Here is a 72,089-nt window from a genome sequence, read left to right as displayed (position 1 = left end):
TAAACAATACCATACACAAGTGTTGTAATTATATCACTTCAGATCTAACTCAAATTTTCCAGCTTTGAAGGCATCATTTTCTTGATAAGACTGGGTCAATAATAACAGAAAATAATGGCTTTCAAGATGTTCAACACAGGTTTTGAAAATATACTAATAGAGATGATATGTAGATTCTAAATTCAAACACATTTGCTTTCTGTCAGATACATTATATGCCTATCATGAGATCTCAAGTCCACAAGAGTGGTCAGGTTATCAATTTTTTCCCAATTCTCCAAACTTTAGTCCTATTCTGATTCATTTTTTCCCCAAGATTGCTGAGTAAAGAGGAAAAGTGAGTCTTATCTTCATAGGAACAAGCATTACTGTCAAGGTCCTCTCCATTCCCAGTCCTTTCAAATATGGTCAGGAATTTAGGAAAATATTGGCAAGTCAAAAGAAGGTTAAGAGGCTACTATAAGTAAACTTACCAGAATAATGAATGTGGTCCTGTACCTAACCCTAATAAGTATGTAGAACACAATATTCTAAATGTGATGTTAACCCTAGTCAATACTGGATTTAAAATTTTGTTTTCTACAATGGTTGCTAAATTTGAGGAAAAGAATTAGAAATTTAGAATACATGCAAACTTTAGGAATCTGGTTGATGAAACAACTGGAGATCATTCCATTTTAAAGGACCTTGGATGTTTATTAGGATGAGAAGACTGATTCATATGATAGATGTATTCAAATATTTGAGAACCTTTTAGATGAAAGCTGTATTTCACTGCTTCTATTTGTGCCCAAAAGCAAAACCAGATTCAGTGAGGGGACCTTTTAGAGAAATAGATTCAGACTCAGTTTGAGAGAAATCTCCTTGATGGTGCTGATTGAAGGTGGGGTAAGCTATCTCTGGAGTTGTTGAGCCTCATTCCCTCTCACTGGAAATCTTCAAGACAGAACTGGATGGTCACTTGTCAAGGACATCTTGTTGAATTATACATTGGAGGCCTCTGAGGTTCCTTCATCTTATACTCTGATTCTATGGAGAGGTGGCACCATCCTTCTCTTGCTAAAATGATTATTACCCAAGGTAGCAGAAATATGGCATGCTTTTGTATTTTAGATTTGGATCATTCAACTCATCCTCACTGCACAGAAATAACAAGTATCAGATATTGTCATTGTTTTACATTAAAACCGTACATTTTTTAGATCAATTTTCCAGTTCTTTGCCACTAAAAAAGTCTATTTTGAAAATATTTTCTACATATAGGTGTTATTCTTCTTGTTTTGATCTCTTTATTTTCACGAGATGTAAGCCTAGTCATGGTATTTCTGGGTCAAAGGGCATGTACTTTGGTGATTTTTTGGGGGAGGGTATTACTTCAAATTACTTTCCCAAATTGCTAGACCAGTTCAAAGTGCCACTACTGTGACTGCTCATTTATTACTGAGGTTTCATTTTTTTTTAATAATGGGATGGAAAGAAAATAAATTTAGAAAATGTAAAAATAAACCAACAAAAATAATTTGTTTTGTAAAAATGTCATCCTAAGCATTTTATTCATCATCCTAAATGAAAATAATATTCTAATTTTTATGATCAATCATTCAAACTTCCTATACCCATGAAACCATAGGTCCAATAAAAATCCAATCACAATTATTTTAAAGGGGAAAAAATTTCAAGGGAAACAAATATACTTTTCCCTCAAAATATTTTAGGTTCCTTTTTTGTTTTTCTTTAAAATAATCATATTTCCAGAAAGAATGTTAGTGAAAAGAGTAGATCACAGCAAATAATTAGTGAGGTAAGAATGGAAAATTGCATTATGTATTCCACTTGTCGTGTTTGTAAATTATATTAGAATCATGGTCTCTTTTAAAAATAAATAACTACAAAAATTTATCTCTTTGCTGTATTTTAAGAAAATTCAGCATATGAAAATTAGGGATACTATCCCAGGAAGAAATATGTACTATTTCATTTGATGTTTACAAGTACCTCATATATTAGAATAAGGATAAGGCTTGCATTTTCCATGTCAAAGATAAAAAAGTGAGACTCACAGTGAATAATATTCACTTAAGTCACTGAATCTAATTGGCTGTTGAGACAGAATTATAACAAAGTACTTTTGAGTCCCCTTCTATGTTTTTACTATTATATAACCCTAAATGTTACAACTTACTCCACAAGGGTTTCTACTCCCTCTATAATGCAAGGTCCTGGACAGCAGTCAACCCAGTGAAGAAATATGGACAGTTTTCCAAAACAGTCATTCACTTTCTTTTCCAGAAACTCCTTATTACTTATTACTTCAGTCAAAGACAGGTACTTGAATAGATGCCAAATATTTCTCTGCCTATGCAGACAACTAGCCCACAATACCCAGAGAAGAAGGAACACTAACTTATTCTGAGTACCTATGAAATGTGTAGGACTCTACCTAGTATAAGTGCCATATGGGTACAGGGATGTGTTCAAATTAAGTTGTTGGGATTACAATGGAAAGGAATCAGGGTAATATTTGGAAAGCATTCTGAAATACCCAAATAGCTCATGCAATTATATGTACATAGGATGTGCACAAAACTCATTTCCATAAGTATGCCTACAGAGAACAAAGTCCAAAACAGAACTTGTTAGTTCCATATGTTATAACCTTGACTTTGCTCAGTTTTGAACTTGACTCAATTGTTCTTGAGTTTCATCTTGCAAAGATGATATCAATGGTGAATAACAATGTATCTTCCTTCTTACATGCCTGTGAGAGACAAGCATTAGGATTCCTAATCCCACATAATGGTACAATGGTACAAATCTAAATGATGAAGGATTTGTTGGATGCTAAGTTTACAAACCTTCCCATGCTGAGGTTCTGGAGAGAGAATTGTTGTTTTCACAATGATTCTTGCCATAGCTATTGAAAGACAAGAATAAACAGATAAACAAAAAGCAAGTTTGGTAAAAGTAGATTTGCTTGAGGCTGAATGTGTTCTGTTTTCAGAAAATTTTTTTTGTGTGTAATTGAAAATAATCATGCTTAATTTTTTTTATCTCTTTCTCAGCTACGCACATTTGAACTAGAGTATTTTTCCCCAATTTGATTTCATTTTAATTACATTTCATTTGCCAAAACAAGTCAAACATTTCATCTATTGTTATTGTTTGTCTTTGTCCTTCATTCTCAAAGAAGAGTATGATATCAGGGAAGTGATGCCATGATATGCAAATTAGTTGGATTTAGTTGAGGGAATGCTAGGCAAAGTCACCTGTCTCACTCTCTCCTCTAAAGCCATCTGTGTATAGTTACCTGATAGGATCAGGACAACTGGAGATGGCCCTACATGCAGTGGGAGACATAGGAAGGAAGGAAAAAAGTGAGGAAGATAGGAAGTAAAGAAGGAAGAAAGGAAGGAAGGAAAGAAGGAAGGAGGGAGGGAAGGTGGGAGGGAAGGAAGGAAGGAAGGAAGGAAGGAAAGAGTGAGACTGCTCCTATTACTGAAGTTGTTTATCTTTTATTCTCAAAGAAGATCATTGAGAAAGGCTATTAGATCTGTTACAAATTGTAGGAAGGTGAGAGACTATTACAAAAGGAGGACAACGCAATAAGAGTTCTTGTGCCTGTCAGGGAGAGAAACTGTGATTTCAGAAAAAGGCAAAAAGACTGCCTAAGATATCTTGCCAGACCTCATAGGACTTACTGAATTCACTTTTTCATTCTCTTTTCTCTGCATATTTATGATTTCCAAATTGTCTTAGATGGCAAGACTTCAAGTATCTGGAACCTTCTGGGAATTCTGTATTATTGAATTTACCCAAACAATAGAGGACTAACTCATTAGGTAATGTGGTTACTTCTTGAATTATTTTAATAGAAATATTTCTTATATTTAGTAAGCTTTTTCATGTTATATTGAATAGCATATGTGCGACACAACTCAATATTTTGTTGCTAACTCAGAGAGAGTCTCCAGTATAAGTGTGCTTAAGATGGTAAACATAATATAGGAGACTAGACTGGATGGATAATTATCTTGAAATTTGCTTCAATGAAAATAAAACATCATTTATAGCAATTTGCTTCTTTTAGAGTAATGCAACATGAACAAACAGCTACATGATCTGTTAAAAAAATGTACTATGATTAGCTTCTTGTCTGACTGGACAATCAATCAATCAATCAATTAATTCTCTGCTCCAAAATTGTATTCTCAACTTCTTAGGAATTATCATTATTGGTGTCCTTTGACTTCTTCAATAGTTTTATAAGCATCATCGGGCAGCTAGCTGGTGCAGTGAAAGAACATTGGACTTGGAGTCAGGAAGTCCTGAGTTTGAATGCAACCTTAGACACTTAATTGTGTGATTCTGGATCAGGTTTTTAGCTTCTCCACGCTTCAAAATTTAAAATTTATATAATTGTTGGTTTCTATTATTACATATGATTCGTACATCTAAAGCAAAATAGAATACTTCGCTTTTTGTCTGTTTATGCTCACTCTTTTCACAGTGATTTTGTCTGTGGGTATAAAGGAAAGTTATAACAATAGTAGCTAATATTTACTTGAACTTTGTGGTTTGCAATGAATGAATGAATAAAGCATCTATTAAGTGTTTACTATATTGAAAACACTGTGCTAAAATGAATGGCAAAAGTAAGACACCCTTGTTCTTAAGAAACTTCCTTTTTAATGGAGGAGCCAAGAAATGGAAGGGTCCCTACCCAGAATCACACAATTAAATACTTGTCTGAGGCTGCATTCAAACTCAGGACTTCCTGACTCCAAGTCCATTGTTCTATCACTGCACCAGCTAGCTGCCCGATGATACTTATAAAGCTATTGAAGAAGTCAAAGGACACCAATAATGATAATGCCAAAGAAGTTGAGAATGCAATTTTGGAGCAGAGAATTAATTGATTGATTGATTGATTGCCCAGTCAGACAAGAAGCTAATCATAGTACATTTTTGTAACATCATGTAGCTGTTTGTTCATGTTGCATTCCTCTGAAAGAAGGTTTTTCTCAGTCTGGATCCAGAGAAGATGATGTTCAGATAAACAATTTTACTTTCCTGACACATGGAAAGCACCTTACATATTTTAAAATTATTATTTATTTTTAATATTCATTTAAAAAATTTGGGTTTTAAAATCTCTCCAATATCTCCCCATCCGAGAGGGCAAGCAAAATTATACATGTGAAATTATGGAAATATATATTATATTTATATATGCATATGAGCAATGTTTCAAAAAACCTTGAAAAATAAGGAAAATGAAAAAACATTCTTCCATTTACACTTAGATTTTATTATTTCTCCCTCTGGAAGTGTAAAACATTTTCATCATAGTGCTTTGAAATTGTCTGGGATTACTCTATTGATCAGAGTAGCGAAGTCTTTCAGAGTTGATCATCATTACAGTATTGCTGTTACTTTGTCCAATATTCACTTCACTTTTCATGAGATTGATGCTAGGTGCCTAGGTGAAACCTCACTAGCCCTCTATGGGTGCTGATTATGTAGCCAGGAGAATTACTCTGGGAAGAGACTTATCAGGATCAGTGGGAGTTCATTTATCAGTGAAGAAATCACAAGACTCTCTGACTTGGGAGGATAAGAAAAGGTCATAAATTTTAATTCACAGCTTACTGCAAAGAGTTACACATTAATTGACAGAGCTCTTTAGGGAGGAAGCAAGGAAAAGAAAGTGAATTTTAAGAAAACAAAAATGTTTTAACAAAGAAGAAATAGCTGCAAGCTTGGCTGGTAATAGCATCAAAGATAGTTAAGAAGGGAAAGGAAGAGAGAATAGTCACAAAATGGGCGGGTGAATTGGGATCAACATGGATTCAGTAGTTTGAAGATGGAAAGAATTTTTTTTCAAGAAACCTTTGGGAAAGGGATCAGGTAGAGTTATGGGCAGAATGGGGAGGAGTTAGGATCAGGGTGAATGTGGCACCAGGAAAGGACTGAGAAGTGACTAAATTAGTGATATAACTTTGTGTTCCTGCCCAAGTGTGGAAAGAGGTTAATTTAAGCTTAAGAATTTATAGCACCTTAGCTATAGCATCAGTTTGACTGGGAGTTAGGGTCTTTATTAACACAAGATACACTTGAGGAATGTATGCTGTAAAATTAGGAGGGCCTTGTGAGATAACTTAGAAACACTAGTTTAGATGGCATTACATAGCAGACTAGAGTTGCAAAAGATTAACTATTTTAACAGTGTCATTTGCTAGATACATTCCTTGTTTAAAGGGGTTTACTTGTTAGGAAAATATTCTAATAATACAGAATAAGGAAAAAGATTACACTATTTTTCTCTGTCCAGAGTTCCTCTGCTTCAAGATCATTTGAGTCTTAATAGTTTTTTTTCTGAAATCATCCTACTTGTCATTATTATAGCATGATAATATTCCATCACAATCATACACCACAATTTGTTCAGCTATTCCCAATTGATGGACATCTCCTCAATTTCCAGTTCTTTGTCATCACAAAAAGAGCTGCTATCAATATTTTTGCATATATATATGCCCTTTGCTTTTTCTTTGATTTCTTTGGAATACAAGCCTATTTGGTGTATTGAAGGATAAAAGGGAATGCAAAGTTTTATAGTTCTTGTGCATAGTTCCAAATTGCTCTCCAAAATGCTTGGATCAGGTTACACCTCCACCAACAATACATTAGAAGAACTTTATATATAATATTTCATCTGATCCTCAGAAAAATCATATGAAATGAATGCTATTATCCTCATTTTATAAATAAGGAAACTGAGACTGAGAAAGGCTAAACTGGCTAAAAATCACAGATATAGCAAACATCTGAATCAAGATTCAAAATCAGGTTTTTTCTTACTCTAAATCTAGCCCTCTACCAAACATCTAACTATCTCATTGTTATTTCTTAATATTTAAAGAATTTGTGCTGATAAATTTTTTGACATCTTTGTCTATAATCTTTAATTTCTTTAACCTTAGTAGAAGATCCAATCCAACCCCCAAGAAATTAGTAAATACCTTACTAGGTTATAGGTTTAGTTCTTACTTACATTAAATTTTTAGATTTAACTATTAAAGTTTATTAAGACTTTGAGGGTTCAAAACCAAAATAAAACAATAGCTTTTGTGTTCTAGGAACTCAGATAAGTAGAATATCATGGTGTGAAGAAACATGTTTTAGATTTGAATTCAGAGGACTGAGATTCAAATTGCATTGTCATTTTTTTTACCTTGCATACTTTGGTCAAGTCCCTTAAACTTTTTGAGACTCAGTTTTCCATATGAGGGGAACTCAGGGGGTTTTATATGATAGTTGCTAAAGTATAAATCTATTATTCAATGAACAGTTCACCTGAGAAAAAAAGTTATCTGCACTTAATGTTTCACTATTAACAGAAGTCTACTCACAAATAATATTTAAGTTTGCTACTTAAAATATCAACAGAAAATTGAAAATAATAATATCTAAATTATGAATTTGTTTTCTCATGAAGTTTCTTATTTAGTAATAGTTCATATTCTAAATAACATCCTTGTTCATACAATTTAAGAATAAGGAAATATTGGTAGTTGTTCAAAGAACAATTCAAAGAAAAGACACAATTTTATCCCCCAAATTAGTTACTTCTTAGAAGTATCCTTTCTAAAAAGCATAGTTCAATAGTCATTGGTTGAGAATACTGGATCAGAACAATTGTAGATTCTTCCTACAAAAAAAGCTTTACTAACCATAACATTCCTAGAAGATACTGGAAATGATAAAGGCCCAATGATAAAGGTGACTTTCTTTTGTGATTTTCACTGTATCTGCCGCCAGTCCATATTTTAGCATCTAGCATAGTGCATAGGTAATTGTAGACACCTAAGACCTTCTTGTTAACTGATTTGTGATTTCTTATTTCATGCAGCTCCCAAAATGATATTCCTAATGCTCAGGCCTGATTTTGCTTTTTTCACTTCCCCTGAACCTTCAATGGCTCTCTATTGTCTACCAAAACAATATAAATCCTTCTGCTGAATAATCAAGACTTTTTATAATCTAATTGCAACTTTCCCATTTAGTCTCCTTTCACAACCAAACAAAATTACTTATTGTCTCTTTTATCATCTTATATTTTCCTAGTCTATAGATCTATACTTATAACATTGCCTCATAACTAGAAACATTTCCATTTCCATCATATTTACTTCTTTATATTCTCTCTCTTCTTCAAGTCCCAGTTCTGGTATAATCGCCACCATAAAAATTCCTTGATCCTTTTGTATATAACTAATTTTCTTCCCCCTGAAAACTCTCAGATAATCTTGAATGACTTGTGTATTTTATTTTTTTAAAAATAGAATTAGCATTATTTTTGCATATATAGAATCTTGCTACATGATGTTAAGTTCCTCCTTTTAATGACAATGTGATATAATTGACAGAGAGCTGTTGATTTGGCCTTAGAAAGATCTGGGCTCAGGTTCCATCTCTCATGCATACTATGATTCATACAAATTGTCTACATGCCCCTGGGCAAGTCACTGATTTGAGGCATATATATGAGGTCTATGAAGCAACTCTTTAAGAGTTTAAGAAGCTGCAAATTAGAGTCTAATCTGCAATGGTAGGAGGAGTTTCCTCACCAGGAGTTCTTTGTAAAATATATATATATATATATATATATATATATATATATATATATATATATCTTAGGCATGATTTTGTGAATATTCTTTGAAAGTCATCAGTGAAACTAAGATCCTGGGGCATTTACCATAATTTCTCATTATTGCATGAGGAAAATTTTCCCTCATGGACATGTAAACAATATTCTTAGTTCTCTGCTGGATTCACTGTTGATTGAACTAAAAGTAGTAAATTTAAATCATAAGGAACAATTTTGATTAGATGCAAAAGGTAATTTTTTCTGACACTCAGGCTATGCCTCAAAAACTACAAATAACTAGATATTATCTGAAAATAGGCCATTATCCAGGTGTTTCCAAATTCAGATAGATATGTTGTATAATAAAGAAAACACATTGCATTTGAGGCAGAAATAATCAGGTTCTTTTGTGTTTGATATTCTTAGCTATAGCCTAAGAATTCCAAGGGAGAAATATAATCACTTTTTCTACATCTGCACTAAAGAAAAATTGTCATCTCTTTGTTGTGATGGTTTAGGTACAGTTGTGTTTAGATAGGAGTATGAAGTGAATAACCTTTCAAGGGCACTTTCAGCAACATTACCCTATAAACCTTACAATAAGAGGCTCATCAAGGATTAGGAAGATTTTTGAAATCCACAGTAAAATCTTTTCTTCTTTTGAAAAGGAATACTTGGTACCAGTTAACTTACTTAAAATTTATGCCTTTACAAATTTTGATTTCTGGTCTCACATTTTATATTGCTAGTTTTTATTTGCTTGACTATGGCCCTTATGTTAAACAACATAATTTATAGTGAAGTCAAAACTTGTCATTTTTTTTCATTCAGATACCAATGGTTTGAGAGAAAAAATATGAGTGGACAGGGGCTATAGACTGTAGTAATTTAATCTTAGAGGCAGATCGGTGACTATTACAGGCACCCAAAAAGTACTAATAAAACAGTCAGTGTGATTAACAGAAGGGAATACCTTCATAAATTTCTAGAAATATTCATTTCTTCTGCTTGTAAAGTTGTTAGAGGACATTTCTTCTGCTAAGAAGGAGAGATTTGGAACAAAATTCCTCTCTCAGCAATTTTTACTTCCTGTTCTAATTCCTTATTTGTACCATAGTACATAGTAGAATGTACAGAGTGAATGTCATTTAAGAAAAGAAAATGATTAGAGAGTCTGCTTGAGTTTGTTCATTTGTGAGATTTTCCCCTCCATCCCCTTTCCTCCTCTTCTTCCCCTGTCCTCCCCTATTCCCCTCTGTCCTGTCCCCTAATCCTCTTATCTCCCCTTTTCTCCTCTCCTCTGCTCTTCTCCCCTCCCTTCCTTTTCTCCCTTGCCCTCCCTTCTCTTCCTCTCCTCTCCTTCTTTATCCTCCCTATTCCTCCCCATTCTCCCATTTCCTCTCCTCCCTTTCTCTCTCCCTACTTCTCATTCTCTCCTCTTTTCTCCATGACAGACAGACTGTTCAAAGAGACATGGATGGGGCAGCTAGGTGGCATAGTGGATAAAGCACCGGCCCTGGAGTCAGGAGTACCTGGGTTCAAATCTGGTCTCAGACACTTAATAATTACCTAGGTTTGTGGCCTCAGGCAAGCCACTTAACCCTGTTTGCCTTGCAATTAAAAAAACCTACCCCCCCACCCCAGAAAACCCAAAGAGACATGGAGATTAGAGGTCCTGATTGAGGGTGAAGAAGTTTGCTTGGAATGAAAGTTGCATAATAAGCCTAGAAAGGCAAGTTGAACACAAACTGTGAAGAACTTTCATGATATTTGTCCTCTGTTCTTGAAGAAGACTACAATATCAGAGAGGTGATGCCACAACAAGCAAGTGAATTAGATCTGAGTGGGGGAAGTCCATACAGAGTCACCAGTCTCATTTTCTCCTCTGGAGTCATCTGGATCCAGTGGCCAGATATGAATCATGAAGACTGGAGATGGCCCTGAATGTGAGACTATCAGGGTTAAGTGACTTGCTCAAGGTCACACAGCAAATAAGTGTTACGTGTCTGAGGCTGAATTTGAACTTAGTTCCTCCTGACTCCAGGGTCAGTGCTCTATACATTGCACCATCTAGCTGTGAAGTACATAGCATTAATGGTGTGATCACTTTTGTAGCAAAAGAACAATGAATTAGGCATATAGAGACCAAGGTTTAAATCCTTCTTTTCATTCCATTTACTTATATGAACTTGACACTAGCTTTGAAGCAGTTGGGAGATCCTAGACCTTTTTGAATAGGAAATAATACCTGGCAAAGCCTCTACCTTTAGAATACCATTGGAGCCACTCTGTGAAGAATGGATTGGTGAAGGAAGAGATCTGCAGGAGATGGGAAGCTGTCTAAATTTCTAATTATTGCAGTGCTGTCAAGGATTTAGAAGAATAAGGTTATCTATCCATCCTCCCTAGTGTTAAAGACAAAACTAGAACCCAGATCTTTCTGACATCATGGCTGATCCTTTACCCACTAACTCACACTGTCTCTCTCTCTCTTTTTTAAAGATTTTTCAAGGCAATGGGACCAAATTTGAACTCAGGTACTCCTGACTCCATGGCCAGTGCTCTATCCACTGCGCCACCTAGCTGCCCCCACATTGTCTCTCTCTTATAGGATACATCCCTTTTACATAATTTTTCCATGTACTCTCTTCAATAACTAAAACCTTTTCCTCAGGGTTAGCTTATTAGTATTACTTAAGTTTTAATCAAATGCCATTACTTCTAGGGAGGCCTTTCTGCACAATAGAATATTCTAGGAAGGCAAGTTAGCAATTGTTCCTTTTTTAACAAGAACCCATGTGCTTTTCTAAGACACTACTAGGCTCTCTAATATTTAATTGAATGGCCCAAATATGATTGATTCTCTTTGTTCTCTCCCCCAATAATCTCAATAGTATATTTTTAAGCAATTGAATTGAATTTCCTGATTCATGTTTTAAGACAAATGAAATAATTAGACTTTAAGAAGAGAACCCATTCACCATGGGAACCCATCAATTATTTCATCTTGTCTGTAAATGATCTAGACAGATAAATCACTCCAAGAGGAAAAAAAATGAATCTAGATTTAGGGATTATTGTACTTACTAAAGATGCTCAAGTCAATGAAACTCAAGCTGTGTCTACATCTATGAACTTACATGACTGAATTATTTTTTATATGTGGAATTAAATCAATTCATAGATTGTTAATTTGTTTTACACCATCCCAGATTAAAGTTTAAATGTAAAGAATGTTAACAAAATGCAATGTGAAGGTAATAACCAAGTCTGAAACCCTAGAAAAGAGGAAAGAAAATAGATCTCTCTCTCTTCTTCCTTGTAAAAGTGGGAGACTATGCATATCAAACTGTATATCAAACTCAGTTGACATGCTTTTATTTTTCAACCATATTTCTCCTTTATTTTCCCATTAAAATGAATATGTATTTTCTTTTCTCATTTAATAGGTAAGTAAAGAAAATGTAGGTCATATAGGCAAAAATATACATTTCATATGCAAATTATAAAGTGATTTCTGATCAGCAGAAAGAAAGAGAAAAAGAAAGAGAAAGAAAGAAAGAAAGGAAGGAAGAAAAGAAAGAAGGAAAGAAGGAAAGAAAAAAGAAAGAAAAAAGAAAGAAAAAAGTGAAGTGATCATGTGATGAATAATCTATTGCTTGGTCCATGCAATGTCAAAAAATCTATACTTGTCAATGTCAAGATCAGAGATATAATTAGTATAAAACTAATGGGTCTGTCTAGGGAAACTTACATTCAATAGGAGAACCTTCCTTCTCACATGGATCATGATTTATAGCTTTTGCTTAATGGTTCATTGATAACCCATTGCCAATGCCACTACTCTTAGGGCACCAAATTTAGAGACTTTCATCATGGTAGACTTTTCAAGGGGACTATTTTTGCCACCTCCAAATTCCAAAGGATTATCAACTTTGCTGCAGTAAATCTGACTTACTGCCAGTCTCTTCTTCCAAAATTATCATATCCACATTATAAGCATATTATACATAATTCTTTTCTTTTAAATATGTTGTTTGTTTGTTTTTCCATCTACATGCAGTGGAAGTTTTTACCAATCATTTTTTTTGCAAGGTTTTGAATTTTACATTTTTCTTCTTCCCTCGCTTCCCTTCTCCCTCCCCCAGAAAGCAATCTGATATAGGCTCTATTAGACAAAAAAAATATGTAGAACTGATCAATATGGATCAATGTTTGCCATTTATAAACATGCTAAACATAGATTCAAATTGATCAGTTACACATAATTATTCTTCTTCTTTGGTTTTTGCAAGGCAATGGAGATTAAGTGACTTTCCCAAGGTAACATAGTGAAGTATTGTCTGAGGCCAAATTTGAACTCAGGTCCTCCTGACTCCAGGACCAATGCTCTTCTACTACACCACCTAGCTGCCCCAGTTCTGGATAATTATTAATGAATTTGTGCTGTCCTGTGATTGGGGACTTTGATTGAAGGAAGCCTTCTCCTTTTCCACAACTTCTGACTTATATTGGGATATTCTCCTATAGAATATCTGTAGGAGGATAGTAACACCAGATGCATGGGATAAGAAAGCATGGATTAATTAGCATCTGTATTATAGAAAGCAGTATTCACATTGATGAAATCACAGTTCATAAATCTGTTACAGTAAAAGAACTTAAGAAATCAGAACTATTTTAGAAATATTTTCAATTGATATCTCATGTTCTTTATAACCTCGAAGAATTTTATCTGTAAAAGATATTACAAAGAACATGATAGCCATGTTTCAATAGCTGAAGGTTTTTGGTTTAGAAAATATTTTCAACATATTTTTTGTGATCTCAAAGCACAGAGCAATAGGTGGACAATTCAGTGTAACAAATCTGGGTTCAGTATAAGAAAGAAGTTCCTAAACATTTAAATCTACCCAACAATGGAATTTTTATTGGTAACGAGTTCTCTATTACTAGAGGTATTCAAGCCAATGGATGGATGACCACCTTTCAAAAATATTTAGAGAGAATTTCTGTGTTGTGATGTATGCTGGGCTAGTTATTTTTTAAGGTTCCTTTTGCCTCTAAGTTTCTAAGTAAGAAAGACCTAAAATTCCATAATTTGTATGTTTCCTAAAAAAGTGACTTCTTTTTTCCTAGTATCTTTGAACTGGAATCCAAACTAGAATTTCAATATAAACTATTGAGGTTGAAAGCAAAACTTTATATCAACTTTCATTCACTCTGTTTATAAAATTTCTCTGGAAAGTTGTTGCATGTTGATTACTTGAGTATTTAGAAGTTGATTTGGTACAGATGTTCTTAACAACAAATTATGAAAATATTTATATTGGGTAGCTAATTTCATCTTAAAATGAATACTGAAAAATGAAAAGAGATTTTCAGGGATAAATGAAAAGTTTATTTATATATATGAATAATAAACAATATGATAAATTTTGCATGATCCCTGGAATTATTTTGAATTAGGATAGAAAGATAGCTATAGCACCCCCCCTTCCCCTACTTTAAAAAAAGACTAATTCTAAAGATGAATATTAGAATTCAGTGTTAATTGACATTTATCATGCACTAACTAAATGTGAAGATCCAGCTTTAAATAGAAAATATCCTAGACTGAAAATTCTGTTACTGAAAGCTCATTATCTTCTAAGTAGTCTTTACCTCAAACTACGTGAATGTTTCATCCTTAGCTTCTTCCTTCCCTCATACTAACATTCCTTTCAAACATTCACAACTAAAGTTTTTTTAAATTTTTCAAAAATTTTAATCAATAGGGTTAAGTGACTTGCCCAAGGTTACACAACTGGGAAAGTATTAAGTGTCTGAGGTATAATTTGAACTCAGGTCTTCCTGACTTCAGGGCCGATGCTCTATCCACTGAACCACCTAGCTTCCCCCACATCTAAAGTTTTAATGCTGATTGTGCCTATGAAGCTCTATACATTCTATAGTACATGTATCATACATATAGAAAGATAACAATCTTTTAGTTTGTTGTGGGTTCTTCCAGTTGTTGTGAGTATAATAAATGCTTAATGAATTTTTGAATGTATGAACTTCAATGGCCATGGCAGTCTATTTCCACTACCTTAAGTTGCTTATCATTCTCCATTGTTCGCTTCACTTATTTGCTTTTGGATTTCAGTCTGTTAAAAGTAATTCATTCATTTAACAAACTTTTAAAGTCAACTGTATTTAGAGAATATTGCAATTCTTCTCTCCACTTATATGGTTGACTAGTACCCTTATTTTGGTCGTTATCACTTCTATCCTAGAATATTGCAATAAGAAACACTGGTTGTTTTCCCTGCCTCCTGTTTCTCAAATTCATCCTTGGCAAAGCTGACCAAATTGATTTTCCTTAAGATCAGGCATAATCATATTCCTGGTCTTCTTAATAATTGATAGTGACTTGTTTCTAGCCTAGTTCTAGCCTAGTTTTTCATATATTTTGGTATTTCTTCTCCTCAATCAAATAATATTCCAATCAAATTCATTACTCATTTAACACTTTTCACTTCCCAATTCATTCCTTTGTATAGACTCACTCCTATATTTGGAATGCTCTCCCTATTTAATTATGCCTTTTGATGGTCCTATATCCCTTCATGGGTCAATTCAAGTTCCACATTTCTTAAAAAGGACTACCTAATTGTCCAAGCAGCTATGTCTAAATCTAACTTTCCCCTTCCCAGTAAAGTCCTTATTTGAAGAGGGTTGTTCGTTCAGCAACCTGTAAAGTTGTCCTCATATTTTAGATGGACATCTACATTATAGCATAGTATTATTGGGAAGAACCAGGAGACTATGAAAAAAAGATTATCAGAATGTCAAAAAATTGACCTGCTGGTAATCCTAAATTCAGCTCTTTTCCATTGGAAAGCTTGTGGGCTCTATAGATACTTTAGGCATTTCCACATCTGTTAATGGTCTTTTCTGAATCACTTTTCTTTGCATTTTCTGAGTGGTGAAATAAAGGTTTTCTCATAACTTGCATTCATTTAGCATCTTGACTAAATTTATAGAACTGAGGACACTATTAAGTGTATTAATTGAAACAAACATATACATCCAAAGTTTATTTTGAAGAGTTTTCTATAGTAACTTCAAATGGAAGAAAGGACCTGAGGAGATAATCTCAGTTCAGGACTCCAAAATCAAGTCCAATATATTTAATCCTAAATTCCTTGAAGTTACATTTATAATTTTGCATTCCTAGAGTACTACAAATACTGTCAATTAGAACTTCTGAGCTTCATGAATGTTATCCAACATATGAGCACTCTGCATTCTCTCACTTAGCTATTTATTAATTATAAAATCTGATTGGCAACCCAGAGCCAGGTGACTAGTGAAATACAAAAGGAAATCAACTGATGTGCTTCTCTATTTATTTGTTTTATTTTACAGTAAAGATTTTGTTGGTCGTATTGGAAACTTAGTTCCCCTCTCCATTTACCTAATAGAAAATTCAACTGCTGCAATTCACAGAAGTATGATAGTCTAGAAGACCATTTTCAAATCATGCTGCCTTCACTCTCCTTTTTACTCCCTTGGTACTATAATATTTTTTATAATACAAGCTACTTGAGTCACTGTCATGACTTTGAATTTGTTGCCCCAGTGCATGACATAGGCTTAACAAATCCTATAATTCATATATCCTATAATCACCTTAGTCAATTTTAACTTTGGAGAAGTCAGTACTCATATCTCCTACAGTAAGAAGAAAGTTGAATTTAGATCTAAATTTAAATTTTAGATCTTCCATGTACTGCCAATTGAAAAAGACATTTCATCTCTCTATGGCCCAAGTTTCTTTATCTATAAAATGAAGCAGAGTTATGAAATAACTTCTAAGGTCTCTTCCATATCTAGATCCATGTCCCTGCTATCTAAACAAATTAGGGAGCTTCTTCTCAAAATAAAATGTTATGCTTATACTGAGAGGGAAAGAGAAAAAACAATAGATGTCTTCTGATAATAGGAACCTGTGATGAAGCAGAACATATACTATTTTTGGAGTAAGAACTGTATTTAAGTCCCAACTTCACCATCTACTAACTGTTCAAGTTTTATCTCCTAGCCTTGATTTGCTCATTTGTAAAAGGAAAATCATAATGTCTCACCACCCACTTCACAGTATTGTTTGGAAGATCAAATGAGAGAATGTATGTAAAGTGCTTTATAAACCATAAAGTGCTATATAAATGTCAGCTGTTATTATTACTACAATAAAGATTCTCCCTTGTGCATTTTCCTTTCTCTGATCTATCTGTGGTAATTGTTCATTTACAATACTCAATGCTCTAGACATTTTCTGGACCATTTCTCCTTGACTCTCTTGATGTAAAATGTATTGCATCATTACTCAACATTCAGTGTTAATGGCTATTATATAGAGGTTGTTGTTAAAGATTACTCTTCCACTTTCCTCTTTGCTACACTTTGGCTGGCAGAGTATCTTGGACTGTTTTTCAGGTCAGTAGGCACAAGTTCCAAAAGTCTTTGTTCCAGCTAGAAAATCCAGTAAATGTCCTTGAATATATCATTACCAGGATTGTTTGCATTGTTCCTGGGTTCCTCATAATTCCTCAACATTGTAAATTTTCAGTAGTCCTTGTATTGCAAACTCAGACATCTTTTCAATGTTAGCTAAATGGTGTCTTAGTGAATCATATGTCAGTAATTCATGGATATACATACACCAATTTTGCCTTGAAAATGACTGCATTATTTATTGACCACATAGAACTAAGATACATATGGACTATTTCAGAGAAACTTTAGTTCATAAATAAGTCTATTTACCAAGTAACTACTTTGCCTAGGAAATTAAATTTCTGTCTCCTCTCTCTCTCTCTCTCTCTCTCTCTCTCTCTCTCTCTCTCTCTCTCTCTCTCATTTACCCTCTCTTTCTGCTAAAGCAACCCAGGAAAAGAGAAGGGAGCACATCTAAATAGGGATCCCTTGCTGCTTCCTGCATGCTCCGAATTCAAAGACTACTGCTGCCCCCATTATGATTTCTGACCTGAGAAATCCTTTTTTTCCTTTTTTTATATTTAATATTTATTTATTCTCATATTGTACAAATAATGTTTTTTATTCATTAATAAAATATTCTTGTTTAAGAGTAAAGAGCCTTGACATCATTTTCAAAGAATTACTACAGGAAAATTGCCCTGATATCCTAGAAGAAGAGGGCAAAATAGAAATGGAGAGAATCTACCAATCTCCCCAAGAAAGAGATCCAAAAAAACCCCTCAGGAATATTATAGCCAAGTTCCAGAACTCCCAAGTCAAAGAGACTGAAGCAAATCCTTTTTTTTCCAGTAAATTTATATTCCTTACTGCCAGTCCTTTTGCCTCACTAAAGAAAACTCTGTTCCAAAGGTCAATTTCTTTTACTATACTAAGGAAATCACCATAAGAAAGGAACAGGTAAGATTACTCCCATTTCTATGAATTGTTATTCTCCAGCTCTAGCCCAATATCTGGAAGGAGACTGCTATTCCTTCAACCTTCAGTGATTTCTTAAGTCTGTTATTTGTTCCTTTTAAGGTCCAAAGTCATTGCAAATTAAATATTCCTTATTATGGGTAGCAAGGTGACACGGTGGATAGACTCTAGGCCTGGAGTCAAGAGACTAGTCTTCCTAAGTTCAAAGATGACTTTAGACACTTATAAACTATGTGACCCTGGACAAGTCACTTTCCTCTGTTTGACTCAGTTTCCTCATTTGTATCATGAACTGGAAAAAGGAGATGACAAACCCTCCAATATCTTTGCCTAGAAACCCCAAATGGAGTCCCAAAGGATAAGACACAACTGAAAATGAAAAAAAAATAACACTGTTATAAACAGAAAACCATTTTTTCCAATCTTTTCACATTGCCTAGAAGTCCTATCCTTTGTTTTCAGAGTCCATCCCTACAATTAATTCACAACGACAAGATCCAAGGAGGTATAACTTTTTTCCTCCTACCAAGGAAAGATATGTAACAGACAATCTACCAAAATTATTTCCTTTAGCAAAGGATTCAGGCATGGTTTTGGTAGATAAACCCTTTCACATCTTGAATCATTGGGGGTGGTATTCATATTAGGCAGTGTTTATTGATGGTTTCATTTGTCTCTTCCCAGAAGAACAGGTCACAAGAAAGTATCAGTTTTTGCCAGATTGAAACCACAGAGCAACACATGCTGCTAATAGATAGGACTTCCATATTCATAATTTTGGCTGAATTGGTGATTCAGTCATCCCATCAAAATGATAATCTCTTTTTGTTTTGTTTTTATTAATTTTAGCTTTAAAAAAGAGGCAATTGACTTTAAAAAGTGGTTGCTCTTTAAATACAACCAAAAAGAAAACGTTCAAAGTCCTTTCTCAATCTTACTTTGTAGACTGAGTCCAGAAATTAACAATAATTTAACATCTTTGACTTAGGAATATATTCAGCTACAAGCACTGACCTCTTCTTTTACTAGGGTACATAATGTCTATCTTTCCACCAATAAAGTCATCATCAAAGCACTCATCTTTCTTCCCCCATTGAGCTCTCTAAGGACATGAGAACAAAAAGACCCTAGGAAAGACTGTTTTGCCCAATCATAAGGTTTTAGAGATAGTGACCATTCCAGTGCAAACCTTAGAAGATGATGACATACTTCTCAGATGCTAAATCTCCAGAATAAGTAGAAGTTAGGTAGAATCTCAAGACAGACCCTCCCTAAAATGAATTCTGATGTATGATGAATAACAATAATGAAGCTTTCATTACAGTTCTGGTCTTCAGTGAAGCACTTCCCTCTGTAAAGAGAATGGATATAACACATTTCCCCCACTTTTTACCACTTTTTCTTTTACCAATCACATTCAAAGATAGTTTTCAACATTCATCTTTCTGCATATTTTTGAGTTTCATGTTTTTCTACTACCCTCCCTTTTCTCCTCCTTCCCTATTGCAACAAATGATCTGATATAAATTGTATATGTGCAAGCATGTTTATCTTGAGGAGTTATAAAGGGGGAAAAAACCATGAGAAAGAAACAACATAAAAGAAGTTTTAATAAGTGAACATAGCATGGTCCTTAGATTTTTCTCTGGATGGCATTTTCCATTCCAGGTTTCTCAGGATTGTCCTTGATCACTGATCTGGTGAGAGGGGCTACATTCATCACAGCTAATCATCTCATAATGTTGCTGTTACTGTGTATTATAGAGGACAGATATAACTCTAAATCAGACATAATCTGTAAGAATGAATAGGAGTCTTAGAGTTCAGAGTCCCACTCCCTAACTGACTTGGAAGAGACAATAAGTAGCAGATCTAGGATCTTTCCACAGAGCCATGTTGCTTCCAGAAATATAAAATACCTCATAATTATGCATTTCCATACTTGTGAATCAACTTTCTAGGCTACCGATTCCTGGGAAGACTATCCCCTGGATTTTGGAGTCTGCTCCAACAGAAACCAGTTCAAATGAGTTGCCCAGCTTTCTATAAATGTTGGATGATGCAAGGGTTGAGCACTGGCCCTGAAGTCAAGACCTGAGTTCAAATCTTATCTCAGACACTTACTAGCTACGTGACCTTGGACAAATCACTCACCCTGATGGCCTTACATCCTGGGCCATCTCCAGTTATCCTGATTCATATCGGCCCCTGTACCCAGATGATTCTAGAGAAGAAAGTAAAGCTAGTGACTTGGTATAATACCTCCTCACCCAGTTCTGATTCATGTACCTTTCATGTCATGGTCTTCTTCAAAAATGAAGGACAAACATCAAAAACAATACCCAAGGAACTACAGACTCCTTACTCTCTTTGTTAATGTTCTCTTCCCTTGCTTTTTGGAGCACAACCTCATTTTCAGTGATACCTTCTAACCTGAAACTGCAAATTTCTAAAGAATATAGATTTAGTTAAGAAATCATAGAGAATGCTTCTACAGTGGGGTCAACAATCCCCTTTGGCACCTGAGAAACACTATATATGAGCCAGAAGATAGCTTAGGTCAGTGTAGCTAAAAAGGTAGTTATTGTTTAACCTAAGAATATTAGGACAGAACCTGCTTGGTTTTAGGCTTAAACCATAGACCATGTTCAGATACTCATCATCAAAGGATGTGATTCAGGTCTAATGATTGAAATTAAATCACAGGATTTTCATCAAAGCAATTTCAGTTCCAATTTCCAGACTTGCAAAGTTCCCCCCCCCCAATTAAAACCTATCAAATTTGCATCTGCCTTCCAATAGTGAACAAGTAGGGATATAATTCTATTGATGCATCCAGTCCTGTTTGTGTTCTCTGGAGTCTCTATTTGCAGATAGATTTCATTTTATAGATGGCCATAAAAAAGTCATAATAACCAAGTACAACACTTTCCCCTAAAGCTTTATTTATTTTTTGCAGTTATTAAACATCTGCTACACAAAAGATGAGGGCACAATACCTGAGAGGATGATGGCCAGACATTCATTCCTGGGAGTAAGACAGCTACTGAAAAAGCTTCACAGTAACATCAATGTCTTCTATGAGATAAAGTGTCTAAAAGTATAAACAGCAATATGTAGATACTTAGTTTAAGCACTATGGATAATTCAACAGAGAATCTTCACATTGAACTTCTTTTGGTACAGTAAGGCAAAAAGAATTGTAACTGATTTTTCTTTTCCTTCTTCTTTCTGATACCAAACGAAGGTTAGAAGGCTGATGGCATTTACTATGAAGCTTTTTGCCTGGGTGAGGTATATGAAAAGGAATTAATATGATCCTTATGTAAATTTTTATCTTCTTTGCCTTAATAATAAGAGCAATAATAATATTTATATAATGCTTACTATGTGCTGGGCACTACTAAGCACTCTGTTTCATTTGACACAACAAAGTTAGGAAGTAGGTGCTCCCATTTTACACATGAGGAAACTGAAGCCACAGGGGTCGGTGAATTGCCCAGGGTCTCACAAGTAATAATGATGTGAGGTCAGATTCAAACCCAGATTTTTCTGACTCTAGGATCAGTCCTCTGTCTACAATGCCACTGAGTTACTAGTACTACAACTGCTATTTCTATTGTTATTGTTGTTAACTCTCTCATCTCAAAATTTGTGTATCATTTTTTTCTACAACGTACCTAGAACATTATATGTGTAATGCAGTCAAACCCACTAGAACTGGAGAATAGGGCAGGGTTAGTACAATATTGGGCAAAAGCAATTTGGGTATTTCACTGGACTGCCTCTAAAGAGGGACAAGGAGGCTATATTACTAGGAATTTTCTCAAGAGGCTCAGCCTCAAGGAGAGAATCCAAGAAAAAGAAAAATCTCTCCTTTCTTTACCTATGTCCAGTGAAAAAGGAAGAACCAGTTAAGATCTACAAAATGGGGAGTTATAGATGGGGGGGATGTCTTAAGAAGGGTATTTTAGCAGGCCCAGACACATTTTTAAACTTCATTTTTCCTAGGTCAATATTTATGGAAGCTTATCCTGATTCTTATCTCTGATATAAACTAGTTGTTGGACCTTAAGGAACTCATTTAATCTCTGTATGTTCTTTTTTTTTTTTTTTTTGCAAGGCAGTGGGGTTAAGTGGTTTGCCCAAGGCCACACAGCTAGGTAATTATTAAGTGTCTGAGGTCGGATTTGAACTCAGGTACTCCTGACTCCAGGGCTGGTGCTCTATCCACTGCACCACCTAGCCACCCCAATCTCTGTATGTTCTAACCAATGTTCTAAGTTTATAGATGCTGATCTGCTTTGATAGAGAAAATTTTCTTTTAATCAATGAAATCTAAGGTCAGATTTTTATCCTATATTGATTTCCCATAAAAGAGAAGAAGAAAGGATGCCAGAGGATAACTGCCATGAACAACTGACTTGAGAAGAGAGCTGTATACTTTGAGAAGTTATGACTTCATATGGTATATAACATTGAAGTAAAAAAGGATATGCCAAAAATAACTATTTATTGAATAGCTATTATATAGTTAGATATTTGTTTGCATGTATAGCTATGTGTATATGTTAGAAAGTAGGGATACAAAGACAAAAATGAAAAAGTACGCCCTAAAGTAATTTAAATATTAATGGAGGAAAAAACATGTGTATGTATAAATAGGCATAAAATCTATACAAGATTCTTTTGGTGTAAGATATTTGTAGCTTGGGGGATCAGGAAAAGTCTTATCTAAAGGATAAATTTGAGTTGTTCTTTGAAAGAGCCTAAAGATTATGAGTGAAAGAAATGAGAAAGATATATACCTTTCAGGTACAAAGGTACATCTTGTTGAAAGACCTTGGGGGCAGATGATAGAGAATACTGTGTAAGAAAGAGCAAATAGTAGCAGTTAGATGGTATAGTGGATAAAGCATGAGTCCTAGAGTCAGGAAGACCTGAGATCCAATATGACCCCAGACTCTAGATATATGATCCTGGGCAAGTCACTTAAGCTCAATTGTCTTCTTCCCTCTCCAATCATCTTCCCTCCCAAAAAGAGAAAACAGGTTGCCCAGTCTGGCTGCTTAATAAAGGCACAAAGATGAGTAATGTGTAATAAGGTTAGAAAGGCAGATTGCAGCCAATTTGTGAAAAATTTAAAATGCCAAACAGAAGCATTTATATTTGATTCTAGAGGCCATAGGGAATCCTTGGACATTCTTTTTCAGGGAACTGACACGGCCAGATGTAAACTTTCAGAATTTCATTTTAGCAACTGTGTGGAATGTAAATTGGTCTTGAGGCATGAGAATCAATTAGGATCCTATAGGAAAGAGTGGCAGCAAGAAGCAATAGACAAAAATAATCTGAAGCATGTGGATTATTGTATTTCATATGCATGACTTTCCCTTTTATTTGATCTTCAGATTAACAGAAAATGCCTTCTATTTTAGGTTGTTCATACATAATAAAAAATTATCTTTTGGAAGATGAAAGTGAGAATAAATACAGAATGGGAAGTAGCATCACTCAGGTATCAGAAAGAAAGGGCAAAAAATAATTGATGAGTATAGCATTGAGTGCTAGAAGAATGAAATGACCTGTCCACAGTCGTATAGCAAACTTATGGTGTAATCAGGACTCAAGATGAAATGTAAAAACCCAGTCTACTGATCATTTTTTAAAATTCCTGTCCTTCTCCTCTTGATATTTCTGAGTCTCATTTGCCACTTACTTTAGAGTAGGAGGTTTAGGCTAGTTGTTCCTTAATGACTTCAGTTCCAAAATTCTATGGTTTTTTGTTAACAAAAGCCAAATCTGAAATTTTAAATAGACTAGAAGCATCATATTATTCTATAACTAATTGTTCTTTTCTTCTTCTCATGAATAGAGAAGTACAAATGTAAGAAAAAATGAAAGAAATAAAATAAAGGAGGTTTAGATACATATATATATATATATATATATATATATATATATATATATATATATTAAACAGAGAGATGTCCCAAAGATGATTGAAAAGTTCTATGACAGGAGTGTCAAACTCAAATAGAAATAAGGGTCACTAAACTGTACACAAGGTTCCCTATGGGTCATATATTGGCTTAGAAAACCAGGCATTGCATTCTGTTGTATTTTTATGTGTTTTGTTAATTTTCCAATTATATTTTGATCTGGATCAGGCAACAACAGTATTATGGGTTGCATATGGTCCTCATGTTTGACATTTTTTTTTTAGATTTTTGCAAGGCAATGGGGTTAAGTGGCTTGCCCACAGCCACCCAGCTAGGTAATTATTAAATGTCTGAGGCCGGATTACTCCTGGCTCCAGAGTCAGTGCTCTATCCACTGAGCATCTTAGACACCCCCTATGTTTGACATTTCTGATTAAATGTGATGGAAAAGAAGCATAAGCTGCCAAAAACATGTGATTCTTTTGGGAGGAGAATTTACTTGTTATGTAAGTAAAAAAGGGTTTTTTTTTGTATTTTTTTGTTAAGGAGGGAAAATTCTCAAAAAAGAGAGGAACCATTAGGAGGCACTTGAGTTAAGTTTGTCTAAGGGTGATTTTGGTTAAAAATATAGTAATTAATTCTCAGAAAAAATACATGAGGCACACTTTTAATTTTAACAGACATTCTTGACATGGTCTTTATCACTTTCTTAAATCTAGCCTATAAACAAAATAATAAATCAAGGCCAACTGATTTTCAGGTATAAATGCTCACACTGAAAATTTAAATTCATTATGGGTTTAAGCTATTTTCAGCACACCTGGGTTTAGGAATTCTAAAAGACAAGTGGGGAGAAGGGACAAGATTGGTTAAAATTATAGAAAGGAAAAAGAGACAAATGTTGAAAAGGATATGGAAAAATTGAACCACTAATTCAGTGTTCATAGACTTATAAAATGATCCAACCATTTTGTAAAGTTATCTGGAATTACATCTGAAGATTTATTATACAACTTATTCTTTTGACCCAGCAATACCACTTCTTGATCTATTTCCAGGAATGTTTAGAGAAAAAGGAAAAGAACCTGTTCTAGAATGTTTATAGAATGTCTCGTTATGTTGACAGACTAAAATTTGCTAGTATGCCCATCAATTATAGAATGACTACACAAGTTGTGGTATATGATTATGATGGAATAGTACTGTGATAAAGGAAATGATGACCTCAATGATTTCAGAAAAAAATATAGAAAGACTTCCACAATACAATGCAGGGCAAAATGGTTAGAAACAAGAGAACATGGTATACAGTAACAGTATTATTATTTTAAGAATGACTTTGAGTAAATAAGTTATTTTTTCTATCATAAATTCCCAGATTAACTACAAAGGATATATGAAGAAAGATGCTAACTCCATCCAGAGAAAAAAAATTGGTAAATAAAAGTATGCATAGAATAATTTTACACACACATACATACATACCACATACACACATCTATTTATGTCTTATTGTGATGCAGGTAAAAGATGTAAAAAATTATGAACGTAGCACCAACAAAATTTGTAATCTTAAAGGCTGTTAAATCTTGTTAAAACTGGGTGGAGGTCTCCCACTAGAGTAGAAAATTGAATACCACTCTTTCATTGTTTAATGTAAAATCTCCTTAGGCTTCAGATGTAATTCCAGATAACTCCTTAGGCTTCAACCCTCTAACTAATTCTGGGTCTAGTAAGTGGGAAGGGACTTCACCTTTTGCCTTCTGGATAAGGGGAAAGACCATAAAAATCTGGGTTGGACCTCTGCTGGGGCCAGTCATCTTTGACACTCTGACCCAACTCTGGCTCAACTCTATTTGTGTGCTTCTTTGATCTTTGTCTCTCTCTACCTATCACTTTCTTTTGTGTTGTAATTTCTTTTAATAAAGTTTTATTTTCTTTCTACACTTGCTTTCCTGGGTCTGAATAGTGATTCCTCATAGGCAGAATTGAACTCAAACAAGCCAGTGGTTACATTGGTAGCCATCTCTAGGGTGGGAAAAGAAAAAAAAAAGTATATAAGGATTGGGAAACAGACTATGCAAAGATACTAAGGTGGGAAGTTCTGGGTAACAGATAAAGAACAGCAATTAAACCTCTTTGGTCACAGTATAAAGTAATTTATGGTTTGAGTACTTGGAAGATTTTCAAACAAAATGAAAATAACTACATGTGTAATTTACTTCTACAAATGCCAATACTTTGAATGTGTGTTTCAGGAAAATTTAAAAAGTTATACTTCTTGCTTTCAACATAATTTATTAATTTCCAATCTCATCAACAGAAAGAAATGAAAAAAAATCAGACATGACTAGGGTTCAGCATAGTTTTCTAAAAAAGAAAACTTATACAACAGTGTAAGTGATTGAGAAATATTTACTATTTCTTTGGGTTTCCTTTCCTTCTCTATTGAATTGACTCTGGTTTTATACATACATACATACATACATATATGTATATATATATATATATATATATTTATAGGGTTTTTTTTTTAAATATTTATTTAAGACAATGGGGTTAAGTGACTTGCCCAAGGGTCACAAAGCTGGGCAATTATTAAATGTCTGAGGTCAAATTGGAACTCTGGTCCTCCTGACCATAGGACCGGTGTTCTATCTACTGTTCCACCTAGCTACCCACTTGACTCTGGTTATATGGGGGCTGTATCAACTCAAAGACCTAGTTTGACTCTTGACCTATAAATTTACTGAAACAACCAGTTAGCTTGGTGGAACAAGTTGTTTCACTTCACCTATAATTCTTTGAACCTTCTCAGGCCTCCTCAGAGTTCCAAGTTACCTTAAAATGCCTACAAATTAAGAGCTGGAATAGCCTTAGGGAACTGTGATTCAATTATTTATGCATAAATTAAACCTGGAGGCAGATAAACTGAATCAAATATAAAAGGTTTGATTAATTCAATGGCTGTACAAACATGTCTTCTGTTAACTTTTCAGTGACCTAATATTTGTTGAGGATTCTCAGGGGTCATAACACTGTATTAGGCTCTTGAGATTATATGTGATTTCTGCCCTCAAGGAGTTTATAATTTCTGACTGCTTCATAAAGGTCAAATGATCTATTGGCTAGAACTCAGAGGCATTTCTGCAAATCTAGCAATTTTTCTTTCCTTAGGAGAAAAAGCTTTTGTTTCCTGAGACTGGGACAATAATGCATCATATTATAAGAATGCAGTTCACTCTCTTAATATCTTAGCTCCATTACTGTTCTGCCCTGTAGGCCTTTCATAAATACTGGATGAAATTACTGTTACATGGACAAGGAAGGTAGTGGCTTTTAAAATATATGTTCAACATTTCATCCTTAAAGTACTATGAATGCCTTTCTAAGACAACCCGCCACCCTAAATTCTAACATCTAAGGAAGAAAGCCAGTAGACTGGGACTGGATATTTTTAAAGAGAATGTTAACTCAAAAGTATGCAAGAAAGGGATCCAACCACAGAAAAAGTCTCCTTGGGTGAACTGCAAATCTTTTAACTTTTTCTTGAAGACAACACTCCATATCAAATGATAGATTATGGCTCCTCCCAAGACTGGGACATCTCATCTATCTGTACATATTCATTAATGCCTAACAGAGTATTCTGAATATAATAGGTGTTTGATAAATGTTACCTTTTTAAAAAATCCTCTTTTTAAATTTTATTATGACTACAATTTGACAGAGGACATCTTTGTACACATCTCTTATGGAAAATGAGATTTAGGTGTCAGATAATGAAGGCAACTAACAGTGACACTACTTTAGACCAGATTTCAGTATAATACATGTTTTTCTTGCACTCAATTCCAGAGAAATTAGTTACTGATGTATTGAAACAAACCTTTTGTAATGTATCACATGTCTTTTGAACTAGAAAATGGAATCTCTGAGCAAAAATAGTAGGGAAAAAACTTACTTTTTCCTATGGCAAAACAAATGAATTAATGTCTGGCATTCTCTCTTTCAATTCAGGGTGTTATTTATACCCACAGAGAGAGAGAAAAGGGAGGCAGCTGACAGGGATTGTCTTCTACCTGCTAGCAAGACTTGTTCCCCATTGTCTTTTTGCCTCCTCTCAGGCAGATCAGCTACACTTAAAGAAGAGAGCTTTTGGAAGTCGAATAATTTATCTTTACTAAAAGGAGATTCAGTTGAATTGGATGTCAGGTGTAAATTCAGTGAATTTGTAGATATGTGATGTGATAAGGAGAGAGTACCTAGTGGCTTTTAAATGACTTCAAGTCTCCAGACTCAGACAAATGACATCCAGAGGAAATGATCACAAAGCAATTGTCAGTTATTTCTGAGGAATTATAGAAAACTAGAGAAATTCTATTTGGGTACATTAAGATAACCACTGTTCTCATTTTTTAAAAAAAAGCAGAAAAATTGATTCTGAAACTATGAACAGGCACAACTATTGTTAACTTTTGGCAAAATAGAATAATTTTATGAAAACTTTGGGTGGAGATCAGGTCAAATGGGACTTAAGCATTTTAGGAATAGAAGATTACAGGATCTAGAACTTGTAGGAAACTGAGAAGTTACCCTATTCAGCTAAAATGAAATATCTTTCATTTTATAGATGATTAAACTGAAGCCCGGGGAGATTCAGTGAATTTAGGGGCCTAGTTCTCATTTGCTTTTCAGAATAGCAAGACCAATTTACAAGTCTATCAACTAATCATTAATGTACTTGTACTGTGGCCCTTTCAACAATAGTCATCTTCCTTATTCATATCCCCCCCCCCCCTTCTTGTGAGTATGAAGCAGAATTGGTTTAATTTGCATTTCTATTAGTTATTTGGATTTTTTAAAAATAAAATATAATAATTGGAGAATGACACACTATATATTTATTTATAGTGGATATCAGACCTATCAGAGAAACTTGTTGAGAAGAATTTTCCCCCACCTCCAGCCCATAAGTATATATTAAACATTTACTATGTGCTAAGCACTGTTTAAACATGGAGGACACAAAGAAAGGATTATTAAAAAAATAGTTACTGCTTTTGAAGAAATTTGACATTTGGGGTGGCTAGGTGGTGCAGTAGATAGAGCACCAGCCCTGGAGTCAGGAGTACCTGAGTTCAAATTCAGCCTCAGATATTTAATAATTGCCTAGTTGTGTGACCTTGGGCAAGCCACTTAACCCCATTTGCCTTGCAAAAAAGGTAAAAAAAAAGAAAAAAAGAAACGTGCTATTCAAAAATAAGAAATGTTCCAGAATATTCATAGCAGCTCTTTTGTAGTGGAAAAGAATTGGAAATTGAGGGAATGTCCATCAATTGAGAAATGACTGAACAATTTATGGTATGAGATTATTATGGAATATTATTTTTCTATAAGAAGTCATGAATGATCAGACTCTAAAGAAGCATGGAATGAATTACAGGAACTGAGACTGATGGCAGGGAGCAGAACCAAGGGAACATTGTACACATTAATAACACTGTGAGTTGATTAATTTTTTTTAATTTATTTTTTTATTCTCATTTTGTAAAAATGTTTTTTTACATTAATAAAATATTCTTGTTTACAAGTAAACAAAATACCCCTCCTCCCCATGAATATAGATAGACTTTCTTGGGCGAAAAAAGTAAAGGGGATAGAAAAAAATTAAAATTAAAAAAATAATAGTAATAATTGTAGGTGTGGCCAGGTGGCGCAATGGACAAAGAACCAGCCCTGGAGCCATGAGCACCCGAGTCCATATCAAGCCTCATACACCCAACAATCACCCAGCCATGTGATATGTAAGCCACCTGATCCCCACTGCCCTGCAAAATCCAAAAAGAGGAAAAAATAAAGACCCAAAATAAAATAAAATAGTAATAATAGTAGGGGTGGCTGGGTGGCAGACAGAGCATTAGCCCTTGAGCCAGGAGCACCTGGGTCCAAATCCAGCCACAGACACCCAAAAATCACCCTGCTATGTGGCCCCAGGCAGGCTACCCAGCCCCACTAGCTCTACACCCTCCCCCAAATAATAATAACAAAAAATGTGCTTCAGTCTTTGTTCCAACACCATCAACTCTGTCGTGAGTGGATCACATTCTTTATGATAAGTCCATCACAAAAGTTACTTCCATATTTTTCCAATGTTGCCATTGCTGATCGCAACTCCCTCCTTTCTTATTTCTCCACTACCATGTACTATATTTTCTCTCTCCTTTCACTCTGACTCTGCTGTAGGGTCGCTGAGTGGCAGAGCAGACAGATCCCTGGTCTTGGGGCCAAGAAGCCCTGAGCCCCCATACCACCCCTTAGGCCCAGAATCTACCTGGCCCTATGGTCCTGGGCAGGCCTTCCAATCCCAGCCCCTTGCAAGAAGTAAAAAAGAAAATGTGTTATATCTGACCACTCTCCTCCCATGGCCCATCCTCTCCTCCTTTATTTACATCCCCACCCCTTCCCCCTGCTCCCCCCTCCTTCTTACTCCAGATGTCTATACCCCATTGAGTATATTTTCTGTTTTCTCTCCTAGCCATCTCTGATGAGAGCAAAGGTTCCCTCATTCCCCCTTGCCTCCCCCCTTCCATATCATTGCAATAGCTCATTGTCATAAAAAAAAACTTATTATGTGAAATATCCTGGACTATTCCCCCTCTCCTTTTTCTTTCTCCCATTCAATTTCCCTTTTTTTCTATTGACTCCATTTTTACACCATATTTTATCTTTGAATTCAGCTTTCTCCTGTGCTTCAACTATAAAAGCTCCCTTTACCTGCTCTATTAACTGAGAAGGTTCATATGAATATTATCAGTATCATTTTTTATACATGCAGTTCATCCTCATTAACTTACCTCATATTTCCCCCCTCTCCTCCAATCCCCATGCTTCATCTGAGTCCTGTATCTGAAGATCAAACCTTCTGTTCAGCTCTGGCCATTCCAAAAGGAACCTTTGAAATTCCCCTGGTTCATTGAAATTCCATCTTTTTCCCTGGAAGAGGACATTCAGCCTTGCTGGGTAGTTCATTCTTGGCTGCATTCTAAGCTCTTTTGCCTTCCGGTATATTGTATTCCAAGCCCTACAAGCTTCCAATGTAGTTGCTGCTAAGTCCTGTGTGATCCTGACTGCGGCTCCATGATATTTGAACTGTGTCCTTCTGGCTGCTTATAATATTTTCTCTTTGACTTGGGAGTTCTGGAACTTGGCTATAATATTCCTAGGGGTTGGTTTTTTGGGATCTCTTTCTCGGGGGGATCTGTGGATTCTCTCCATTTCTATTTTGCCCTCTGCTTCTAGAATATCAGGGCAATTTTCCTGTAGTAATTCTTTGAAAATGTTGTCAAGGCTATTTTCCTGATCATGACTTTCAGGTATTCCAATAATTTTTAAATTATCTTTCCTAAGTCTGTCTTCCATATCAGTTGTTTTTTCAATGAGATATTTCAAATTTTCTTCTAATTTTTCATTTTATTTTGGTTTTGAAGTATTGATTCTTGATTTCTGGTAAATTCATCAATCTCCCTGAATTCTATTCTTTGTCTGAAGGATTTGTTCTCCTCAGAGAGTTTTCTTATCTCTTTTTCCATCTGGCCAATTTTGCTTTTTAAAGCATTCTTCTCCTCAATAACTTTTTGAACTCTTTTGTCCATTTGACCTAAGCTGGTTTTTAGCATGCTATTTTCTTCAGCATTTTTTTGGATTTCCTTGACTAAGCTGCTGACTTCATTTTCATGTTTTTCCTACATCTCTCTCCTTTCTTTTCCCAGTTTTTCTTCCAACTCCCTCATTTGATTTTCAAAGTCTTTTTTGAGCTCTGTCATAGCCTGAGCCCAATTTCTGTTTTTCTTGGAGTCTTTAGATGCAGGAGCTTGTGCTTCCTCATCTTCAGACTGAGTATTTTGATCCTTCTTGGGCTCATTTGCAAAATATTTTTCAATAATCTTCCTCTTATTTCCCTGCTTGCTCATTTTCCCAGCCTGAGCCTGGTTTTGGGGTGCTTCCTGAGCTTTTGGGACACTCCCACAAGGGTCTCAGTGTGTGAGGCTCTGTCCTCCCTCCTGGTCTGTGAATGACCATAAACACACACCTCTGCCACGGGGCTGAGGTGGGGGGGGCCTGCTGTTCTATGGGGGGGCCTAGACTGCAATCAGGATCTGGATGTGTTCAGAGCCCCAGAGTCCTGTTCCAGAGGCAGAGGAAAGAACTCGGCAGTCTCTCTTCACTCCTTTCCCTCAGCTCAATGGGCTCATGCTCTGGGGGCTCCTGCTTATGGGCTCAGCCAGCTTCTGTTTCCGTCTGGGCTGGCGAAAGACCAAGCTGCTTGCTGTGTGCCCTGAGGGCTGGGCTCCACGTGCTTGCTCTGGCAGAGGCCCCCCGCTGTTCCCCCACTTTGTGCCCGGTGCTCCCCAGGGTGCAGCTCAGGAGACTCCCCTGCTGCTGTGAGCCGCGGCTCCCAGTGCCCTGGGGTTGCCTCTGGGAGGCTGAAGTTCTTTTGCTCTGGCAGGCCACCCCTCTGGCGGGCCACCCCTCCAACCCCGGGGAGCAGAGCCTTTCTGCTCTTTTCCAGGTTACCTTGAGTAGGAGAACTGCCTCACTGGGTCCCTTTGTGGGTTCTGTCTCTCGTAAGTTTAGTTAGAGTCCTCAGCTTAGGAGTTTTATCAGAGAGCGCCTAAGACTCCATCCCTTCTTGTCACCATCTTGGCTCTCGAGTAGATTAATCTTGATGGATTCAGCTATTCTCAGGAGGAGCTAGGACAACCCTAGGAGACCAGCTATGGTTAATGCTATCCCCATCTAGAGGAAGAAAAACAAAACAAAACCCCCTACAGAATATGAACTAACACTACATACTTTTAAAAAATTTCTCTTATGCATTTCTTTCCTGTCTCATATTCTTTCTTTTCCCTTAATCCTAATTCCTCATACCAAAAATGACTGACTAATCTGTAAACATATTAAATATAAATGTGTCCCATACAATAATGATGATGCTGGGGACAGAGGGGTAGGAAGAGAGGGTGGAAGGAAATCATGTAACTTAAAAGTGTGCATAAGCATGTGGATGAATGTTGAAAAACTTTCATAACATGTAATTAGAAAAATAAAATATCATTTTAAAAAAGAAATGTACCATTCAAATGGGAGATGAAACATATAAGTATATAAATAAATTACATACAGGATATATACAGATTAGATAAAGGTAATTTGTAATTAGGATGAGAGAAAAAACTAGGAAAGGCCTTGTGCAGAATTATTTGATTTGAATCTTGGAGAAGCCAAGGGAATTAACAGGTGAAGATGAAGGAACAGAACACTGCAGGAATGTGGGAATAGTCAGGATAAAGGCACAGAGATAGAGATTTGAGGAAATTCAAAAAGACTGATGAAGTAGGATCATAGAGTGATAATAAAGTCATAAATTAAATAGTATCAAATGAAAAAAGAGGAGAATCCAGTATATACCTTTGGGGCACTCACAATATAAATGGGTGTGGCATGAATGAAGATTCACCAAAGGAGATGGAGGAGTGTCTAAACAGTGTGAAAATTAATATCTAAATCTCATATTTCTGATCAAAAACTGATCTCTAATTAAGGCTTATAAATCTGAATATTTATCTATGTGTATAAAAATGCCAGTTTACCATGTCAGGGTCTGCTCTTCTCCCTTTCAATGTTGACTCAGCCTATGCCAGTACTGCCTGATCAGTTTTGTAATAGAACCAATAAATTCTTTATCTGGATCATCAAATCACAAGATAAGAGATATTTTGGATGAGGAAAGAGAATGCCTTAGTGAGATTCTTATCAATAGGACTTGGAAGCAAATGTTATAACTTTTGAGCGAATCATAATGTAGATCCATGACATCTATATGAAATTTCATTGTTTGTCTAACTCAGTTTTATGACTCTTTGCACTTTCTGTTTAATTACACTGCAAACCTTTGAATCAGGATTGATATCTTTGATGATGTCATCTGTCTCTGGGTTTTGGCAAGATATTACAGAACAAAACATCATGAATTAATTAATTTTTTGTTTTCTTTTTTAATCTAAAAATTAATATGCTTAATAATAATACTGTTGTGACTTGGATGGACAGAAATTTGAAAAAGGATAGTCTCTTTCACTTTTTGGAAGGAAGGAAATCTTCAACTTGCCAACTCCCTACTGTATTTCAAACTGAACTTTTGTTCTCCTGCTGACTTAGGATGGAAAAAATGACTTGCAAAGGACCATTCCTAATAACAACACAAAATAAAGAGTCCAGTGCTAGGACAGATTTTGTGCCAGGAAAAAGTTTTTGTTGGAGTTAGAAGAGATAAGGGTACCAATTTTCCACTCAGTTGCTCTAGTTTTAAAATGTTGTTTTGTTTAAAGTTGAAATTTCTCTTGGATTTTACCTCTGGTTTTAGGAATTCTCACCCTTTGATAATAATTGCCTGCTTTCAACTGGGTAGGTGTTGAGAACTTGTCCCTAGAGGACTTGTGGCATTGTCTGGGTAAGTGACATGGATATAGGTCTATTTGGAGGGCATTCTTTCTTATTGGTGAATGTCTCTGATAAGGGATGTTTTCTGACAACCTGCTGAATGTCTTTGTCTCTGTTGTGTATTTGGAACAAATGTTCCATTTGGGTACATTAGTGTGAGAGCAAAGCAGAGTCCCCTGTTTTTGTCTTTTTTTGTTAAATTGCTTAGTTGTGACTCAGGACCCTCTGGTTTGTGAGAGCAATGTGGGCTTTCCCTTGTGGCTCTGCCACCTCTTTATTGTGAGAATTTGTTTTGAGGCGCTCTGACTTGGTTTTTATGTTTGTAGATGTTTATATTATGCATTCTTCGTGGTACTGGTGGAATTAACATCTCTGTTGCCTCTACTTGATTGGCTTGCTGACCTGTCTCTGTGTCCTGATTGGTCAACTCTGCTGCCTCTTTTCACTTCCCTCCCCTGAGAGGAGAGCATCTCTTTGCATCTCTCTTCCCTTCTCTCTGTTGCATAGATAGGAAAAAGGAGAAATTATTATTTTTTATTTTCCCCAAACTCGCAATTCAGCACCACAGGACAGAATTTCCTGAGAGTCATTTTATTTTTGGAGGACAAATGATCTATTCTCCTTTTCCTTACTTTCTTTAAGTTCTGATCTGTCAGTTTTATGATTTGGGCCTGAGAAATTTCAACCTTCCCGCTTTCTCATTCTCTGTGTCTTGATTGGCTATTTCCCACTGCCTGTTATATTTTTGTGCTCTGATTTGCCAATTTTAGCTTATTGGTTTCCTAGACTCCTGCTGACACACACTCCTCTGGGACTTGAGAACTATACCTTCCCCTTGTTCTGGTCATCTATTTTTTTTTAAAAAGATAAAGCTTGTTTCTGTAAGTTTAGGTTTCTAATTTGGCCAGTTTGTGGACAAGTGACTACATCAGTCCTAATGGGGAAGAGAAGTAAGTTTCTTCTTTCAAATCTGCTGCTCTCTCTGAGTGTTGCAGGGAGGGAGGAAGTGGAGAGAAGTCTACTTGCTTCCCCCTTGTCTTTGTCTCCCTCCCTCTCTGCCTCTGGTCTAAAGCTCAACTGCCCTGAGTCTCTGTGTTCAGCTCCATCACTGCTCTGGGGCAGCTTCAGCACGAACAGCTCTCCCTCGTTACTCATGTTATTGAGGTTGCCATGCTGCCCAAATGGGCTGGGATGTGGCAATGGTTTTCTCTCCTTCCCAAAGGATATACAAGTAAAAATAAAAGAGAGTTGAATATTATGACTCTTGAATATTAAGACTGTGTGGGGAAGTTCCTAGTGAAGTTCTCTCAGGGTTAAGAAATTTTTTTGCCAAGAAATTCTTGCATTTCAAAGGAGGCTCAGAGCCACCTGCTTCATGGTAAGACTATTTTTGCAAACTGGGAGGACAATCTGACCCTAAACATTATTTTATTTTAATTGTGATAATTATGAAGGTCCTAAATTAATTCACCATTAGGTGGGAAAAATTAAGAAAGCATTTCATTTTTTCTTTATGTTGCTGGGGTAAATTTCAGTGAATAGATTGAACCCCCCCCCAAAGCCCAGCCAATGAGATATAAGGGAGGAGGGTTAGGGAGAAAGGGGGAGAACTCTATATATTTTTGCTTGCCTGTACTTTGGGTGCAACTCTCCGACTCTTGCCACTTTTGGTGTGAGATTTTTGGGTCTGCCCTTTCTCAAGAAAGCAATTAAACAAAAATAAATTCTTTTGTTCAGATCCAGTCTCTGAAGATTTTATTTAGTGTATTTTTATCACACACTGATTTTGTGCATTGACTGGGAAACAATCCCCTCCTTAAGACTCTCCTGAACACAGAAATGAGCAGGTGTCATGCTGAGTATTTTCAGCAGCTTGTGATTTAGTGCCCAGGCAGATCTCTTGAGGAGCAAGGGAAGAATACTGATAGGAGTCTTAGTTTGAGCAAAATGGAAAGTCCAAAGACTTCTGGAGGCAACACAGGGAGAGAGCAGATGGGCCCTGTTGCAGAAGCTGATTCGTGATTTGAAGGGTCACTGGAGTCACAGGTGTGTTTGTGTTTGTGTACACAACCTAGGCAGGCAAGACCTGTGAGCCCAGGACATAGACAAGATCAGTGAGCCTCTGGGTGACCCAACCTCTGCTTCACCTAAGCAGTTCTAGTCAGAAAGCATAGAGGCAGGAGTCCAGAGGGTTTGGAGAAAGCCTTCACATAATTCAAGTCCTTAGGGGGTCCACAGGGTAAAGAAATCTCAAGAGATTTGAGATTGGGAGGGCAAGCTTGAAACTAGGTGGCAAGGAAAAGTTGCTGAGAGCTCTATGATTTAGACTTAATAATTGGGAAGAAATACCAAAGCAAAAATGAAAAGTGCAGAAAATGATTAAATACTGTTGACTTTTTCTCTTTCCCAACTTCATTGCTGCTATTCTGCACTTCCAGATTCCTTTCCCCTCCCCCTCCTCCCCCTGCTTGCCTGACTCACTTATCTCTCGACCTTGAATGGGAGTAAAAAAGAAATTTATTAAGAAAAAAGGATTAAATAATGAGAGAGAGAGAGAGAGAGAGAGAGAGAGAGAGAGAGAGAATTGTTTCATGAAAACTTAGTAAAAAAGTGTTAAAAGGGAATTTGTTTGGAGTAAAAAGAAACAGAAAAGAGACAATAAGTATTACCAGATGGGAAAATATGTTAAATAAAGAAATCATAATGTTATTTTTCATTTGAGAAAATTTTGAGGAAGTAACTTCTAGGAAGACATGAGAGTTAGGTCCATTCTAAAGTATATAATTTGATTACATAGAAATGCCAGAAAAAAAGGGAAACTGAAGCATGTGCTGGAAATAGTTGATTACTTAACAGAATGAATCCAGTTTATTCTATGGTAACATTATAGCCTCAGGAGTTTATTAGTGAAAATATAGATTCTGATAATGTTATTTTATTTCCAAAATGTTACAGAAAATAATGGGACAATTTAGGATTTAAGAACAGAAGATCTTGTCCCCTTATTAGAGAAGTTATTTGGTTTACTCTATCTGAAGAAGGGAATGGACAGGGCATATTCTAATTAGGTTGTGGAATTTTTGAGTGGCTGTTTGCCTTCTGAAAAGTTATAGTGGTTAAAATCAAGAAGTGTTAAATATTAAAACCTTTGAATGGAAAGGTATATTACAATGTGGTTTATATAGCTGTAAAAATAAAGTACGAAATAAGAGCAATATGTACTAAAATCAAAAAGAGCTAATGAATAGTGAAGCAATGTATTATGGGAAAATGTAAGTAGTTTAATCCAAGTAATGAATACTGAAAGAAATGGGAAAAGAATAAAAAGGGTTGCAAGGGAAAATGAAAAGGCATATAGAGAAAAGTTGTGGTTTTTGAACCATTTATGAAGTATGGCAGTTAGTTAAAGCATGTAGAAAGAAGGTATGAGTAGGTTTGACTTTATATAAGTAAAAAGAGTTTGGGAGTTTGAGACGTGATTTAAAAACTTAATGTAAAAAAAGATAAGCATTTAGAGAGTTTTAAGTCTGATTGGAGATATGTGTATAAATGAGGATGGGGTAATTTGAAACTTGCATTAGATTGCCACTTTTGCAATATCTGGCAGGGAATTGATTAGAAAGTAATAAAACCCATAATATGAAAAGTTTGATATGAAAGCAATTGCTAGGTAAAAATTTTTATTACCTTATTATTGTTTCTTCGATTGGAAAATCCAAAATGTGCTAATTTCTGCAAAAATTAATTTGAAAATATATGTAACTGAAATAAGGAATGTACAATTTTAAATTAGGATGATGTGATGTTCCTAAATGTTCTAACATTAAGAAATGTTGGTCATTGAGGACAAAAGCTCTTATAAGTTAGAACATTGAGAAGTTAGAATTGCCCTGATAAAGATAAGAAGAATTTGCAAACTTTTAGGTTTTTGAAAAAAAGAAAATAATTTAATATTACTTTGGATATGACTTTTGCAATTTAGAAGTTTAAGGAAAACTTTGTAACCAAAAGAAGGGATTTTTAGAAATATCTGGTATTAAGGATTTTTCTGTGTTGCAAAGTTCTAGGGAGTAAATGGAATATACATGAAATTGAAATGTGCTATGTATAATTAGTAAACTTTGTATAAGAATGGATTCAAACTAAACATTTTTTTGAGAAATTTAAAATTGTGTTTTAATAACAGTGAATGAAGTTTCATCTGTCACATTTGTAAAGATTTGTTATGGAAAATATACCCTAGAGAATAAATACCTTGCCAACAGTCCAAATCTCTCAAGGTCTTTTGGACCCAGAGAGTTTATGAAAAACTTTGCTTTTCCACCTCATCTTTATGAAAAGGAATATTTATATGTAAGATCAAGTAGCTTGCTTAATATCTATTAAGAAGAAGAAAATGTATCTTGCTAAAAAAAGATTTACATTGGAATTTTGAAATTATAAGTATTAAATTAAATTATTTTCTTTTTTTTTGAAATGCAGAGTGCATTTAATAAGAGATAAATAAACTTATGAAACAGAGTTGTAAAAGAAATGTGTGTGTAAAGGATATTCAGTTATAAGGTTAACTTTAAGAGAATCTGTTTTGTTTTGCTTTAAGAAAATGAGATGTCAGCCTGGAAAACTTATGTTTCATATAGGTTAAGAGTTGAATGTTTAATGTTAAAGAAGCAAATGGGAAACTCATAAGGATAATATATTAGAGATTGGGAAAGATACCATTTCAATAGTATTAAATAAATGTGAGGGACTATGAAAAATGATTGGGAAATTGAAAAACTATGTGACCATGGTTAGACAACTTATTGATGAATAAAAGGTTGAAGAGTTTTCATTTTTCTTTTCAAAATTTTATTTATTTATTTATCCATATGCATATGTGAAGAGTTTTTATCAGTCCTGTGATCCACTTTTTTGCTTAAAATGATTTTTATTAAGGCATCTTTTTTTGTTTATGTATTTTATAATATTACAATAATCTTGTTGAGAGAGCACTCACAAATCCCCCTCCTACCCCAAAAAGATGAGAAACCTCAAGAATAGTGAAAGAGAAAAAAAGTGTACTTTGGTCTGTGTTCAGATTCCAATGGCTCTGTCTCTGGGATGAGTTACCTTCCCCATCATAGCCCCCAGAGAATTTGCTTCAATATTTTTCCCACAGTTGCTATCACTAGCTGTATTTTCTTCCACTCTATTCCTCCTCACTATCATCTCTCTCCTCTTTTATTCTGTCCCTGTTCAGAATGTGTTGTATCTGAGTACCTTCTCCCTCAATTGAATTCCCTCAGCTACTATTTTTATCCTCTGCTTCTAGGATCTCAGGGCAATTTTGCTGTGTTATTTCTTGAAAAATTAAGTCTAGGCCTCTTTTCAGGGTCATGACTTTCAGGTAGCTGAATAATTTTTAAATTATCTCTTCTGCATCTGTTTTTAAGGTCAGTTATGGGATATTTCACATTTTCTTCTAATCTTTGGGGTTTTTTGGTATAGTTTTGTTTTTTTCCTGAGTTCTTGCAAAGTCATCAACTTCCTTTAGTTCTATTCTGCATTTTAAAGTAGTTATTTTCCTCAGAGAGCTTTTTAAATCTCTTTACAGCTGGCCAATTCTGCTTTTTAAGGCATTCTTCTCCTTATTTGTTTTTTATGTTGCCTTTTCCATTTGGCCTAAACTGGTTCTTAATTTATTTTCTTCAGTATTTTTTTGTATTTCTTTCACCAAGTTGCTGACTTGGTTTTCATAATTTATCTGCATCACTCTCATTTCTTCTCCCAATTTTTCCCTCTAATTCCCTTAATTGCTTTTCAAAGTCTTTTTTGAGCTCATCCATAGTCTGAGCCCATTTTCTATTCTCTTGGAGTTTTTGGATACAGAAGCTTTGATTTTATTGTCATCTGAGTATGTATTTTGATCCCAGGGACCAAAGTAATTTTCTATAGTTAGATTCTTCTTTTTCTGTTAATTGCTCATTTCCTCAGCCTATGACTGATTTGCCATTTTTCCAAGGCTTTGGGGGGTTCTGGGGATAACCCATAGGGACCTTAATTCCTCCAAGATTTTATGAGAGGTTCTGACCGCTCTCTTGCCCTATTTTCAAGCCCTCCCCTCTGCCCTGGAACTGTAAGAATGGTCCCTGCTTGGCTATGGTAGTGTTGTGGGGGTCAGACTGCAACCTGGGTCTGAAAGTGGGTGAACAACTGAGTCCTATTCCAAGGAGAGCAGAGACTTCTGCTGTCTCCCCGATCCCCTTACTGTCTGTGGACTGCGAGCTCCGGACATGCTGGATGGGTCTGCAGATTCCCTCTGCAGGTTCTCACCACAGGGTTGCTCTGAGGTTGGAGGTCCACTCTGCACTCACTCTGGTGAGCACTGTTCTCTTACCACCCCTTACAGCTGTCCCAGATGATGCCTGGGCCAAGGGGTCTGGAAACCTCCCCCTCTGCCACTGACCCAGGCTCCCAGCCTGGCTGTGCTGCACTGTAACTTTTTCCAGCCTCCTGTCCAGTGAAACAGACCTTTCCAGTGGAATTTCTAAGTTGTCTTGGACTGGGACTGGATTCAGTCCTAATTTGACGGTTTTGGAGTTTTTAGGGGAACAAGTTTCTGGGAAATCTTGCCTTCACACTGTCACCTTAGCTCCATCCCGTTATTAAAGACATCTTAATAAAAAAAGTCACACCTCTCTCAAGGTGGGAGAGGGTCCTATGTGATCTAATTTTATAAATATAAGCTATTTTACTGTAATGATGTCAGAGCCTGGGATTAATAATTGATCCTTTGGAAGGAAAATATCAAAAGTCATGACCCTTTGGGATATTTGAAATTTTTAAACAATGTGTTGGACCTTATGTAGTGTAGGTCCAGGTATAAATACAATATTGTAAAGATTGTTTTGTATAACCCATCAATTAATGTGTTACAGTTGGAATTAATAATATATGTTGAAAAAATTAGAGTCCCCTTAGATGTTCTAATGGTTTGAAAGAATTCTGAAAGTAATGATTTGCATTTAAAGCATGACTCATAATTAAATAGATTTATTATAGAAAATTGTTTGCCAATTATATATGTAAATTGGGATTATTATGGTTATACACACACACACACACACACACACACACATCTCAAAACTGTGGTTGTTTGCTTTAAAGTAAAAGCACCTAAGTAACATGGGAAATATAAAAATGATGATGATAATAATCTGAGATTTTTCTGGGACAAACTTTGCCTAATTGTTACGTGGGAAATCTGAAGATAATCTTCTAGCCAAAGGAGGTGTCTATTTATTGTATAAAATATCAAGCTAGAAGGAAGGCTTTCTAGCCAAAAGGCCTTTGACATATCATATTTATCCAGAAATAAAGCAGATATGATTTCAGACAAAGGAATGTGGGTCCAGAGATCAGAAGTTAGTGACTTCAGAAGGACAGGCCTTCTAGTTCAGTAATGGAACATACCTGTGAAGAGGTTTTTTTATATTCCAGTACTGGGGAAATTTGACTTCTTTTTGAATAAGTTTAGAAAATAATCCTACCTAGTATATTTTGATGACAGGGATGCTCAGAGTAGATACATGTGTAGGGAAGGGGGCTGATTGATTGTAACTCCCCTTCATCCAGATTATAATTAGTATTTAATCCTTCTGAAGTGAATTTACTTGGAGGTCTAATTAGATAGAATTACTTTTTTAGATCATAGGACTTTTAATTTACTTTTATTGTATCAGATATCAGATATGATCAGCAAAGGAAGTGCTATTGGGTTAATACTCTTTTGAAGCCTAGAAGACCAAAGAGACGATACAGGTGACAGATGCATTAGAATAAAAAAAAAGTTGAAGGGGAGACTTTTCAGTGCAGCCTGAGGTTAGACCCTTTCTGACTTCATTTCTCCAAATGTGACATTTGAATAATATCTTACCAGATAAATCTAAAATTTGATTTAGGGCATTTGACTATAAGTACCCACATGACCTCTGCCTGGAAACTAACACTCAAAATTATATCTATAAAGTAATTTTCCTTTGATGTCCTGGATCTTTATAGAAAATCTCTATAAGCAATTCCGATATAGAAATTTTAGGTCAATTGGAGTTTAATAGCTGGATAGGATAGTGTGTTGCTTTAACCTCTGCTGTTAGTTATATGTATTGTCAAGAATTAAGATCCCTTAATTTTTCCATGTTAGAAAGGATATTTAGGTAATAGGAATGAAAGGGTTTTTGTAATTTCAAGACATAATTCTGCACAATAGCAGTTTCAAGTTCTACTTTAAGGAAGGGCATGGAAGTCAGTTGAGTATATAGAGAGAAGAATCACCTATAGTATATTTAGAAATATTTGGGGAAGAAAGAAAAATTTATTTTAGTTAAGGATGCTTGAGTTATTATTTTAATAAGGAGCAAGAGGTTGAGACTATGTCATTTGTTAGACATTCTTTGTACTAAGATGTATGTGTTATATACATCTAATGTATATGTTATAAGCTCAAATAAGTCTGGCAAGTTTTTGCAAATTCACTTGTGCAGTGAAACAATTATGGAAGTTTTATTTTTTGGTAGTGAAATATGTATATCAACATGACAATGAGTAAATTAAAATGTAAATTATTATAGCTCTAGAATTTTATTGTCTAATGTTGAAAACATGAGTCTAAGTCTGATAAGATGTTGTGTTAAGAAGTTCCTTTATTTACTGAGAAGAGAAGATCTCAATTAGACACCCAAACTGGAGAGAACTTTTTGGAACAGATTCAGAGGATACAGAAAGACATTGAAAAAAGAGAGGGGGAAAAGAAAGAGGCTGGATCAGTTCATTTTCCTCCATCTTGCATCTGTGTGTGTGAATGGGTTTTTTGGTCAGGGGTCCAGAAGATGGGTCCAATTGGACAGGAAGAGAGAATAGAACCTAAGGGAGGGGATAATGAAGAATCTTGCTGAGGGGGGGGTGAGTCAAGGTTAGTTGAGAGGACTTCAGATACAAATATATATATATATATATATATGTATATATATATATGTATATATACACACACACACACACACACACACACATATTTCTATTATCTATCTATCTATCTATCTATCTATCTCTATCATCTATCTATAGAAATAAGGGGGAGGGATTGTGTGAGAAAGTTACCAATGAAATCCTCTTGGGGTTAAGAAATGTTTTTTTGTCAAGAAAATCTTCCATTCCAAAGGAGGCTCAGAGCCCCCTGCTTTCTTTTTTTCCAAATTCGGAGGACATTCTGGCCATAGATATTACTTCATTTTAGTTGAGATAATTAGAAAGGCCTTAAATTGCTTCAACATAAGGTGGGAAAAATATTCTGAAACATTTCATCTTTTCTTTGTGTCTGTCGCTGAGGTAAATTTCAGCGAATCCATTGAACTCCCAAAGCCCAGTCAAAGGGTTAAAAGGGAGGAGGGTTAGGGAGAAGCAGGAGAAGGGAGCAAACTATATATTTTTGCTTGTCAGTGAGTGCAGCTCTCTGTCTCTTGTGACTTTTGGTGTGAGATTTCTGAGTCTTCCCTTTCTCAAGAAAGCAAATAAAAAAACTCTTTATTTTGTTCAGAACTAGTCTATGAAGATTTTATTTAGTGTATTTTTATCATATACAAGACTTTTGAATATATCATAAATATTGGAATTATTAAATTAATGCCTTGTTCCCCAAACTTGAAATTGATAAAGTAACTTGAAAATGTTTGAAGTTAGGGTTGTGAACAATTTAAAGGGTAAAACCATATATAAAAGAATTTGGTTATGTTCTTTTAATCTAAGTTCTAACAAAAAACACTTTTAGTTGAGAGGCAAGTTTTAAAACTAAATTATTATTTGGCTTATAAGACTATGATCTAAAAATAACCATATTTCTAAAAACATAAAAAAGTAATGTCCATTTGAAAGAATGAATAGTCTGAAATATAATTAAGTAATACATTAACATAAAAATGGAAATTTGTAAAATGGATTTTCAAAGACTTGGGAAGAGAATAGTGAGGGTTAAAAGGAAAAAGATGTAGTGTAAAAGGTTTGTGTTTTCTAAACCATAAGAGAGGTATATTTAACATAAAGATTGCCCGTAACCATGTTAAAGTAAATATGAACAAGTTAAAAAATTATATGAGAACTACAAATCAAAAATTGTTATGCATTTTTTCTGGAATTGTGGAATACTGATTTGAACTGATTCAAGTTGTTCTCAGATGTGATAATTGAGGAAAAATTAAATCCTAACATCAGACTAGTACCTGTGCAAATATTTAGCAGTATATGTGCCTGGGAAATGAAACCCAGCAATATTGAATGCTTGGGAAAAATAATTGTGAAATCTTTTTATTTTCTTTAAGACTTTTAAAAGACTATTATGGAATAGATTGTCATCTGATCTAAAGATGGTTTAACTTCAGCAGAAAACTGCAGAAAGAAAAATTCTTTTAGAGGTCAGTCTGTCATCAGTATAAAAAAGGTGAAAAAGTGAAAAAAACTTGCAAATAATTTGGCAACAAGAGTCATTTTTTCATATGTATCAGGAGTTAAGGATTTACAAATCCAGATTTAATTTGATTTAATCCAATATATAGACCTGAAGAGAAAAGAATAGGGTTACCTGTTATTTGGTATTTGATATTAAGAAATTTCTCACAATACAAGAGAGAGAAAGATAAAAAGAATTCTACTTTAAGCAATTATTGTGTAAGAAAAAAAATACCAAAGAGTCATGTGACTATAAGGTGCTTGTCATGAAAGCAATTACTATATGAATGTTACCTTATCATCTCTTCATTTAGGTAACTCTATATGGGCTAATCTTCTCTGTAAGGTAATCTGAAAATATCTTTAACTAAATTAAGGAGTTTCAAGTTTATAAATTGAATAATGTTGATTTTTATATTAGGATGTCCCTAAGTGTTTTAATAAAAAGAAATATCAGTCAATAATTGTATCAGCTATATTTGCTAGTAAGGATAAAAGCTCTTAGAAACTAAGTAGTTTAGAGTTTAAATAAACAGAATGAATGAAGTAAAATAAATATCTTATGTAGTATTATTGCTTATAGATAAGTAAAACTTTTTGGATATGGCTTATGAATTTGATCAAATTTTAAAGGAATTATAATGAAAATCTAATCACGAAAAGGGAGTTCTAGAATTATCTGGTCATAAATCTTTATTAATAATTTTCTTTGCTGCAGAATTCTAGAAATTAAAGGGAAAATCTTTGTATGAAAACTTCTTCTAAGGATGTATTTCATATACAAGTTAATTTGAAGATTTAATATGGGATTAATTCTAGTGATAAAGGTAAAGACAAAGAGAAATATCCTGAGTAAATAAATCTTAAAACCTTGGTGAACTTTGTCATTATGTGTGTTCTCCCTGTCTCAAACAGATTCTTTTGCTTTTGTAAATACCTTTTGACTCAAGGAAAATGGTACTTAGAAACTGATAATTTGGGGTTTGTTGTGCATGAAGACCTTTTGGGGATTTTTTTATGAAAATTAAAATTTTAGAGTTGATACATTCCAATTTTTAAAATTAATTTTCTTTAAGACTGAATAAGGCTTTTTTTTTCCTCCATCTTGCAGCGCTGCCACCATGGTGTGCATGAATGTTCTGGCAGATGCTCTCAAAAGCATCAACAATGCAGAAAAGCGAGGAAAATGCCAGGTTCTCATTAGGCCGTGCTCTAAAGTAATTGTCCGGTTCTTAACTGTGATGATGAAGCATGGTTACATTAGCGAATTTGAGATCATTGATGATCATAGAGCAGGAAAAATTGTTGTGAACCTCACGGGCAGATTAAACAAGTGTGGTGTAATCAGCCCCAGATTTGATGTTCAATTGAAAGATCTGGAAAAATGGCAGAATAATCTGCTACCATCCCGTCAGTTTGGGTTCATTGTGCTTACAACCTCAGCTGGTATCATGGACCACGAGGAAGCAAGACGAAAACACACAAGAGGAAAAATCCTGGGATTCTTTTTCTAAGAGTGTAAAACATATATACAAATAAAATGCTCCAGTGGACTGTGAAAAAAAAAAAAAGACTGAATAAGGAAGAAATAACTATTACTACAAATTCACAGCTAATGTACTTCATGAATGTTTTGTCTTTTTTTTACAACAGGTAATTTTCTTGTTTGTAAGAAACAGAAATACTTGCAGAAAAAAAGTTTTCTAAATATTCTTTATGCAATTTGTCTATGGCCTACTAAATCTTCAAATTTGTAAGTTAATTCATCACAATAAATTGATGTTATTGCTTAACGCTCTCATGACAAAATATCTATTTTCAAATTGTAAGTTTGCCATTGCAATATTGACTCAATTAGCCATTTGTTTAATATTAAATACATTTAAAATTAATATAATATTGGCAAATAGAAAAGTTCTTGCTGTTTTAGCATAGATTTGCTACCATTACATAGCATAAGTAAGACGTACAAACTCATCTTGTGTATAAGATTGAATTCCTGAAGAATCTCATTTTGTTTTTGAGAATATGATTACATTTGATTATAAAGCAAAGATGAAAAAGACATTAAGTCATAAGGAAAACCAGTTAAGAAACCTCTGTGTTTCTTTGATTTATTCTAAGAAACAAGATTTCAGCAATGAAACAAGTTTAGTGAAGGGCAATAAATTATGTTATCTTATTCAGAATCTAATGTATTTGATCTTGTTTGCAACATCTGAAAATATATATACATACATATATGTATATAAATTATTTACAAGTCATCTAAAGATGTTCTAATTCATTTGAAAAATTCTGGAAACATTGATATGCTTTTTTATATCTATTTGAATATAGATAATCTTGGAACATATTGATAGAGAAAATTGTTTCAAAAGAATTTGTTTCTATATGTAATTTGGGATTATTGTAATATACATCGCAAATCTTTTGTTGTTTGTTTTGAAGCAAAATCACCTGTGCAACGTGAACAATATAATTTGTGATTTTTTCTGTTATAACATCTAACTATTACCAATGTGAGATCATAATCCATATCTGATCCTTGTAAATTGAACTGACCTAAAGGTATGATTGTTGCAATTTGCTATTTAAGATTGTATGGAACTGTTTAATTGAAATTATTCTGTGTCTAACTCCAGGTATGATCAGCACAAGAAATGTTGGACTAATGTTCTATTGATGTCAGTAACTCTGCAGAGAAACTCTAGGCGGCATACTTAATGAGAAAGGGTGAGAAAACATTTTTAGCTAGTTCTAAGACTGGATTTAACTGATTTGATTTCCAACCAAGAGAACAATGTCCACATTAACTACAATATCATGAGATATTGTTCCAACCTTGAAGGAAGCAATTCCTCTCAGTAGTTCAGAGAGCTAGAATAACCATATTAGACTGGATATGAACAATGTTATCCCTATTCAGAGAAGAAAAACAAAGCAAAACAACCCTTCAGAGTTTGATGATCACTTTGTAAAATTATCTCTTATGTATCTCTTTTCTTTAATCCTAATTCCTCATACAGAAAAGAATTAATCTGTAAACATGTTTATCATATATATATATATATATATATGTATATATATATATATATATATATATATATATATATATATATATATATATACAATGCTAACCTGACTATTTACTGCTGAGGAGAGGGGAGTGGGAAGGAAGGGTAGAAGGAAATTTTGTAACTGAAAAATATACATGTAAAAATAGAAATAAACAAACAAACAAATACATAATTAAATAAAAAGAAAGTAAACATTAATAAATTCTTACTCACGTGCTTAAAAGACTAACTTAATTCTTAAACATGATGTGTGGAAAATGTCTTTCCTGGAAGATTTAAAATCTGACTCAAGGAATTTGATCATCTGGAAACTAACATCAAAATAAATAAATAGAAATATAAATAAACAAATAAATAAAGGAATTTTCCTGTTCTTAGTTTCCTGGTATTTATAATAAATTATTATAATTAAATCAAATAATCAAAATTAAAATTAGAGATTTAAGTAATTTTTGTCTACAGTTATCTAAATTCTAATAGACAGGTTGGCTTATGTACAGCTTTGGCATTTGCTATCAGTTACATGTTCAAGTTACATGTGATAATTAAGTTTTTTAAATTTTTTTTCAAATTACAAAGAGGATAGCTAAGCAAATTTGAGAACATTTTTGTGACATTAGGATATGATTCTCTATCAGTACTATCCTAAGTTCTTTTTAAAGGAAAAGAAATGTTAGACAACTAAATATATCAGAAGAATGACACAGGCTATTTTAAAAGTATTTCAAGTAAAGGATTTTTGATTCATTTTTAAACATTAGCAAAAGCTTAAAGTTTTTTATTTGTTAATCACTTAATAGATACTTTGTGTTCTAAAATGATTATCATATATATTTATAAATATATATACATGTACATATACATGTTATAAGCTCAAGTTAATTTGGCAGTCTTTAATGGATTCATTTTTGTATTGGAATCCTTATGGAAGTTTATTTTGTTAAGTGGTAAAGAACTTTTCAAATAGGGGAATTAAAAAATAATACCAATTAATCTCTATTTGTAACTGAATTTTCTTTGTATCTCAACATGGCAATTGGCAAATGAAATTGTAAATCATTGTGATTTAAGAGATTCTAGAATTTCATTTTAAATATCAATTTTGATCTGATTAAAATTAAAATTTGTGTTAAGTTCTTTTACTAGAAAGATTTCTGAAGGTAACCTGAACTAAAGAGGACTTCTAGAACAACATCCAAAGTCACAGAACTACATTGGATGGCTCCAGAAGAAATGGAGCTGAATTTTCCTTTGCTATTTTTTGATTCTTATCTGTAGAATCTGTGTAATCAAGGGGGATTGCCACCTTTTGATCTCTGTAAATCAAAAATTTGCCCTTTTTGATATTGTAGTTATACAATCCACTTTTATGTATTGTTAAGAACCTTACATTGCCTGCCTATATTTCTTTTTCTTTTTTTTGCCTGTTATAATTTTTGGCATCCTTAGGTCCCAAAGATTTATCACTCTCCCTCTACAATGCCCATCATCTTCATTTGAGTGATCTATAGCTGACATTGTGTCAACTTTGATCAAAATGGGAGAATGTGAAAAATAAATATCTAAATCTTATATTTCTGATCAAAAACTGATTAATTAAAGTTTATAAATCTGAATGTTATCTTATGTGTATAAAAATGTCAATCTACCATGTCAATTCCTGTTCTTCTCCATTTAAATTTTGGCTTGGCTTGTGTCAATATTACCTGATCAGCTTTGTAATAGCAGCATTAATATGTTCCTTTATCTGGGTCAACAAATCACAAGATAACAAATATCTTGGATTAAGAGACAGTCTATTCTTGTAAACATGCCCTCTCCAGATTAAGTGGGATTCTTATCAATAGGAATATCATAACTTACAATATTATAACTTATGAGAGGATCATAATGTATATTATTTATATGAAATCTCATTGGTTGCCTAACTCAGTTTTATGACTCTATGTTCATTCTATATAAATATGCCTCTAAAACTTTGTAGTAGGTTTGATACCTTTAATCATGACATCTATCCATGGATTTTGGTAAGTTCTTAGAGTATATAACTTCATGAATAAATTAATTTTTGTTATTTTATTTTTTGCCTAAGAAAATTAATATGGTAACAAGAGGTGGGAAGAGAACTAGGAGAGAGAAATGTCACAAAAATCTAGCAAGAAGAGAAAAGAGGAGGTCGAGTGTCTTAGGCTACAGAGACCAAGAAGGTTGAGAACTGAGAAAAAGGAAATTTAAAATGACAATTAGGGGCAACTAGGTGGCACAGTGAAAAGAGCACTGGCCTGGAATGAACAGGATCTGAATTCAAATCCAGCCTCAGACAATTAATAATTACCTAGCTGTGTGAACTTAGGCAAGTCACTTAACCCCATTGTCTTGAAAAAAATGACAATTAAAATTTACTGGTAAATTTGGAGAGAGAAGTTTCAGTTTAATTACAAAATGGGAAACAGGATTGAAAAATGTTAAGAGAGTAAAAGGAAAGGAAATGGAGTCAATTATTATAGAAAGTCTTCTTGAAGGCCACAAAAGGGAGAGGAGATATAGGATAATAACATTGATAGATGAATCAAATAAGCATTGACTGAGTATTGGGGGATGTGGACATGTTTGTAGGAAGTAGGGCAATAGCAAGGAGAAAGTGATTGAATATTAGTGAAAAAGTTGGGATGATATGAGACAAGCTGCTAGAGGAGACAGGATGGAATTGGATCAGTCGTGCTTGTAGAGGGCTTTTTCTTGGCTTCATGAAAACCAGCATGTGAAGGTGAAGGTGATAGATGTGTGATCTGAGTGATGGTATCTGAGTGATGTACGATGAGACAGAGGTTAGTGGATGGAACTTTCTTTGAATGGGCTCAATTATTACAATAAAATATAAGGCAAGGTTTTTGACTGAGAGAGGGAGCTATAGTCTGTTTGGCAAAGGATAAAAAGGCTTGGAAAACTGTGTGCTGAGTATGATGGTGAATTAATTAGAGAGTTATAAAAGAATTATGTTAGCACAGTGATGGTTCAGTTGAGATTATGTAACTTGAACTTTTAGTTACAAGGGGAATAGACATTTTTTAACACCTACAATGGCTGAGGTATTATCCTAAGATGTTATCCTAATTTACAAATATCTCATTTGATCCAAACAACAAACTTGCAGGTTGATGCTGCTCATCATCCCCACTTTGCAGCTGAGGAAAATGAAGCAAACAAAGCTTCAGTGCCTTTTCCAGGGTCTATGTGTGAGTCAATGCCTTAAGGCATATTTGAACTTGGACCTTCCTGACTCTAGGTTCTGAGATCTAATCACTTTTCTACCTAGCTCTCTCTAAAGGAAAATCATAAATCTGGGATTTGATTTTCAAATCTGATTTTTGGAAGGACAAGGTCTTTCATATGATTAAGGAATAAAGGACTCAAGAGGAGAGGTCAGGATACAATTGAACTAGTCCATCAGAGGGTCAAGATATGGAAAGGAATGTAGGGATAATGGCCTGGTATGAAGCCACAGTGATGATGAAGAACATTGTTTGAAAGTAATTTTAGATCTGGAAATAGAACATCTGTCACTGATAGCAAGATTAAGGATATGCCACAGGAAATGAAGAAATTGAGAAATTGCAAAATTAGAATAGTTGAGGGAATATCAATATGTATGATGGCAGTCTTATTGGGAAGAGAAAAGAAACTAAATCAGACTCTGAATTCTTTGAAGAGGAAGGAAAATGACCTAGAGATCTATCGAAAAACTTGTTTACCAGTTTCAGTTAATAAGTGAAAGTGCAGGGGTGGCTAGGTGGCACAGTGGATAGAGCACTGGCCCTAGAGTCAGGAGTACCTGAGTTCAAATCCGGCCTCAGACCCTTAATAAGTACGTAGCTGTGTGGCCTTGGGCAAGCCACTTAACCCTGTTGCCTTGCAAAAAAAAAAAAAAAACTAAAACAAAAGAAAATTTAAAAAAATAAGTGAAAGTGAAACCAGTACTCCCAAGAATAGCCAGAGAAGATAAGCCTTCAGGTTGGAGTCTGATCTCAGCAAATGTGAGAAGATGGAAAGAACCAGAAATGGGAAAATAAAAAAGCTTGAAAAATGTTACCTGGGATTAGAACTGGGATTCCAGAGAGAACTTTAAAATAGATAAGGGAAAGGGAGTTGTGTTAAGGATCATGAAGATTAATGAAATGAGGTTCATTGATAGTTCTTCACATCCTTATATGCTGAGTGTAACTACTGCTTAACTTGTATAGCGTCCCTGATTAGGGAGGGATTATCTCTTTCTGTTGAAAATCACAAATTCAGGGAATCATAGAATTTTGGAGCTGAAAAGGATGTTAAAGAACAATTTTAAATGTCCTCCTCCAAAGTAAGTGGCAAGTAAGGATCAGAAATATTAAGAGAAGTACAGGAATTTTTTAAAAAAATAACTAATTTTAAGGTACCTTTCATTTCAAACTGTCGGATTATCTATGATAGGTCTTCTCAAAGTGTGATCCATATACCTTAATCATCCCAAAACCCTTTCTGGGGGTCTGGAAGCTCAAAACATTTTTATGCTTATGCAAAGATAATATTTTCCTATTAAGATGATCCCCCCTTTTGCTGTGTTTATGTGGACTTTCTTCACATACTTCAACCAAAACAGCATATTGTAAAAAATTAAAATAAGAAGCAGATATGAGAACACAACTATCTTCTAGTAAAGCAGATAATACAGATATGCAAAACTATGTAAAACAATAATATTCTTCTCACAGGATTCTAAAAAATGTACTTTTCCATAAAATATTACTTACATTAATGTGTGATAGTTTTGTTATTATCATTTGAAATGAATAATAAACAAATTTGTTAAATACTTAGTGGTTTATAATATCTACTTTTTTGTGTTATATTTATGAAAGAAAGGAAAAAATGTGAAGAATAGAGATATGAATGAGGGGTGCTACTATTCTATCCAGTGAAATGCAGCATTCATTTTTAACTTCCCTCAGTATTCATTTTAATTTCTAATGTGGCAAATATTTTTATTTATACTGGTATTATTTTTCAACATAAATAAAAATTCTAATTTTTAAAGGTAGAAAGAACAAACATTTCAGAATTAGTGCCTTATGAGGCACCCTGAAGTCTCATTGCAGAACTTTAGAATTGATTATACAGCATGGGAGACACTGGAGCAGGACTGCCCAGTCTGGCCTGCCCTCATCAGGGAGAGTGCTGCACTCTATGAGGAAAGCAGAATTTAAGTAGTTCAAAGGCAAAATGACATACATAAAGTTTAGAGTACACACCCAAGTGTTCACATGGACTATTTGTGCCCAGCCTGTGGTAGGGCATTCTAATATCATAATGCAATTATCTCATCGGTCACAGTCAGATGCACTGCAATTTGTGTCAAGCATAGTGATATTGCTTTGGTCTTCTTCAATTAAAAAAAAAGACAAGAACCAGCTATGGTAATGTCCATTCCAGCAAAATGAAGTACCCCCTAGTCTTAGTTCATTTCATAACGCTGGGGTTTAATGGATTATAATGTCTGCTTATATTTGTTGTATCAAATAAAACAGATAATTCCCTAAAAATTACTTGACTCTACTTCCCTAATATTAAACATAAAAACTATATGGGAAAAAACAGAAAGCCAAATAAAAGTAATACAATCTAGTTACATTCATGGAAAAGAATGGATGACAAATATCTAATATATACATTTTAGAATTAGACAAATCAAAAGATGAAAAGCCAAGAGAATATGCAAAAAACACTTTCTCTGTGCCAGGAACTATGCTAAAGCCTGGGAATGAAAAGGGAAGTAGAAAAATGGAGATATTCCCTGCTTTTAGTAACTTACATTCTAATGGGAAAGATAACACACAAAGGGAGTGTAAAATAGGTTAGGGGGAAGCAGAGATAAAGGTTGACTGGTCTGTTACCTATCACAAAATGAAGACTGAAAAAAAAATCACCAATGGGAGAAAATTGAATAATTTTTTTTCTGTGTCACTTATCTTGTTGGACATCTGTTATTCACAATGTTAACTCAATAATGGCATTATTTGTATTGTCTTTGGTTCTTCAATTAATTTATTAAATTCAGCAATGACTGCATTAAAAGTTGTTTTTTGCAAGAGAACAAGTTTTCACTGGAAAAATTAGGATTTAAAATAGAACACAGAGGATGTTAGGACTGGAACTAATCTTAAAGGACAAGTTTGTTGGCATTTCCTTTAGGGGACTGATTTTTAATTCCTTTTTCCTATTCTTCTTTGATTGATTCACTCTTCCTGTCATATCATCAATAGCAATACTCTCAGTCAAATAATAGTAATTTCCTTTTATTTTCAAAGAGAAAATATTATATTTTGCTTGTGAAGCATTAGGAATCAAGAACTTTTTCCAATAAAGACAATACATTATTCTAGTTATCTCTTAGCTTGGTTTCCATTTTCTTTTTTAAGTTTAACCATTTATGATTTTTTTCCTTAGTGCTGTGTGTTTTTGCTCAATTAAAAAATAACCCCTCCAAATTGATTTTAAAGGTCCAATAACATTTTCATAAACAATAGAGAGAAGATTGCTTTCCCTATTCAATAATTCAGTTACTTGTTCCTTTATGAACTTCATGCGTGTTGCCAGGGCATCATTTCTAAACCTACTCAGTCAATTTGGATATCTGCACCATATCATTTTTATCCATGACTGAGTATTCTATGTCTGGATTGAATGGCAATGGCATGGAGGTAGTGGTTTGATGTTTTTTCCCTTGGTAGCAGTAATGGCAACAATTGGGCTAAGATCATCTCCTTGTCTCCCACTTTATAAGCTCCAATTCCTACGTGACATGAGATTTCCTCTAATCACAAGCCACCAGCAGTGAAGTGACCCAGCAGTAAAGGTACTGTTTCCTGTAAACAAGAGTTACTGGTCAGTTTCTAAGCCCTGCAGAGAAGTGAATTTAGTGGGGGTTATGGTTTATAGGAGCCCTCAGAAGTTTGAAGTCCTACTCCCCAGAGATCAAGGTAGTAAAAGAAAATGTGCTCCTATTTTCAAATGTTGTTCACCAGTTTTATTATATATTCTTAGTAAATATGTTTTTATAAAAATATAATTGATACTTATTTGGTTATGATAGTGGGAATATGTGAACTAGAGGCTGATGTTCAGTAGAACATAGCAAATGGGGATTCATGAGCAATAGCATTAAAGAAATAACCCAACAAGACTTTAGGGTTACTCTAGAAAAAAAGGGTTCTGAGGAAAGATGTGTATTCTGTGGAACAAGCCTGTAAGTAGAAATTTGGGTTGGGATAGTGAAGCCCAAAGTCAAATCTATGTGTGAAATAAATTCTAAGCATATACAATGAAATTTCAGGAAAGAGAAATAATTATGGGGGGAGGGGAAGGAAATTTTTAAAAAATGTACCATTAGAGATGGCACTTGACTAAGCTCAAAATCAATGAATTTTTGTATATAATCATATTTTAAATCATTAAATAAAGTCTTTACAAAGGCAAAAATGTCTTAAAAGCTTTTAAATGAGAATCTAATTAAGCTTCATAATGTGCTTTCAGTAAATAATCATGAAGTATTTTTCATTGCTTTTCCAAACCATAATTATAGTTGATATAAGCTATGATATATTTGCAGTGCTGACTTATAAAGTTCATTAAATAGTACTGTGTAGAATGGTATAGATTGGGGGTGGAAATAGAGAAAGACAGGATGACCATGAAGAAGTTTTCTCCTTGCAATGATTTTCTTTTGATGTGGTCGAATTACCAATTCATATGGTTCTGAATGATGTGATTGGATAGGTAATATATCACCTTTTTGAACCCTTCTCTGTCTATTCCTCATTCCTTCTTATAGGTAATCTGGCATGTACAATTTTGAAATATTGACTAATGCATCTTGAAATATTACAGCAAGGTTATCACGACATTTGGTTGCTTATGATTTAATGCCATACATTGTCCTTTCAATAGGAATTAAATAGCAACATGTGCATAAACAGCCTCCAGAAATTTGGAGCAATGGAGGATGCCATCTATTATGATTCTTTAGCTATCTTCTTTTGTGGATTTCCCCCCCTTCCCATGCAAAGGTGGCATTTCCAATAAAAGCAATCATCTCATTTCCTTTCATCATTATGCAGACATATGCTATTAATTTTGAACCTTTTTCTCTGCTTGCGGGTAGCCTCCAAAATATCTGTGAGTTCATGATATTTATCAAAGAGACTGATGTTTAAGGTGCAGATAGAAACTCAATCTCTCATCTGCACAAAACTTAGAACAAAGTAAAAGTGCTTGGGGTGTAAAACATTTTTCAGTCCACTGAGGCTTAACTGACTTTAATCTCACTTACTCAAATATGATGGGCAACTCTGTGATAAATCCTAAATGATTTTAATTTGAAGAGTTTAGAGTTCCTACAATCCTATTAAAATGTTTTTTGACTTATTGCTTCCAGTTCCAGAAAGAAATCCTGCTGGCTAGATATATGCCTTTCAAAGAAGAACTCTAGTGAATTGGAGCTAGCCCCAGAAAATGCTAATGCAACAGTGCCATTTCTTTACCTCAGATCATCCTTTGAGTGATAGAAAACTTTGTTCTTCTAACATTTTTGTAAATGTTGATTTTTTTATCTAGACCCTCCAATAAGGCTTCCTTTGTCATCATAGCTTTCAACTTGCTTGACTATTTCTATATCAATTCAGTTTCCTTTTTCTCTTAATTTTAAAAACTCTCCCAATTATATATAAAAATATTTTTTCTCATGTTATTTTTTATTTTGAGTTCAAAATTTTCTCTTTTTCTTACTCTCCTCCTGCCCCTTCCTGAGATACGGCAAGAACTTTGACATAGGTTACACAGTTGTAGCCATGAATATCATATTTTTGTATCAGTAGTATCTTAGAAAAACATAAACAAAAAAGCCCAAGCAAACAAATATTTCTGGAGGTGAATAACATTTTTCATTATAAGTCCTTCAGAATTATCTTAGATCATTATATTGCAGAGAATAGGTAAGTCATTCACAGTTGATCATTGCTATAATGGAGGTGGAGTTGGTGCATAATTTTTTATACACGAATAATTATGCACTCAATGCATCCTCTGAAGCTGAGATACAACACAGTATGGACTGATTTCCTGATGCTTGTGCTAACTTTGGTCTAACAATTAACAGAAATAACATACAGGTGTTCCAAAAGTCAACGCCATCATCAGTTATAGCAAATGAAGAAATTTTAAATACTATATATAAGTTCACTCTCCTTGACAATATGCTTTCCAAAAATGTATGTGTTGATAATGCGGTTGATACTGCATTGCCAGAGATAGCTTAATGTTTAGGAGACTGAACAAAAGTGTGGTAGAAAAGAAGTATTAGACTGACTATCAAAGATAGTAGATCTACAGAGCAGTTATGCTGACCTTGTTGTTTGCCTGTGAAACCTGGACAGTCTATCAGCGCCATGACAGGAAATGGAATAGCTTCCATTTGAATTATTTTAGGAATATTCTGAAGATCATCTGGTAGTATAAGACACTGACTCCTTTTCTTGTACCAAACTACCAAGCACTCAAAGTCTATTACCAAAAGCACAATTCTGATGGGCTGCCCACATTGTTCAAATGCCAAATACACACTTGCCAAAAAGAGTATTTTATGGAGTGCTCATATACAGGTTAAGCACTCATATGGTGGTCATAAAAAGTGATACAAAGATACTCTTAAGGTCTCTCTGAAGAACTATTGAATTGGCTGTGTGACATGGGAGACATTAAAAAAAGAACATCCAAGGTGATGTACCAGCATCAAAGAAGGTGCTGTGCTTCATGGGCAAAGCAGAATTGTAGCAGATCAAAAGAAGCATGAAAGGCAGAAAATTTTAGAGAATTCACCCCAAAGGAGCACGTGGCCTATTTGTATCAGGCATGTGGTAGAGCTATAGTTGGATACACTGTAACTTGACTTTAAGATAGGATGTAATTTTAACCTTCTCTGAAAGTGAAGGACAACAGTCCAGCTATTATGATGTACACTGTTCACCTAATTCTTCTCACTTCACTTTGCATCAGATCATATAAATCTTTTCAGGATTTTCCCCAAAGCATTCTGCTCATCATTTCTTTTACCACAATAATATTCCTTCACAGTGATAACCACAGCTTGTTCAATCATTCCCCAATTGATAGGGATTCCCTCAATTTCTAATTCTTTGCCATTTCAGCTCATTTTCATGGAGCCAGGAAATCTAGATTTTATTTTTTGGAACTCTTTGGTTCCAAAGAAAGTATTTGATCAAGTCATTTCATCTCTATGGACCTTACTTTCCCTATCTGTTAAAAAATAGTTGATATATCTACTTTATGGTTGTGACATTCTATACCAGGGCTGTCCAACCTTAGGTTTTCTTAGGACCACATTAAAATGAAATAATTTTTCAGGGCCATACAGAATAAAAAATAAAGTATTCTGATATAATAATTAATTTGTATTTTTACTTTAGTTAGGTTTAGTAAGCACTCTGAAAAGCCATGGTGCTTTTAATTTCTTGGGAATTGATGGGATGCATGACATCAATATAACAGGTGAAGGCACCAAGCTCAAAAGCAAACACAAAACAACAAAGCAACAGTACAACAGTAAAAAGATAGCTGCATTGCACAGAGAGAATGCATCCCACAGATCGATTGAAAATTCTGTGTGAAATGTTTCAAATGTAATACTGCTCCAAAATATCAAAGAAAATTAACATTAATGAGATTATTTATTAGTGATGAATTAAAAAATCTAATATGCATTCTATGCAAATTATTATTTTTCTTTTTTCTCATGAAAATTAAAACTCAAAGACAGGCCACATAAAATTACACTACGGGCTGCATGTGACCTGCCAGCTATAGTTTGGACAGCTTGTTTTATACTATGACAATTACTAAAATATGACTCATAATAATATGCCAGAATCCCTGAACTAAATCCCCAACCTACTAAATGGAGGAATAAAAAGAAGAGTTTGGGTTCAGGGTATTCAAATTACTCTCTTGAAATCCCTTAAGTAGTCAGCCAGTCATTCAGAGCAATGCACCTATCTATTGAAAATTCCTGTGGAAGAAAATAGATAGAAGGAAGTCTGTTCAGAGATAGGAAGGGAATACAAAAACAAAGCCTAGTCATTTAAAAATAGTCAGAAGTGCCCAAACTCAAAATAAACTGGATCTGAGAAGCAAAACTAAAGTCAACAAAAGGGGATTTTAATGTTATATTGTAGAAAAATATTCGGATCAAAAAAGAGATAGACCATATGGATTGATGGAATAGTGATAATAGACAATAGAGAAGAGTCAAAGTTACTCACCACTTATTTTTGCTTTTGCTTTATCTACCAAGGATAGTTAATCAATCAATGTATATTAAAAATCAGGTTCTTCTAGATGCAGGGATGCAAAGACAAAAAGAAGTGTTTGAGAATAAACACTTTTTATTCTCAAGACACATACATGGAAATTTTCAAGAATGTGATTCTTTGTAAAGGATACAAAAAAATGACAGAGGAAAGTGAGATATATACAATAAGTAAAAAGACCACAAGAGGACACTTAGCTGGCCAGGATATATTTAAGACTTCTGGCCTAGAAAAAGCATATTAGGTTATTACAAGAAGCAATGGATGTGATTTTGTAGCTACTTTCAGAAAACTTTAAACTACTGTGGAGAACAGGAGAGATATCCTAGGAGAGAAGAAAGGAGGATGTTGCTCCAGTTTCAAAAAATAGAAGGACAAAAAACCAATGTGGTTCCTGATATGGTTCCATGACTAGTTCCTGATAACATTTTAGAAGACATTTACAAAAATGATGACTAAGATCTAGAAAAGAAAGTAGTGTTCACAAAGATGCAGCAGCATGATTTGATCTTTGCCTTTTATTAAAGGCATTACTAAAAATGTTAAACAGTATAGGGGCCAAACATGGATCTTTGTGAAATCCTATTTTTGTCATCCTTGCAAGCTGACATTGAAACATAAACTATGATTTTGGGGGTCTGTTAATTCAACCAATTGTGAATTGACTTAAATGTAATGTACCACCATCTATCACCTGCCTATCCATAAGGATACCTTGAGATGCTTTGTTAAGATATTTTGATGAATCTAGTTGAAATATTTCCATATTATTTCCTTGATCTGCTGGTATAGTAACCTTGATAAAGAAGACAATGGCATAGAAAAGAGAATAGAGAGAGAGAGAGAGAGAGAGAGAGAGAGAGAGAGAGAGAGAGAGAGAGAGATAGGTTGAGAAATTGAGAAGTTTTGGATTACTTAATATCCATTACCAAAAAGAAAAAAAAAAGCCTAGATAAAATGCTTTAAGAAGTCATGAAAGATTCCCAGACCAATTCTTAACCTTTGGTGAAAGTAGTACAATGGGATGGAAAATAGAACAAGTATATCTTGAAGCCTAACACTGTGCAAAACAGCATAACTGACTTTATTGTCCTGTGAAATTATCAAAGGAAATTTGAATCTTCTCTCATATATATAATATTGTGGGAATTCTAATTGGGAGAAAACTTGACTTTTAAAGATTTACTATTGCTTGCATATTGCTATCTTGAACCTAAATAAAATATAATTATAAAATAAAGGGATACACAACCTCTCACCCCCCAAAGGTATTGTGAATATAATTTGGGGAAGGGGTTGTAAATTCGGGTAGGGAAAAAGAACTTTTGGTTTCCTTTGTAATCCTAACTTACGTTAATTTTTGCATTTTAAAAACATTCTGGAAAAAAGTATACTTGCTGAAGGGATCCAGGATGCTAGAAATGACTGAGCCCCTGCTTTAGAATGATCCTGGAATTTAATCATATTATTGCTTATGAAGTCTTTAAACATTTTTAAAAATAATTATTTTAATTTAAAAGGAAAATGAAAAATGTATATTTTGATGAGATTTTCTTTTGGAGGCCAACTTTATTTTGAAATGGCCTCTCTCTAAAGGCTTAATGTCCTTAAATGCAATATATATAACTTATTAGAATTTGAAAAAAAAAGTCATGAAAGAAGAAAAGCAACAAAAATTAAAAAAATAAAAACTCATGAAAGAATGCTAATTTTTATTATAATCAGAGGGCGAAATGTAAGCATAAAACATTTATCAGAATCCTTTTGAGAGAACCCCAAATCAATACTCCCAGGAATATTAATAATTGTTTTCATAAGAGTTTTGACTATGACGCTTTTGGGAGTACTCCTTTGGGGATTTTTTAGGAGGATTAACTGTGTTTTCTTTATGATTTCATTTCGTTCGTCGATTACTTTAGCCACAGCCACTGGGAAACAAAATTTGGAAAGGTAAGTTAATCAAAAGATTATAGCCATCTTTGTATTTTATCTGCCCATTTCCTGATATTAATGAAATAAAAACTGACAAAATTCCATTACAAAGAGAGATCAATACGTTGTACACATTAATGGCAGCATTATATGATGATGAGCTACAATGGACTTAACTCCACTCAGCAGTTTAGTGATAAAGAACAAGTATAAAAGACTGATGGAAAATGCTATCACATCTAGACAAAAAACTATGCAATCTGAATGCAGACCAAAGCATACTATTTTCACTTTTTGAAACTTTTTTATTTTTTTTGTTCTTTTTCTCATGGTTTTCCCCTTTAATGCTAATTTTTTCTTCTACAGCATGACTGATATGGAAATATTATAAACAGGATTGTATATATGCAATCCATACCAGATTACTCATTGACATGGGGAACAGGGAAGGAAAGAGAGGGAAGCAGAAAAAAAGCAGAACTAAAAAAATTTTAAAAAGATGAATGTTGAAAGCTATCTTTGCATGTAATAGAAAAAATAAAATAATTCAAATAAAGATAGATAATGATTTACATTACTTCTAATAATAGTAACTATACTACAAGCAGTTGTCATAATGGAAAAAAATGCTGACTTGGAGTTAGAAGGTCTGGTGGTTCAAATTTGACTTCTGACAATTACTAGTTTTGTGATCCTTGGTAAGTTAATTAACCTCAGTCAATTACTTTATCTATTAAATTTATGGATGGGTTTTATTATTCATAGGGTGTTTTCATATATTTGAGAGTAGCAAGCAAAAATATGAATATTATGCTAAACAGTTATAGTTCTGATGAATTTTTGCACCTTTCAAAATTTATTTACATTTGATTTATTTTTTAGATTGTTTTGAACTTGTGATTCTAGATTCTAGATTGTTTTGAACTTGACATTCAAATCCAATTGAAGAGATGGATCTATACAAGATGATGTACAGAGCTTATCTTATAAGTTCAAGATACATAGTATTTAATCTAAAAACTTTTATCAATGTTAGTAAGAAAATAGGACTTTATTGGTGATGTCTGTGACACTGGACCTGTGTTAATTTAGGAATTTATGAATTGAGGATAAGGAAGATAACTGATTATTTTAATTAAATCAAATAAAAATTTGTTCTAATACTTATGAATAGAAACCCACTTTCTCTATAAATGATGAGAATGTATGAATGCCCTTCAGGAAGCATTTTGAAAAGATCAGAGGTATTTTCAACTTTATTATTACAAATTTCATGTTTCTTTGGTCTACTTAACTTCCTAAGAAATCCTGATTTTGATTGCAAATTGTTGCACCCCAAAAAGCACATCCTCAGACATTTTTCATCTCTTTTTCTATTCAGATAATCTATTATAAATTTAAATATCCATATGAAAATTTAAAATATAAAATCAACTTTCAGGATATTTGTCAAAGCTGTATTAACTGTCATCATGTTGATCAGGGAACTGGATTTTTTCCCCTGAGATGAAGATATTATCTTTCCCTTCTTCTTTGTCACACCAAAACATCTATCACTTTGCATCATTTGCTGGTACCAGGGCATTTTTGAAGGTCTGACCAATAAAGACTTAATATCTCTGGAACACTGAAACATCAGCAATACTCTTCATACTTTCTCAATCACTTCAAATATTCTACATTTTTTTTGATTCACCACATTATATACAAACATTCTAAATTATGCTGATGTATCATGTACACTCCTAAAAGCTGCATGTACATCTACACATATACCTATATTTACAAACACTGGTTAGTTTAAGACTTTAAATTATATTTATATTTTTATATTAATTTATATTAGTTCACCAGAAATCTTTATTGTAGGGAAGGGCCTTTTAAACTACAGATTATGCATATAACACTGTAGAATGAGAAAAAAATCAATGACTTGCATGTATAAATGCCCGAGCTTTGATATATTTCCATAGTTAGATTTATATAGGTATAGATATATATCTATCATTGACATTGCTAATGATAGATTTATTAGAGTAAAACAGAATTTTATCCAAAGTGAAATGTGGCTTTTCTTTCCAGTGGAAATGTGAGTATCAATGAAGAACCATATTACTTTTTTATCATTATACAAAGCCACCTTTAAGTGATGCATATTTTATATTGGAATGAATATATTCATGTACCAAACTAAGTCAAACAAAAATGATGAGGAAAAGTCAAATTTTACAATTTATCCAATAATAATTGTTTGGTTGCTTAGATAAATTTTTAATGTTAACTGAGTTTATAATCAAATCTCAGCCAAAAATCATGACTTTAATCCTGTGCTTTCAAGGAAACTCAAAACTTCTGAATTCAAGGACATGTATGCTAATGTGACCATAAACACAAATCATCTATATAATTTTTCTGAGAAGTATTAATAGAGGTTTTTCAGAAAGATCATTGATACAGAAAGACCACCCATCAACTGAAATCAATTGATTTCATTTTCCACAGCCCTAATCAATAGGAAGTTTTCCTTTTTTTTTCTTTGTTCCCTTCTATGGAATGTAAATTTACCTCTTTGTAATTTTCACACATTATTTATAATTTTGTCCTCTGGGATCAAGCATCACAAATCAAATTCCTCTTCCATATGACAGATGTACAACTATTTAAAAATAGGCATTATATTCCTTCCAAGTACTCCCTTCTTTAGGTTTAATTTCCACAGCAGGGAGCCTTCTTCATCCATGACTGACACAGTCTCCTGAATTCCAACTGATCAGTGATAATAAGACTTCAGGGAAATCAAAGCAGTTCCTCTTTAGGAAAAGAATGGAGACCTATTAATATGTCTTCAAAGAGAGATTTAATAGTGTATTTTAATTAAAGGAATTTTATTATTGGGCTTATTAGGTATAGGAAAATATGATTCAAGTCTTGAGCATTTGAGGTGTATAATTCTCTTGGATAGCAAAATCAGGACCAGAATTGTATTCAGTTCCATAGCTAAGAGTTGGGATGTAAGGAGGGGTAGAAAGGGTAAAGAAGGAGAAAAAGTGGGTGGTTCCACACCAGAACAATGTAAAGCAACTAAAATTCCACTATTGGGGTGCTTTGCATATATGTGTTATACAGGGATACATTGCTGAGAATATTTGAGGAAGAAGAATGGATTAAGGATAATAGTTTTAATTAGGCTGACCCATCTATGATCCTTCTGACAGTCTCAGTTTATATAATGTAATCCTTTGGAATATAGTAAAGACGTTGCTACAATTTCTGAGTTTCTTGAGAAGAAACTTATTCTACAACTATGTCTTTCCAACTCTTTTATAGTGCACAGACCATCAGAAGGAAAATCAAGGGAGATAGCATTTCTCTAGATGACTCTTTCATAGGTGGTCGCTGTCTTGTTGTTGTGTTCAGTAATACCCTCAGGTAGAGAGGGTCAATATGAATAGCATGTCTGATGAGAAGAGTAAAATGACAGGTCCAAATGTATTTTTGTTAAAGCATTTCTCTGAGTCTCTACCTTATCCTGACATTTCTTTTTTGTGTAAGAAAACTAGAAATAAAGTGAAAAATCAGCTATTGAGTAATGGATAAACAAATAATGTGCTTTAAGAAACAATTAACATGAAAAATTCACAAAAAATTAGCAGACATATATGAATTTGTGGAAAGAAAAAAGTCTATACATATGATGCACTGATAAGCTTAATTTACATTAACATTTAATATATCACTTTCTTAAACCTAGAAATCAATAAAACAATATATCAAAATCCCAATATGCATAAGTTGTTGATTCTGCTCTGTAAATAGTCCTACTGAAAATTTAATGATCAGCTTATTCAGGCTGGTTCCAATTCAACCCTGATTGGAACTGTCCAAAAATGGAATGAGCTGCCTTAGAATTTGGTGGACTCCTACTCCTCAGAGGTCTTCAGGTGGGAGCTGGATGACCATTTGTTGGGAGTGGGAGGATTCCTTCATGTATGAGTTGGGACTAGATGACCACTGAAGTCCTATCTAATATTCAGATCCTTTGATTCTGTCTTGGATAGAGAATGCAATACATGGGAACCTCAATACACAGTAGTGCAGATTTTGTCCAGAATTGTGTCAAATGCCAAGGAAAATTCCAAAGAAGTGAAGCATGTCCAGTTCTCTTGTTATATTGAACCTTCCTCTCCCACTCCTACCTCACACCCCGATCCAGAGAGAAATATATACTTAAAGGCAAAACTCTAAGGAGGTCAATTTTTTTCTCTCCTAGTGATGTGAAGAGAAGAATTGGAATCATATCAAGCTTAGTCACAGATTACTTAATAGTTAATTAGTAGGATTGTTATCGAATAGTCTTAATCATATTCAACAGTTGTGTCAATGTTTATGATAATCACAGGTTCAATAATGAAGTAGCAGATATCAGCACTATCTGAGTAATTGGGCTGTATTGACTCACTGTTGCAGAAATATTACTGGGGGTGTGCAAAAAGGATGAGTGGTTATCCATTAAAGGTATTTATATATTTCATCTTTAGACAACCCAGAATATTCACATAGGGAAAGTAAGAACTAAATGAAATTAGAAGATACAGCAAGGGCTCCATTCTATTGTTTACCAAAGAGAAACTTTCCTGACATGCTAAAGAAATCAGGATTGAGTGTGTGTCTACTCTTTCCCCCCATACAGCTGATATATAGTGATAACATTGGTACTTTTTCCATGTAAATAGTCAGTGTTTCACCCCAATAGTGGAATTTTAGTTGCTTTACATTGCTCTCGTGAGGAACCAGCCACTTTTTCTTCTTTACCCTTTCTACCCCTCCTTACATCCCAACTCTTAGCTATGGAACTGAATATAATTCTGGTACTGATTTTGCTATCCCAGAGAATTATACAACTCAAATGCTCAAGACGTGAATCTTATTTTCCTATATCTAATAAGCCCAAGGATGATTCTTTGATAAGAAGAGCTTTCAGAGACAGCTTTATCTTTCATTTCTAGTATAGTGTGTATTTTAAGACTCTGCCCCATCATTCTCTGGCATGTTTGAATACCTACATATTATCTACCTAATAATATCAGAGGAACAGGATCAATATTTTCAAATAATTGTCAAACAAAATTTACTTGAAGAGATGCATGTTACTGTCACCATGTTTGGTCACATGAATTTTAATGATAATCACTGAGCCAACTATTCCAGTTAGACCATTATCACATGCAATAATTCAGAGAGATGTTCAGATTTGAATTATTTAAAAAATTGTAGAGTTAAACTGGACCTTATTGATGGAAATAATTAAAAGAACTCACACATGATTTTTCTAAAACAACTCCTTGAAGACACTGTGATATAAATAATGCAAATATCATCACCCCTATTTCACACACAAGAAAACTGAGATTGAGAGTTGAAATTACTTATGCAGTCATATAACACATAAATAACAAAACTGAACTCAAATTTAGGCTTATACCCACATATAATTTCCCCCGTAGCCCTAGGAAGCTGTAAAATCATGATTAATTCTATAGAGAGAAACTCCATGTTGAATTTTTATAGCAATAGTACGATGGACACTGCCAGGAGGGAAGAGTAACTGTCTTGCAAGTACAATTGCAGCTGAGGATGAGGATGGCATATCCCAACATACCAGTATCTTCCCCTGAACAACTGAGTAGTAACTGTGACAGATCTATTATTGCCAAGTATTAGATCAAATAAATTTAGAAAAATGTGAATTCTTTGAATAAAAATCTTTCTTAATATCTTGTCTGTGGGTTTCCTATTCATTTGAAAGACCCTTATGTTTCCAGACAGGTGATTTCAACTCATTACCTTTACTCATGTTTCAGATTCTGAATCAGTCTGGTCACTTTTCCCTCTGGACACCAAGGTATCATCCCACTGATTCCCTGACTAGACAGAAAAGCATTTCATTAAGAGAGAGCTCCAATATCTTTTGGAAGGTTAAAATTCTATTTGCCTGCCCCATGCCCAACTCTCTTCAGTCACGTCTCAGCAATAATGCCACTGCCATTGGGTCCACAGGAAATAGCTTGTGTTTTCCATGGATGGCAGAACAAAGTTTTAATGAGACAATCTTTTAACACATTCACCATGGTTTCTTCATGAAATTCCAATAACCAAGATAAGTGCAGTTTTCCAACAAGTCATATTGGGAAATCTGTACTGAGTTCTTAATGAAGTGGCAAAGATAATTATAAACTTCTAATTAACTACTTAATTGCTCTGAATCAGTAAATCTTCTAGCTTGGATAGCTTTTATTCAGTCTTGTCAACAGAATACTTCTGGTTCAACTTTCTTCTTATTCTTCCTTCATTCTAATTAACTATTTTTTTCTGTACTGCCAACCTTTTCTAAGTGACAGTTAATTATTGTTAGTCCTTGGTTGTAGCTTTTATCATCTAGAAATGAATGGCTTCTAGAGCAATAAACAACACTTTAGTTTAAAACTGGATCCAGGTAAATCACAGGAAATTGAGTCAAATGACCTTGAGATGAATGGTGCCCATTTTCTAAAGCAGGTGAAAAAAAGGCCCAAATAGCTATTATAGGAAAAGAAAAAAATCTCTGTAATATTTTCATGATCCATTCAGTCACTTATTGCTTGCAACATGATTCTTCTGCTCATTGTTTCCTTATTACAAGGGAAGTAATTGTTTTAGAGATGAGCAATTTCACTTCCTTCCATTCCAGACATGCATAGGGAAAAGTACTTTAGAAACCATCCTTTTAGACTCTCTGCCTTTATCCACAAAATCTGGACTAAAACAATTGTTTTTTTTTTCTCCCTGTGGTTATGGTAGTCATACATAGCAAGTTTGCAGATTGGATAGGGTATTTTAAATTTATGGATATCAGAAAAAGCAAAAGAAAAGGTTTTATTTAATTTCTATTTTATAATTGCTATAATAATAGTATAGTAGTAGTAGTAGTAGTAGTAGTAGTAGTAGTAGTAGTAGTAGTAGTAGTAGTAGTAGTAGTGATAAGAACTGCCATTTTAAAATTGTCCTACTATTTACAAAATCCTTTATATAAATTCCAAGAGCAGTTATGCCAGCAGGTAAAAGAAGGCAGACTACTGGCATGATCCATTCTCATTTGCCTCTTTAAATTTTGCCTCACAATTATGAAATGAACTGTGTAGCTTCTAATGAGATGTCAATAAAGGTAATGCGAGGTAATTAATCCAGACAAGGAACTAAAGGGTAGAAACTGTTGGATTTTAAATATTCATGCCCTGAAAGCTACATCTTTGCAGCACCTGGAGGAGCCTTGTTACCTATCAGTAGTCTCAATTGATTACATTCAGAACACAATAGTTCTAAAACCATTCAAGGAGACAATGATAGTTAATTAACTATACCTCAGAAAGCATATAACTGAATAATGGGATGAAAACTGGAAAATATAGTAGAATAAAATTGATCATTTTCTTTAAAATTGTTATTATATTCCCAATTGATAAATTGTCAAAAATATGACTAGATAGTTTTCAAATGAGGGAATTAAAGGTATATATATATATATATATATATATATATATATATATATGTATATATATATATATATATTCATATGAAACAATGTTCCAAATCATTATTGATTAGAAAAATGCAAATTAAAACAGCTATGAGGTATCACCTCACACTTATCAGATTGGCTAAAATGACAAAAGGGGAAAATGATGAATGGTGGAGAGGTTGTGGGAGAATTGGGACATTGATGCATTGCTGGTGGAGTTATCCAACCTTTCCTGTAGAGAAATATGGAACTATACCCAAAAAGCAATAAAACTGATCATACCCTTTGACCCAGCAATACCAATTCTAGGACTATATCCAGAAGAAATTGTAAAATTGGAAAAGTCCTATGTGTTCCAAAATATTCATAGTAGCTCTTTTTTTTAAATGACGAAGAATCGGAAATTGAGAGGATGCCCATAAATTGGGAAATGGTCAAACAAGTTGTAGTAGATGAATTCTATAGAATATTGTTGTTCAATAAGAAACCATAAATGGTCAGACTCTAGAGAATCATGGAATGAGTTACAGGATCTGATACTGAGTGAAGGGAGTAGAACCAGGAGAACAATGTCCACATCAACAACATTGTGAGATGATCAACCTTGATGGAAGCAGCTCCTCTCAGCAGTTCAGAGAGCTAGGACAACCCAGCTTTGGACCAGCTTTGGACATTGTTATCCCCAACAAGAGGAAGAAAAACAAAAACAAAAGCAAAACAAAAAATCCTTCAGGATCTGATATGTACTACATTCACTTTTTTAAAATATCTCATATATTTCTTTCCTTGATCCTAATTTCTCATACTGAAAATGATTAATCTGTAAACATGTTTATCACAAATGTGTATATATAACATTCACTACTAAGGGGAGGGGGGTGGGAAGTGAGGGTAGATGGAAATTTTGTAACTTAAAAATATACATATGCATATGAATGATTATTGAAAAAGTTTCATAACATGTATTTGGAAATATAAAATATCAATAAAAAGAAATTGTTTTGAATGTACATATATCTATAAAATATGAATATATATACATGTGTATGTATGCATATATATATATTTATCTAAATGTATGTTTATGTTAGAGGAAGCTAATATTCTGACTCAAAAGAATCAACTGTTGAAATTTCAGTATGAGCATTTGTGGCATATAAACTACAAATCTGGGTTTGATTTATTCCTTTGTTAATTAGTTAGATTTAAGATTGAAGGACAAAATAATAATGTTGATTAAGCTTAAAATTGAATCTTGCATACTTTTTTTCTTGATGAATGTGTTGTTAAATATTTGCTAGAATATATTTGTATATGTATTTCTTTCTATATTTATGTAGGATTAGGTAACTAGGTAGAGAGAAAGAGAGAGAGAGAGAGAGAGAGAGAGAGACAGAGACAGAGAGAGAGACAGAGAGACAGAGACAGAGACGGAGAGACAGACACAGAGAGAGAGAGACAGAGAGAGAAATAGAAACAAAGACAGAGACAGAGAAACATAGAGACAGATGAGAGATAGTTATATAACTAGATAGGTACATGAGAGGTCACATGGCATAAGGGAGAGAAGGTTGAATTTGGAGTCAAGTCCTAGGTTCAAGTCCTGCTTATGATACATAAGGGCTATGTTACTCTAATCAAATTACTCTACCTTTCAAATGTTCCAAAATAATTCTGTAAGGCTATGTTACATTTAAAAAAGAGAGCTTAAAATCATTAGTAATCAAAGAAATACAAATGAAAAGAATCCCAGGATTTCATTTCACACTCATAACACAGGAAAATATGACAAAGGATGGGGATAGTTGTTATTGGAGGCACTGTGGGAAACCAGAAACATTAGTGAATTTATGATAGATCTGTGAATAATGCAACTATTTTAGAAAACAATTTATAATTATTAAAATAAAGGGACTAAAATAGCCATATTTTTTTACTTAGAGAGTCTACCACAAGATTTATACTTCAAATGGATCACTGATAGGTAGAAAGTCCCCAGGTACATCAAAATATTTACGTTTTGTGAATTGGAGAAAAAAGTAGTAGTTCATTGATTGGAAAGGGCTAAACAATTTATGGTATGTGAATGAAATGAAATATTATTGTACTATAATAACAAATATGAATGCAGAATAGCATGGAAATATTTACATAATCAGAAACAGTGTGAAATAAACAGAGAGAAGAAAATATTGTCAGAGTCTGCAATATGTAAATGGAAAGACAACCACCACAAAACAATCAAAAGTTAATGTTTCAAAACTTAAAATTACTAAGAAGCAATGAATAGATAGATACAAGAGGATGACCCCAGCTGACATGTAGAAAGAGGTGGGATGTCCTATCTGGCTTCAGTTTTGTGAAGTATTTCCAACAAATTCCATGGAATAGCGACTCTAAGAAAGAGAGGAACAAAGTTGTTTAGCTAAATTTAAACCATAAATATTATGTTACAGAAAACTAGATGTCACAGTGATTGCTATGTCTTGAATCAGGAAAACCTTAACTTAAGATACGTACAACCTGTGTTATTCTGGGTAGGTCATTTCACCTCTATTTGCCTCAGTTTCCTCAATTGCAAACTGGGAATATTAATAGCACCCATCTCCCAGAGTTGTTGTGAGGATCAAATGAAATAAAATTTCTAAAGTTCTTATCTTGGTGTCTAGTACAAGTAGGCAATAGGTAAATATTAGAATTGTTTATTTAATAGAAACTCCAATCAAAACTTTATCAGAAATATGACACTAACTTCCTTGTGTCTCCAGCTGGCAACCAACCTTGTCCAACTGGATCAGTACACAGAATTTGTTGAGAACATGGGTCAGACAATTGAAGGCATCTCGGAGAGAGATATCAGAACCTCTCTCTGAGGATGTTGCTCATTGACTCTACTATCGTAAAAACAATCTTCTTTGCCATCTGAAGCTTTCTCCATGATTGAGACATCCAAGATTTCATCAATCACTCCCTCTTTGACTTCATGCGTGTTCTTATAAACTTGTATGGAACAGAAAAACAGAAACAAAATCTTTTAAAAAATCAATCAACAGGGATCACAGTCAGCTA

The 72,089-nt window shown here is 34.2% G+C and overlaps 1 protein-coding gene across 1 annotated transcript; it reads left to right on the top strand.

The window, feature by feature from the left end:
* The first annotated feature begins 46,160 nt into the window (after window positions 1-46,160).
* On the top strand, window positions 46,161-46,580 carry LOC141522076 (small ribosomal subunit protein uS8-like). The gene has a single exon (XM_074235171.1). It carries the CDS (start codon window positions 46,161-46,163, stop codon window positions 46,551-46,553), a length of 393 nt encoding a protein of 130 aa, XP_074091272.1. The 3' UTR covers window positions 46,554-46,580.
* The last annotated feature ends 25,509 nt before the right edge of the window (window positions 46,581-72,089 follow it).

This window comes from Macrotis lagotis, chromosome 1 (assembly GCF_037893015.1).
Source record: "Macrotis lagotis isolate mMagLag1 chromosome 1, bilby.v1.9.chrom.fasta, whole genome shotgun sequence".
NCBI lineage: Eukaryota > Metazoa > Chordata > Mammalia > Peramelemorphia > Peramelidae > Macrotis > Macrotis lagotis.
Note: the sequence above shows the minus strand (reverse complement) of the source record. Positions and strands in the feature narration are given on the sequence as shown.

Bases quoted from the DNA above. Each gene is read 5' to 3' on its own strand.
- LOC141522076 (XM_074235171.1), top strand. From the start codon at position 46,161: ATGGTGTGCATGAATGTTCTGGCAGATGCTCTCAAAAGCATCAACAAT.